Raw genomic sequence first — 53,213 nt, 5'->3', positions numbered from 1 at the left:
ACCTTGTTATGCATGGAATCAAAGAAGCATAAATAAAAACAAAAATTGTGAAAGGAAGTAGTAATGAATGATGAAAGTGAATGTATAATAAGGATGGAGGGGCCCTACAGTCCTATCTGTTTTATAATCTGATGGACTTGTTACGGAAGATGTCCATTTCACTGACCTGCACTGGTGTAAATCCATATTGTCTTTAAATGTTGAATTGTGGTTCAAAGAGCAATAGAACCTCAACAGCTGAAAACCTCATTTGCAAGCAGTGAGAGTCACTTCAGAAGGTTCCACTTCTTCAAGAATCTGCCCCAAACTCAAGTAGCCCTAATCCAGAATAGGGCTGAATTAAGCATTAAGCAAAATAAGCACGTGCTCAGGGCCTCAATGGAAGGGGGGCACCTCAGAAATTTTCCATTGCTGGATTTACCCGGATCTTTGCAATTAGAAAAAAATAGGTGGTAATATTCAAAAATAAATGTTATTTTCCACCTTACTGTAGGTTCTGCTTCATTTTGAAAAATCAATCTTTATTTTACAGTTTATTAGTGCTTATTTCCTGAATTAGATACACATGGGGGCACCAAGATCTTTTAAGAGTTGATCTGGCTGTAACCTTTGGTAAAAGATACCATAGCCCCCATGTTTTACCTTTTCATCATCTGTCATGAACACCCACAGCATTAAGCCTGGGTCTGACTGTTAACTGTCTCTCACTTTGCTGGGGTTTGAAGCGCATTCTGTGTGTGACATCATACACTGATGTAACAATGATACATCTGCATTCATCCATGGTAACGTCACTGGCCAATTCACTCCTGCAACTAGGTCACCAGCAGCCTAGCTCTCCAGCAAGCTGAATGTTTTAGTTCATAGCCTGAGCATGAAGAAGAATATGGAGATCATCAGGGGGGTTGGGCTGAGTGTTTACCAGTGTGCAGACGATACACAGCTCTACCTCTCTTTTAAATCTGAACCAGTGAAGGGGGTGAAGGTCCTGTGTGAGTATCTGGAGATGGTTGGAGGATGTATGGTGGCCAACAGATTCAGGCAGAATCCTGACAAGACCAAAGTACTGTTTTGGGGAGACAGGGGCAGGTGTGGGGGACCCCCTGGTCTTGAATGGGGCAACTGTGCCCCTGAATGACCAGGTGAGAAGCCTGGGAGTCATTTTGGACTCATAGCTGTCCATGGAGGTACAGGTCAATTCTGTCTTCCAGCTCCATCTGGTAGGGCATCTGAGACCCTACCTATCCACAGACTGTCTCGCCAGAGTAGTGCATGCCCTAGTTATCTCACACATGGACTACTGCATTCAGGTAGGTAGCAGTGTTGGTCTAACACAGTCAAAATAAATTATTATTATTATTATTATTATTATTATTATTATTATTATTATTATTTGTACCCCGCCCATCTGGCTGGGTTTCCCCAGCCACTCTGGGCGGCTTCCATAGAAAGCAAAAATACACTAAAATATCACGCATTAAAAACTTGTCCAGTAGCACTTTAGAAAGCAACTAGGTTTGTTCTGGGTACAGTGGTACCCCGCAAGACGAATGCCTCGCAAGACGGAAAACCCGCAAGACGAAAGGGTTTTCTGTTTTGGAGGCGCTTCGCAAGACGAATTTCCCTATGGGCTTGCATCGCAAGACGAAAGCCCATAGGGAAATGCTGGCGGTCGGGAGCAAAGACTTTCGCCCACAGCCGGCCTTCAGAAGAGGACCTCTTCTGAAGGCCGGCGGGGGGCAAAAGTCTTTGCTCCCCCCCGCCTGCCTTCCCCCCCCCCCCCGCCTGCCCTGGGCGATCTTAAAATGCTGGCGGGCGGGAGCGAAGCGTTCGCTGCCGACCCCCAGCATTTTAAAATCTCCCCGTGTCCCATATAACATAAAGGATCTTCACTGGCTCGCAGTACATTTCCGAGCACAATTCAAAGTGTTCGTGCTGAATTTTAAAGCCCTCAACAGCCTCAGCCCACTATACCTGAAGGAGCAGAATGTGTGTTTTGTGTGGAGACACTGTTTAACTATCCAAAGACCAGCTGGACTAACAAGTTCATCAGTTGCATATTCCTGAGTTGCAGAAGGTTGGACTAGATGATCCTCAGGATCCCTTCCAACTCAATGATTCGATGATTCTATTGCAAGCAGTGACAGTCCCATCAGAAGATCCTTGAGAAGTGGAACTCCAGGTTCACCCAGCAGGATCATCCGCAGGCACCGGAACATCTGATGATCCTTCAGTCTCTTTTCAGTTTCACGCTTGATAGTTGCAGTGAGTAGCTTTGTACTGTAAGGGGCGAAGAACCTCCTCCCAACCCTTTTTCGCTTGCAAATGAATAGCCACTTACTGAATTTAACATTTATGTTAATAGCCTTCCTCAGCCCAACTATGTATGATTGAAATTCTTCCAGGGAAGGAGCAATCTTCAAAGTCTATAACAGATTTCTCTGTCCTGACTCTTCCAACACTCGGCTTCATTGGAAGCTGAATTGAATTGAATCTCTAGTTGGCTGCTGGTATATTACTAAGCTAAGGCCAGGTATTATGGCTACTATATAAAGCCAATTGACCACTCAGATGGTTGGGTTGTCTCATGAACCCGAACTTCTATTAGCTCATGTGAGTATCTCATGGCTTACCTCGGTGTTAGAGACCTCCACTGGATGCCAATGAATCTATAGTTCTGAGGCAGTGTGGTGTAGTGATCAGGGAGTTGGACTGGAGCCTAGGACACAAGGGTTTAAATTCCCGCTTAAAGGCCAAACTTCTAGTATTATTACTGGGAGGGAGGAAAACTTTTCCTATCCATATTATCCACACCATGCAGGACTTTATACACCTCTATCATGTCCTGTCTTGCTGGTCTTGGTCCATCATAGCTATTCTATAGTTCCCTGGACTTGAGAGTCACATCTTTGAGTTCTCACAAACACGTTTTGCTTTGGCTATTCTATGGTTTCTTTCTTTCTTTTAAATAATTTTTATTAGATTTTCCACTTAAATCATATTCACATTTTTAAATACTTCTATAACTTAATATATTACTCTGTAAGAGCATCCACATCATTCCCTCCTTCTTTCCGACTTCCACATATCTTTCCATATTTTTCACATTTCTATAATCACTTATTTACCCTTTGTCAAATTATAATATTTCACCTTATTGTCAGTAAATCAGTCCCTTATATTTACATTACAAAGCATTTCAATTCAGGTCTACAAAGGTTTTCAAATGTTTATAATTTTCTTTCATATAAAATATAAATTTGTTCCAGTCCTTTTGAAACAGTGCGTCACACTGATTCCGGATCTTCCCTGTCAACTTGGCCATCTCTACATACTCCACCATCTTGACCTGCCAATCTTCCAGTGTTGGGAGTTCCTGCTGCTTCCGTTTCTGAGCCAGAAGTGTTCTTGCAGCCCTTGTGGCATACATATACATGTTTACCTCTCTTTTATGTATTTCTTCACCAATTAAACCTAATAAAAATGCCTCTTTTTATTGAACTTATATTTCAAAACCTTTTTTAACTCATTATATATTATATCCCAGAAGGCTTCCACTTTGGAGCAAGTCCACCACATGTGGAGGAAATTCTTCTCCTTACACTTCCAACATTTTTTGTCTTGATTTCTATACATTTTAGCAAGTTTGGCAGGTGTGATATACCATCGGTACATCATCTTAAATACATTTTCTTTGAGTGACACACATGCTGTAAATTTGATTTAGTCCACAGTTTTTCCCACCTTTCAGAATCAATCAGATCCTGGGCCCACCTAATCATAACGCTAGATATGCTATAGTTTCTTGGACTTTACTGAAGTTAATGTTTCCTCAAGTTTAGAAGGGCCCAGATTGAGAGTCCCATCTTTGAGTTCTCACAAACATGTTTTGCCCTGGCTCTGCAGCTGCCCATTGAGTCACACACCGATTCCAGGGAGTTGCAGAGGAGGTGGACCTTCTTAACCCTATAATTATCAAAATCATGGTGATTTGCTTATCTAGTCCAGGGATTTCCCCAACGATGGCCTTGGAGTCCACAAATAACAAAACATCAGAATCACAGGCAGCATCAGATAACTTATTGTCACAAGCCTGAAAGAAGAACAGGGTTATAAATATTAGAAGCCGGACCTGGGAGATTTGGGGCTGGCAGGGCTTGTTTCTATGGGAGGTTTCCTTTTTCTACCTTTGCTTCTGAAACTACTGTAGGAGTCCAGCTGTGCTTCTAATGTGACTGCTGTCACAAAAGTGTATGATTCTTGCAGGCATAGCCAGGATGATATTTCTGCTGCTGCTGTTTCTGCTGCTAATGCCCCATGGAGCCAGTAGGATGCTGAAAGCAAAATGCCCATTGAACCGAAATATAGGAACTGATCCGTTGAGTTATTACAGGCCAGGAGACCACCTCATTAGTCAGGTCATATTTCCAAAAGGTTTTATAACTAAGCCAATCAACTTTTCACAGCATCCCAGAAACACTGTTATGACGTAAGTGACTTTATGTTACCCAGTCTGCATTCACATTTATTGCTGTTTTCCAGAGGCAGCACCTAGTTTCTGGCCATGCCCCTTGGTATCCTGCAAACAAAGATGTTGTTTCAGAACCCTTTCCCTATTTTGGGCTTCAGTTTCATTAATGCAGCTAAAGCATAGTTGATCATCTCATGTCTCATGAAAAAGGGTGTTTCTTCCTAGTCAAGTATTAACAGCTTTGACAGCTTCCTCTATTCCTTTATTCCCAACAAACTGTCTAAATTAAATGTCCCTGGTGTGTTGGGTGTATGTGGATTACAACGTATCTTAAAAAGGTTCTAAATCCACGGTGCAATCTTTGCAGATCAAAGAATGTATAAAAATCGGAATGTAAGGATACCACCACCTTCCCTTCAATCTCTCTGAAACGTTCAAATCCGTATAGGAACCTTACCAAGTAGTATCTTCTCATCCTCTAAGTATTTCATAGAATCATAGAATCATAGAGTTGGAAGAGACCACAAGGGCCATCGAGTCCAACCCCCTGCCAAGCAGGAAACACCATCAGAGCACTCCTGACATATGGTTGTCAAGTCTCTGCTTAAAGACCTCCAAAGAAGGAGACTCCACCACACTCCTTGGCAGCAAATTCCTCTGTCGAACAGCTCTTACTGTCAGGAAGTTCTTTCTAATGTTTAGGTGGAATCTTCTTTCTTATAATTTGGATCCATTGCTCCGTGTCCGCTTCTCTGGAGCAGCAGAAAACAACCTTTCTCCCTCCTCTATGTGACATCCTTTTATATATTTGAACATGGCTATCATATCACCCCTTAACCTCCTCTTCTCCAGGCTAAACATGCCCAGCTCCCTTAGCCGTTCCTCATAAGGCATCGTTTCCAGGCCTTTGACCATTTTGGTTGCCCTCCTCTGGACACGTTCCAGTTTGTCAATGTCCTTCTTGAACTGTGGTGCCCAGAACTGGACACAGTACTCCAGGTGAGGTCTGACCAGAGCAGAATACAGTGGCACTATTACTTCCCTTGATCTAGATGCTATACTCCTATTGATGAGGCCCAGAATTGCATTGGCTTTTCTAGCTGCCGCATCACACTGTTGGCTCATGTCAAGTTGGTGGTCAACCAAGACTCCTAGATCCTTTTCACATGTAGTGCTCTCAAGCCAGGTGTCACCCATCTTGTATTTGTGCCTCTCATTTTTTTTTTGCCCAAGTGCAATACTTTACATTTCTCCCTGTTAAAATTCATCTTGTTTGTTTTGGCCCAGTCCTCTAATCTGTCAAGGTCGTTTTGAAGTGTGATCCTGTCCTCTGGGGTGTTAGCCACCCCTCCCAGTTTGGTGTCATCTGCAAATTTGATCAGGATGACCTTGAGTCCATCATCCAAGTCGTTGATAAAGATGTTGAATAAGACCGAGCCCAAGACAGAACCCTGTGGCACCCCACTAGTCACTCTTCTCCAGGATGAAGAGGAACCATTGATCAGCACCTTTGGGTTCGGTCAGTCAGCCAGTTACAAATCCACTGAGTGGTAGCATAGTCAAGACCGCATTTTACCAGCTTCTTTACAAGAATATCATGGGGCACCTTGTCAAATGCCTTGCTGAAATCAAGGTAGGCTACATCCACTGTGTTCCCTTCATCTACCAGGCTTGTAATTCTGTCAAAAAACGAGATCAGGTTAGTCTGACATGACTTATTTTTCAGAAATCCATGCTGACTATTGGTGATCACAGCATTCCTTTCTAGGTGCTCACAGACTGTTTGCTTAATGATCTGCTCCAGAATCTTCCCTGGTATTGATGTCAGACTGACTGGGCGGTAATTATTTGGGTCCTCTCTTTCCCCCTTTTTGAAAATAGGGACAACATTTGCCCTCCTCCAGTCTGCCGGGACTTCGCCTGTTCTCCAGGAATTCTCAAAGATGACTGCCAGTGGTTCTGAGCTCACATCTGCCAGTTCTTTTAATATTCTTGGATGCTGTTCATCTGGCCCTGGAGACTTGAATACATCTAAACTAGCCAAGTATTCTTGTACTATCTCCTTAGTTATTCTGGGCTGTGTTTCCTCTGCTGAATCATTTGCTCCAAATTCTTCAGGTCGGGCATTGTTTTCTTTATTGGAGAAGACTGAGGCAAAGAAGGCATTGAGGAGGTCAGCCCTTTCTGTGTCCCCTGTTTGCATTTCACCATCTTCTCCTCTGAGTGACCCCACTGTTTCTTTGTTCTTCCTTTTGCTACGAACATACCCATAAAAGCCTTTTTTGTTGCTTTTAACCTCTCTAGCAAGCCTGAGTTCATTCTGTGCTTTAGCTTTTCTGACTTTGTGTCTACACGTGCTGGCTATTTGTTTGAATTCCTCTTTGGTGGTTTCCCCCCTTTTCCATTTTTTGTACACATCCTTTTTTAATCTTAACTCAGTTAAAAGTTCTTTAGATAGCCACCCTGGCTTCTTTAGGCACCTTCCATGTTTCCGTCTCATTGGTATTGCCTGACGTTGTGCGTTTACTATCTCCCTCTTAACAAACTCCCAGCCATCATGAACTCCCTTTCCTTTTAGTATTACTGTCCATGGGATCTCACCCAGCACTTCCCTAAGTTTTATGAAGTCGGCTTTCTGAAAGTCAAGAAATTGAGTCCTGGTATGCTTGGCTGCTCCTTTCCGCTGTATAGTAAACTTCAGAAGAGCATGATCACTCGCGCCTAATGATCCTTCCACTTCTACCCCACTAACCAGGTCATCAACATTGGTTAGGACCAGATCTAAAATGGCTGTTCCTCTTGTTGCTTCTCTCACTGTCTGGACAATGAAGTTGTCTGCAAGGCCAGTGAGGAATCTGTTTGACCTTATGCTCTTGGCTGAGTTTGACAGCCAACAAATATCCGGGTAATTGAAGTCCCCCATTACTACTATCTCCCTTCCTTTTGCATGCTTGGCCATCTGTTCCAGGAAGGCATCATCTATGTCCTCCGTTTGGCTTGGGGATCTATAGTAAACTCCCACAATGAGGAGAATAATGTTATTCCTCTCTCCCTTGATTTTGACCCAAATGCTCTCACTTTGGCTTTGAGGTTCTAAATCTTGGATCTCTTCACAGGTATACACATCCCTGACATATAACGCCGCCACTCCTCCTTTCTTGTCTGGTCTGTTTCTCTGAAATAGATTGTATCCCTCCATTATTACATTCCAATCATGGGACTTATCCCACCAGGTTTCAGTGATGCCTATTATGTCATATTTAGTTTGCTTTACCAAGAGCTCAAGCTCATCTTGTTTATTTCCCATGCTTTGCGCATTAGTGTACAGACATTGAAGTCCATCAATGTCTGTACATTGGCCTCTTGACATGTTTGGAAAGAGTCATTGTGTATGGTGAAGCTTTTTTGGCAAGAAATATAGAACGACCATTCTGATGTCTTTCATTGGAAACAGTACTTATCACAGAGGAATGCAACTTTTCCTAATCGTTACCCTAAGTATATTTTATGTGCCCTGTGGAAGTTGGGCAGGGGATCAGAAGCTGGCAATTTCTGGGAGGTGCACAGCTGCTTCCCCCAACCTGTGGCCTTTCAGATTTTGCTGGATTACAGCTCCCATTATCCCTGACCATTGAACATGCTGGCTGGGGCTTCCATTGGATGTGACCTAGAAACAAGGAGGCATGCTTAACAATATTTCTGTCAATAGGCAATATTTCTGGATCTAGTACATGACCATACATTTGATTTCCCTCCTATTCACATGTTACACATTAATTCATTGGGTTCCTAGTCACAACCTTACTTGATGTCGGGGAAACGGTGTCCCCAGAAATCTGCAAAACTGTCCTTCATATATCCCCCCTGTACTCCTTCACTGTTGTGGGCAGGAAGAAGGAACATCAAAAAACGCACATATAGGACTATGCTTGGAGGACCGGGATCATTTTCTTGTGCTAGGGCTCTCTGAATGCCCAGTCCATCTAAGAGCAGCACCTTTGTCATTTCCTGACAAAGACTCTGCTCCTTCCTAGCTGCAGAGTTTGCCCCAATAGATATAAAACCAGCAAGATCTTCTTCTGTTCTTACAGAGCAAGGAATGTTGCAAAGTTCTTTTCATTTAATGGGGAATGGGAAGCTAAAATGATTTTTCGTGTATTCGTTTATTTGCAGTTGGTCAGCAGAGGATAGCTCACCAGTCCTGTCCATCTTGTTTGCAACCCAGGAGATCGCCCGGCATCTTAAGCATTTAGCCAATGTCACCCTGGGCTATAGCATCTATGAGGCCGCTTTTGATGTCAGGACAACTGCTGATGCCATGTTAGACAGTATTCCAAACTACAGCTGTGGAAGACATAATAACATGTTGGCTGTTTTTGAAGCAACTTCTTCTGAAATCTCTCACCAAATTTCAAGCATGTTGGGCATCTACAAAATGCCCCAGGTAGGAATTGGAAGGGAAGTGATTGGTTATGTTTCATTCCTCTTTGCTGTCTCTCCAGCAGTGGTGAGGAACCCCTTCATGCTCCCAGAAGTTTCTAAACTTCAAAGCCAACCTTTCTGGCCTTTAGCCATGGTTGTGTGTACTGATGTACTTGTGCAGAGTTGTACTTCAGCAATATTCTAAGGGCCAAATTTTCCAGGCAACACAAAAGAGAAGCACCCAGAGAGAGAGACCAAAGGGGGGGATCGCATTTTAAGAATATGGAAAGTGATTTAAAAAACCCTCAGCCTCTTCCTATCTCCCTCTCCAGTTTGTCAATAGGAAGATTTAGTTGAAAGTAGCCCCTGGCCCCTAAAGGGTTCTTGTTTCTCAGGAAGACCAGTGGATGTCTGACAGCTAACTGAACACAGAGGTTTAAGTACTTGCACTCCTCCAAACTCTGCAGCTGCTTACCTTCTGCCTCTCATTCTGTGTAGTGCCCCATTGTGACTCTAGGAAGAGGTTGGGGTGCCACAACCCTACAAGGCCCAGATGCCCTGCTCTGCCCCAGTGTCCATTGGAGCCACTTCCTTCTCTGTAAACTCCAGGTCCTCTTCTGAACATGATTCCTCCATCAAAGGCATGGCATACATCCAGAAGCATCTGGTTAGCTACTGTGAAGAGATGGGCCTTTGACCTGGTCATGCGGCGGGGCCTGAGGAGATTTCACCCCTCCCATACCCAAGAATCTCCTGATGATCTCCTGATGGTCTCTGCTGGCTCTCCAGAGAGGAGGAGGCGTGTCCTGCCTATCTACTTATTCTGCCCAGCAACATATCAGTGTGTGTGTGTGTGAGTGAGAGGCAGTCAGTCAGTATATCGGAGAAAGTGAGGGTGTTAGAGATTCTAGAGATAAGATTGCTGCTAAGTGCAGCTGCAGACTCTCAGTGTAGCATTGATTTATGCTTAGAATATTCAGCTCTGTATATAGTTTTGTATCATAGTTGTAGTTACAGAATAAAAGGAAGATATTCTACAGAGCTGCTCTCCGAGTGGTTTATACTCTGCAAGACTCTGAAAAACTCTGCTGCGCAACGACTGTATTATTGAGACAGTGAATCCGGTGCTCTCAGCTCTAAGCTGTGAGTCCACAGCACTGTGACCTGTTCCTGTGAGAAAGGAGGTCTCTGGCGGTGCTTCCCAGCTCGCCTAGCCCAGTCGGGGTTGAGGTGCAGGAGTCCAGAATGTGCACTGGCTCTAGGGCGATGCTGACAGGGCCCTTCTTGTGTATTCCTGAAAACATGACACCATTCTTCTTCTTACTAGATCAGTTTTGGCTCGGCTGCTCAGGATCTGAATGACAAAACCCAGTTCCCTTTTATCTACCAGATGGTCCCCAAAGAAGAAACCCAGTACATGGGGATTGTCAAGTTGTTGCTACATTTCGGGTGGACGTGGATCGGTCTCTTTGTTCCAGACAACGACAATGGAGAAAGGTTCCTGAGTGTTTTCACCCTTCTGCTGATCCGCAGTGAGATTTGTGTTGCTTTCTTGGAAAAATTTCATATTTCAACCCTGGATCAAATGTCATCCTTACATTGTAAAGCTTCGGACTTGAGAAAAGTCAAGGTGTTTGTTTATTATGGGGACTCTGAGCACAGAATTCGTCCAATCACACTTTTACAAAGAATTCATGAAGTGAGGAAATCTCAGGGGATACTCTGGATCACGACAGATCTTCTGGACATTGATGTGATGTTGTTTGGTGGCACAGATTACTTCCAGCCTGCCCAAGGTTCTTTGTCCTTTGTAATGAATACCGAAAAAAGGACAGAACAGGGTTACTATACTCAACTTTCATTTGAAGATAGAGCTGCAGCTGCAGAGTTTTTCAAAAGAGTATTCAGTTGTACATGTTCAAACAATGTGCTGCCCGTGGAGGGTTGGACAAGGTGCACAGAAATGGAACAACAGGAAAGTTTATCCAAGGAGGAGATGGAGGCAATCTGGTCTCAAGACCGCTACAGCACTTTCTACGGCGTCCAGTTTGTAGCTCAGGCCCTAAATGCTGCATATTCATCCAAATCCAAATGGAAGGTAATGGCGGGTGGAGAAGACAGATTGGAACTTCAAAGGCTGCAGCCATGGCAGGTCTGTCCTCTCCCCCTTTTTGCAAATACTTTGCCCATCTCTGGAATCCTTTTCAGATTCTATATTCCTTGTAGTTTATCTCATTGTAATTGTTTCAGATGTTTAGGTTTCCTATGCCCTGTCTTTAGGAGTACATCTTAAGAAGTTTTTTTAATTGTTCATCTATCTTTGCTGTTCTACAATACTTTTAAAATTAATTAAAATATGTTTTAAAAATAAATAATAAGGTTAGAAAAAAATCCTTCAAAACACAAGTAAAGATATGAAAAGTGGTTAAAGGGCATTCTCTCAAATAAACCTTAAATAATTACTATGTTTAATAATTTACATATTGCTTGCCCGCTGGAAAAAACCTCAAAGCAGTTTAGAAAAAAAGACAAAAGAATAAAATTATCACTAAAGAACTTAAAATCCCAATTTGAAACATACTGTATAGAAAGTTGAGATCACAATAGGCTAGAATAAAGACAATTGTGTTTTATTAATAAAAAAATTATTCATTTCCAATGAAAATCTTCCAATTATTAACAAATCAAATTACATGAAATCATATACATTATCGCCAATTATATATTCCAAATTCAAATAATTTCGGGGGACTCCCCATGTCCTGGTTTCTAGAGGCAATATTTTTTGTTTATATTTTGTTTTCTTGCTTGTTGGTTCCAATTTCATAATTCTAACTGTCCATCTTCATCTTATTGTTAACATGCAGAGAAAGTGTTATTTCTGTGTTGTTGTCCAACAATAATTTTCCCGCACTAGTCCTCCATTCATTCCTTTCATTCCATCATCTTATCTCTTGGCTCTCAGCTGTTTTCCAACTTTCTTTCAGCACAAAGATTAATGACGTAGCAAGCTCTCAAAGTGTTAAAGAAGCTATTATTCACCAAATCATGAAGTAGCAAGTTAAGCGAAAGTTTGGCATCCGGTGACAGTATAATTCAGCAGATTATTTATTTTACCTGCCAGTCCAGAACATGCCTGTTTTTTGTCCAGATCTAATTAATTTTTATAAAACAGGTGAGCCCTGCACAAAGGAACAACTTCAGAGAGTTCCCAGTTGGCCCCGTGCCAGGCTTGGCACCCAGCACCCTCTGTCCTCGCATTTTGTTGCGAGTGACAGATAACGATCTGCGGGTGACGCAGCGCCCCCTCCCCCCGGGGTTGGCAGAGCAAATTACCCTTATATTAACTCTGCATTTCTGGCACAACCGGAGGTCCGACCACATGGGAGTCAGCCATTACCCTAGGCAGGAAACAGGAAGTCACATTAAAGCCAATTAAAATGCATGCAAGCTTTCTACATTTCCCAAGTGCTTGCTAGAACATGTCCTCTATATTGCTTATTTCAGTCGTATCTCTCGAGGATTTAAAACCTGATAAAGGACCTGTCAGCATCTTTAGTGACATAAGGTCTCTGCCTTGATGTCCTTGATTTAGGACAATCCTCATGAAATTGGTAAGATGTTTGGAACCTTTCTCAATTATCAAAGAAAACAGGACTACATCCCACAAAATATTCAACTTCAGTCGTATGCCCAGGAAACATCCTAAAATTGTTTTGTTTAAAGATAGTTTACTCTCATCTCTTATGAAGTTTGGGCACAAGCCTACAGTTGTCACACACAACCCTGATATCACGTTTCCTAAATGCTGGTGTTTTCTCTGCCATTCTAGCTTCACACTTTCTTGAAAGAAATTTGGATTTCCAATTCATCCATAGGAGGGATGTATTCTGATCGGAATGGGGAGCTGACTGCCAACTTTGATATCGTGAACTGGGTCGTATTTCCCAATAGATCTCACAGCAGAAGGAAAGTTGGGAGCATCGAGGGACAGGCATCCTCCGGCATAAAATTCTCCATTAAACCAGAAGCCATTGTGTGGCCTGGGAAATTCAGCAAGGTCATTGCATTCATTCATTTATCTGTTTATTTGTTGCACTTATATCCCACCTTTTCTCTAGGGAGCTCAAAATACGATATATGGTTTTCTGCCTCTTCATTTAATCCCCACAAAAACCCTGTGAAGTAGGATAGAGTGAGAGGAAGTGATTGGCCCAAGGTCACCTAGGAAGCTTCATGGCTTCATGGGGATTTGAACCTTAGTCTCCCAGATTCCCATCCAACCCTCTTACCACTATGGCACAACTGGTTCCCTTGCAGTAACATCTGTTATGTTCTGATAATATGCTGATAGGAGCCATTTTCAGGTTAACCCTAAGTGGGCCCTGTGCAGAGAGAGACCCACTCCTGGTTGTGTAAAGCACTGCTGTTTTCTCTCTGTTTTGCATAGCAATTCAGATGGAAAGGGGCAAAGAGAGGAGAGGCTGCTCTTACACTTGCATTTTCATCTATCCCTCTGAGTGGATGAAACAAGGACAACAATAAGCCAAAAGTTGGCAGTGTGGCCCTAGCTGCCATGTGGGCATTTTCAGCTGCCCAATAACGGAGAACGCTTATAAAAGCACAACAATACACACCATAATTAAGGGCTGTCATACCTCTGTGTTATCATGGACCCATGTGGGAATCGGGGTGCAGAAATGGAGAAATGGAGAAATTTGTGTTCAACAATTAAAAATGAAACTATATGTCAGAAAGAAGAGGAGTTCTCAACAGTTCTAACAAACTTAGAAGGGTCTCGTTCCCATTTTACAGATTTCTAAACTTGAATCAGTATTATAAAAATAATTTTTATTTCAGCACTTTTTTTATTCAGGGCCTTCAGATGATGTCTATAATTCATGCTGATCTCCTTAGAGCTTCCTTCTTGTTGTTTTTAGGTCGTACCTCGTTCAAGATGCACCGAAAGCTGTCGCCCTGGATATGCCAGAGTTACTAAAGAAGGAGAGCCCATTTGCTGCTATGATTGTGCTCCTTGTGTGGAAGGGACCATCTCCATTCAGGAAGGTGGGTGACTGCTGCTTAATCAGGCCAAAGGTCCATCGAGTCCAACACTCTGTTCTTACAAATTTGAACAGATGCCCATGAAAAGCCAACTAGAAGGACCTGAACGCAACAACCATGAGGGGAAGGGGCAAATATTTAAATCTACACCACCCCACTCTCTGCCGAGCTGTAGCAGGTTTCCAGAGGGTCCCAGGGGTCACCCAGGGTTCGTGCTCATTTGGAGAATTATAGACTCAGGGGAGACTGCCGTAGCTCTAAGAAATATGATTGATTTGCATATTTACACCTTCAGTCTGCATGAAGGAAGTCCAGATCTTAGTACATGATCAAGAGCGACTTGTTTACCATAGCAGTGCAGCATTTCAGTGGAAGAAATCTCTCCCAACCAATCTTCAGCCAGCCTAGCCAACAAGGCAGCCTTGTTTTCTACCTTATTCTTCCCAGCACACCTTGCTAAAGACTGTATTTTCCTGACATCTCAAACGCACAGTCCATCACCATGGCAACCTCTGTCAGAAAATAGACAGGTATGGATGTAAGAATTTTGTTAGGCATTCTGAAGTCATTCTTCTTCTCTTCAGATGCAAAGCATTGCACCAGATGCCCAGAAGATCAGCATGCAAATCAAGCAAGAGACAAATGTGTCCCCAAGATTATAACATTTCTCACTTATGAAGAACCCTTGGGGATTGTGCTGGTTTCCTTTGCCATCTTCTTGGCCTTAACCACTAATGTTGTCCTAGGAATCTTCATTAAATACAAGGAAACTCCCATAGTCAAAGCTAACAATCGGGACTTATCCTATATCCTCCTCAGCTCCCTCCTGCTTTCCTTTTTGTCCTCCTTCCTATTCATCGCCCAGCCAAGCAAAGTGACCTGCCTTCTCCGACAAACAGCCTTCAGCATCATCTTCTCAGTTGCTGTCTCTTCTATTTTGGCTAAAACCATCACTGTGGTGCTGGCCTTTCTGGCCACAAAGCCAGGGAACAGGGTAAGGCGATGGCTGGGGAAGAGTCTGGCCAACTCCATTGTCCTTTCCTGTTCTGGTATCCAAATTGTCATCTGCAGCATCTGGCTGGGAATCTCCCCACCCTTCCCAGACTCCGACATGCACTCCCAAGCTAGAGAGATCATCCTTCTATGCAATGAGGGATCTGTTGCCATGTTCTACACTGTCCTTGGCTACATGGGCTTCCTGGCTGCCGTCTGCTTCACTGTGGCTTTTCTAGCCAGAAAGCTTCCCGGGTCCTTCAATGAAGCGAAGCTGATCACCTTCAGCATGCTGGTCTTCTGCAGTGTTTGGGTGTCCTTTGTGCCCACCTACCTGAGCACAAAGGGGAAGTACATGGTGGCTGTGCAGATCTTCTCTATGTTGGCCTCCAGTGCTGGGCTTCTGGGATGCATCTTCCTTCCCAAGTGCTACATTATCATCCTCAGGCCTGATCTGAACACAAAGGCACATCTAACTACAAAAGTGATGGTGGTAGTGTCTGATTCTTAGCTTCTTTGAAGATTCGTGGCTTTACATATATAATACAATGTTGTTAACGTGGACCAGCAGCTTCCAGCTGGTTGCCCAGGAAAGCATAAAGACTTTGGTCATCTTGGTCTTCCTTTCACAGCACAGCACCAACCACTCTGTCAAAGGCAAATCCCAGGAAATCTTTGGAAACCCCAGGAAATCTTTGCTAATTCTACATTTTGTTCATTTATTGTTCTGCTTAATTGTTCTATGTGTGATCTTAACAATAAATTTTGTTGTAAAAGCCATTGAAATGGTTCTTCTCGGTTATCAGTGTTGGCTGGCTGCCCTGAGGCTCCTGCTACGCCATCTGTCATGATTTATGACCTAACAGCCAATTAAAGTTGACTCAGGACAATTTGTCAGGATGCTGTAAGCAGCATGCTGGTTGCCCAGGAAAGCATAAAGAAAAGGAAAGGTTTCTTACCGTCCTTTTTTATTTCAATTTTTACAGAGAGGCTATAGAACTCAGCCTCTTGGATAATGGTGTTGTCCCGGGTGAATCTCCACCCTTGTCTCTCCCACATCCTCATTCGTCACTTCTCCGGGTGTTGCTACGTGCCCGCTGTCTTTGAGCTCTTTGCTCTCCTACTTTTAAGGCTTGCCAGGTTCTAGGAGATGGAGGGTCCTGGATGCTTTCTAATGACATTGTATCAACTAGCTGCCGCTCCACTTCTGCCGCTTCCTCCTTGTCTCCCATTATTTCCCAACTTTTCCCCTCATTTGCCTCTGAGCTGTGACCTCTATACTGTTATAAATCTATACTGTCTTCCTCTTCTCTGGAAGAGTCAAGATGGCGAGGCGTTCTACACCATTCCTCCTCTGCCCGGTCCCTGACACCTGGTTTATGGCAGGAAAATTGCAGAAGCTCTAAATTCATAAAATCATTGTTCACAAATGTCTTGCCAGAAACCTCTCTACCATCTACACTTCCAAAACAACCAGTATTAGCGACCTGTTAGCAGTAGTCGTCATACGTCAATAGGCTCATGTTGGAAATATTCAAGAGTGATCAAGCCACCACACATTTCAAGACAGCCAGGACTACCTTCTTCCATGAGGATGCATTGAAAACTCCTGAATCCACCCACTGATACCCTCTTGGCAAGCTTTAATAAATCAAGCAGGGCAACGGTTGGGAGATCACATGTATGGGACCACAATAAGATTGTGAAAGGAAGTAGTAATGAATGATGAAAGTGAACGTATAACAAGGATAGAGAGGCCCTACAGTCCTATCCATCTTATAATCTGATGGACTTGTTAATGAAGATGTCCATTTCACTGAACTGAACTGGTGTAAATCAATATTGTCTTTAAATGCTGACTGTGGATTGCACTGTTGGCATTACAGGAAACTTTTACACATACATAGATTGAAAGGCCCATCAGTGAGTTTTAACAATCATGGTTTTTTCCCCAGTGGTTCAAAGAGCAATAGAACCTCAACAGCTGAAAACCTCATTTGCAAGCAATGAGAGTCACTTCAGAAGGTTCCACATCTTCAAGAATCTGCCCCAAACTCCACTAACACCTGCAGTAAAACACACTGTTCTTGAATGTATAATAGATTGTTACATACTGGACCCCATAGATAACACTGATGTTAATAGGCTTCCTCAGCCCAACTATGTATGATTGAAGTTCTTCCAGGGAAGGAGCAATCTTCAAGGTCTATAACAGATTTCTCTGTCCTGACTCTTCCAACACTCAGCGTCATTAGAAGCTGAGTTGAATTGAATCTCTAGTTCGCTGCTGGTATATTACTAAGCTAAAGCCAGATATTATTGCTACTGTCTAAATCCAATGGACCAGTCAGCTGGTTGAGTTGTCTCATGAACCCGAACTTCTATTAGCTCATGTGAGTATCTCATGGCTTATCTCGGTGTTAGAGACCTCCATTGGATGCCAATGAATCTATAGTTCTGAGGCAGTGTGGTGTAGTGATCAGGGAGTTGGACAGGAGCCTAGGACACAAGGGTTTAAATTCCCGTCTAAAGTCCAAACGTCTAGTACTATTACTGGGAGGGAGGAAAACTTTTCCTATCCATATTATCCACACCATGCAGGACTTTGTACACCTCTATCATGTCCTGTCTTGCTGGTCTTGGTCCATCATATCTATTCTATAGTTCCCTGGACTTGAGAGTCACATCATTGAGTTCTCACAAACACGTTTTGCTTTGGCTATTCTATGGTTTCTTTCTTTCTTTCTTTCTTTCTTTCTTTCTTTCTTTCTTTCTTTCTGTCTTTCTTTTAAATAATTTTTATTAGATTTTCCACTTAAATCATATTCACATTTTTTTACATACTTCTATAACTTAATATATTACTCTGTAAGAGCATCAACATCCTTCCCTCCTTCTTTCTGACTTCCACATATCTTTCCATATTTTTCACATTTCTATAATCATTTACCCTTTGTCAAATTATAATATTTCACCTTATTGTCGGTAAATCAGTCCCTTATATTTACATTACAAAACATTTCAATTCAGGCCTACAAATGTTTTCAAAAGTTTACAATTTTCTTTCATATAAAATATAAATTTGTTCCAGTCCATTTGAAACAGTTCATCACACTGATTCCGAATCTTCCCCGTCAACGTGGCCATCTCTACATACTCCACCATCTTGACCTGCCAATCTTCCAGTGTTGGGAGTTCCTGCTGCTTCCGTTTCTGAGCCAGAAGTGTTCTCGCAGCCGTTGTGGCATACATAAACATGTTTACCTCTCTTTTATGTATTTCTTCACCAATTAAACCTAATAAAAATGCCTCTGTTTTTTTATTGAACTTATATTTCAAAACCTTTTTTAACTCATATATTATATCCCAGAAGGCTTTCACTTTGGAGCAAGTCCACCACATATGGCGGAAATTCTTCTCCTTACACTTCCAACAATTTTTGTCTTGATTAATATAGATTTTAGCAAGTTTGGCAGGTGTGACATACCATCGGTACATCATCTTAAATACATTTTCTTTGAGTGACACATATGCTGTAAATTTGATTTAGTCCACAGTTTTTCCCAACTTTCAAAATCAATAGTGTGACCCAGATCCTGGACCCAACTAATCAAAGCACTAGCTATTCTATAGTTTCTTGGACTTTACTAAAGTTAATGTTTCCTCAGGTTTAGCAGGGCCCAGATTGAGAGTCCCATCTTTGAGTTCTTACAAACATGTTTTGCTCTGGCTCTGCAGCTGCCCATTGAGTCACTCACCGATTCCAGGGAGTTGCAGAGGAGGTGGACCTTCTTAACCCTATAATTATCAAAATCATGGTGATTTGTTTATCTAGTCCAGGGATTTCCCCAACTATGGTCTTGGAGTCCACAAATAACAAAACATCAGAATCACAGGCAGCATCAGATAACTTATTGTCACAAGCCTGAATGAAGAACTGGGTCATAAATATCAGAAGCCCGGCCTGAGAGATTTGGGGCTGGCAGGGCTTGTTTCTATGGGAGGTTTCCTTTTTCTACCTCTGCTTCTGAAGCTACTGTAGGAGTCCAGCTGTGCTTCTAATGTCACTGCTGTCACAAGAGTGTACGACTCTTGCAGGCATAGCCAGGATGATATTTCTGCTGCTGCTGTTTCTGCTGCTAATGCCCCATGGAGCCAGTAGGATGCTGAAAGCAAAATGCCCATTGAACAGAAATATAGGAACTGATCCGTTGAATTATTACAGGCCAGGAGACCACCTCATTAGTCAGGTTATATTTCCAAAAGCTTTTATAACTTACCCAATCAACTTTTCACTTCATCCCAAAAACACTGTTATGACGTAAGTGACTTTATGTTACCCAGTCTGCATTCACATTTATTGCTGTTTTCCAGAGGCAGCATCTAGTTTCTGGCCATGCCCCTTGGTATCCTGCAAACAAAGATGTTGTTTCAGAACCCTTTCCCTATTTTGGGCTTCAGTTTCATTAATGCAGCTAAAGCATAGTTGATCATCTCATGTCTCATGAAAAAGGGTGCTTCTTCCTAGTCAAGTATTAACAGCTTTGACAGCTTCCTCTATTCCTTTATTCCCAACATACTGTCTAAATTAAATGTCCCCGGTGTGTCGGGTGTATGTGAATTACAACGTATCTTAAATAAGTTCTAAATCCACGGTGCAATCTTGCATTTGTGGATCAAAGAATGTGTAAAAATTGGAATGTAAGGATACCACCACCTTCCCTTCAGACTCGCGGGAATGCTCAAATCAGTATAGGAACCTTACTAGGTGTTCCACGAGACTCAGAAGTTAAGGTGGGTAGACCAAGAGAGGGCATTTCTCTCTTTCATATCTTCTCATCCTGTAAATAGTTCTTGCCAACTTAAGGAACTCTAAATTGCAATCTAATTCACCCCAGCTCAAGCTCTCCTAAATGCTACTCCTTTCTTTGTTGGTGGATCTGGGCAAGATTCTGCTCCTTCCTAGCTGCAGATTTTCCCGTTAGATATAACTTGTATAGAACAAGGAGTTGTTTTCATTTAGAAGAAGAGAAGAGTTTGGATTTGATATCCCGCCTTTCACTCCCTTTAAGGAGTCTCAAAGCGGCTAACATTCTCCTTTCCCTTCCTCCCCCACAACAAACACTCTGTGAGGTGAGTGGGGCTGAGAGACTTCAAAGAAGTGTGACTGGCCCAAGGTCACCCAGCAGCTGCATGTGGAGGAGCGGAGACACGAACCCGGCTCCCCAGATTACGTGACTACCGCTCTTAACCACTACACCACACTGGCTCTCTTTAATGGAGAATGGAAGGCTAAAATGATTTTTTGTGTATTCATTTATTTGCAGTTGGTCAGCAGAGGATATCTCACCAGTCCTCTCCATCTTGTTTGCAACCCAGGAGATCACCCGGCATCTTAAGCATTTAGCCAATGTCACCCTGGGCTATAGCATCTATGAGGCCGCTTTTGATGTCAGGACAACTGCCGATGCCATGCTAGACAGTATTCCAAACTACAGCTGTGGAAGACAGAATAACGTGTTGGCTGTTTTTGAAGCAACTTCTTCTGAAATCCCCAGCCAGATTTCAAGCATGTTAGGCATCTACAAAATGCCCCAGGTAGGAATTGGAAGGGAAGAGATCTATTGTGTTTAATTCCTCTCTGCTGTCTCTCTAGCAGTGGTCAGGAACCCCTTCATGCCCCAAGAAGTTTCTAAACTGCAAAGCCAACTATCTGGCCATTAGCCATGCTTGTACAGACTGATGGAAGTTGTACTTCAGCAATGTCCTAAGGGCCAAATTTTCCAGGGAACACAAAAGAGTAGCACGCAAAAAGAAAGACCAAAGGGGGGTGGAAATCACATTGCAATAAAGTGGAAAGTGAGTTAGAAAACCCTCAGCCACTTCCTATCTCCCTCTCCGGTTTGTCAATAGGAAGATGTGGTTGAAAGTACCCCTGGCCCCTAAAGGGTTCTTGTTTCTCAGGAAGACCAGTGGATGTCTGACAGCTAACTGAACACAGAAGTTTAAGTACTTGCACTCCTCCAAACTGTGCAGCTGCTTACCTTCTGCCTCTCATTCTGTGTAGTGCCCCATTGTGACTCTAGGAAGACTTTGGGGTGTCATGACCCCACAAGACCCAGATGCCCTGTTCTGCCCCAGTGTCCATTGGAGCCACTTCCTTCTCTGTAAACTCCAGGTCCTCTTCTGAACAGGATTCCACCATCAGAGGCATGGCATGCATCCCATAAGCCTCTGGTTCGCTACTGTGAAGAGATGGCCCTTTGGCCTGATCATGCAATGAGGCCTTTCTTGTGTATTCCTGAAAACATGACACCAATCCTTTTCTTGCTAGATCAGTTTTGGCTCTGCTGCTCAGGATCTGAATGACAAAACCCAGTTCCCTTTTGTCTACCGGATGGTCCCCAAAGAAGAAACCCAGCACATGGGGATTATCAAGTTGTTGCTACATTTTGGGTGGACGTGGATCGGTCTCTTTGTTCCAGACAATGACAATGGAGAAAGGTTCCTAAGAGCCTTCACCCTTCTGATGATCCGCAGTGGGATCTGTGTTGCTTTCTTGGAAAAAATTCATATTTCGACCCTGGGACAAATGTCATCCTTACATTGTAAACCATCTGATTTGAGACAAGTCAAGGTGTTTGTTTATTATGGGGACTCTGAGCACAGAATTTATCCAATTGTGATGTTACAAAGACTTCATGAAGTGAGGAAAACTGAGGGGATAGTCTGGATCACAACAGATCTTCTGGACATTGATGAGATGTTGTTTGGTGGCACAGATTACTTCGAGCCTGCCCAAGGTTCTTTGTCCTTTGTAATGAATACCAAAAAACGGACAGAACATGGCTACTATACTCCACTTTCATTTGAAGCTAGAGCTGCAGCTACACAGTTTTGGTCAAGAGCATTCAGTTGTATATGTTCAAACAGTGTGCTATCCGTGGAGGGTTGGACAAGATGCACAGAAAAGGAACCACTGGAAGCATTGTCCCAGGAGGAGATGGGGGAAATCTGGTCTCAAGACCGCTACAGCACTTACTACGGCGTCCAGTTTGTGGCCCAGGCCTTAAATGTTGCATATTCATCCAGATCCAAATGGATGTTAATGGCGAGTGGAGGAGACAGATTGGAACTTCAAAGACTGCAGCCATGGCAGGTCTGTCCTCTCCCCTTTTTTGTAAATACCTTCTGGAATCCGTTTCAGATTGTATATTCTTTGTAGTTTACCTCGTTGTTATTGTTAAATATGTTTAGGTTTCCTATGCCCTGTCTTTAGTAGGACATGTTAAAGCCACTTCCGGCTTGCCCAGGAGGTGGGGTTGCGGGCTTCACACCCACCCCACGTGAGCGGGGGCTGGTTGCAGCCCCCGCGAGAGCAGGGGAATCCCGGCCCGGCCTGCCCCCCCCAGCCAGCCAACCAGCTGGCTGGGGGGGCGAGGCCTGTCCTATTTAGGGCCGGTGCTGAGGGGGCTCGCCCTCTTTTCGCCGGCTAGCCCTCACGTCAATAAATTTTTTTAATAGATAATTTGGGAAAGGTAGGGGGGAATCTTTCAAAGCACAAAATAAGCTATGAAAAATTGTTAAGGAGCATTCTCTTACATAGAGTTTAATTAATTAATTAGTTGATTAATTACTATATTTAGTTCATAACATTTATATACAGTATTACTTGACTCCTGAAAAAAACCTCAAACCACTTTACAAAAAAGTTAAAATGAAAAGAAATTCACTAAAGAAAACCCTTATTTAAAACACAGAAAGTTGAAATCGCAATAGGATCGGTTAAAGCCAATTAAAAGCCTTGTTAGTTGCCAAGTGCTTGCTAGGATGTGTCCTCTATTTGTGTTTATTTGAGTCATATTTCCTGTGAATTTATAACCTGATAAAAGACGAGTTGTAATGACCAAAAGGTTGTTATCTTTAGCTGACACGAGGCCTCGATGTCCTTGATTTAGGACCATTCTCTCAAAACTGGTAAGATGTCTGGAACCTTACTCAATTATCTAAGAAAAACAAGACTACGCCCCACAAAATATCCAAAGTCATGAAAAGCTTTGCTCAATCATATACCCAGAAATATCCTGCAATTATTTTGTTTAAACATAATTTACTCTCATCTCTTATGGAGTTTGCACACAAGCCTTCTGTTTTCTCACAAAATCCGGATATCATGTTTTCTAAAGCTCGTGTTTTCTCTGTCATTTTAGCTTCACACTTTCTTGAAAGAAATTTGGCTTTCCAATTCATCCATAGGAGGGATGTATTCTGATCAGAATGGGGAGCTGACTGCCAACTTTGATATCGTGAACTGGGTCGTATTTCCCAATAGATCTCAGAGCAGAAAGAAAGTTGGGAGCATCGAGGGACAGGCATCCTCTGAGATAAAATTCTCCATTAAACCAGAAGCCATTATGTGGCCTGGGAAATTCAGCAAGGTCATTGAATTCATTCATTTATGTGTTTATTTGTTGCACTTATATCCCACCTTTTCTCTATGGAGCTTCAATAAATCTCAAATGCAGTTTAAAAGGCCATAATTTGTTTAATCCTTTGTGTTCAACAATATTTGCGTTCAACAATTAAAAATGAAACTTTATGTCAGAAAGAAAATGAGTTCTCCCCAGTTCTACCAAATTTGAAAGGGTCTCACTCCCATTTTAAAGCTTTCTAACCTGGTCTCAGTATTCTAAAAATGATTTTTATTTGAGCATGTTTTTAGTCAGAGCCTTCAGATGATGTCTGTGCTTTATGTTGATCTCCTGGGATGCTCCTTTTCTTAGTTTTTAGGTTGTGCCTCGTTCAAGATGCACTGAAAGCTGTCGCCCTGGATATGCCAGAGTGGCTAAAGAAGGGGAGGCCGTTTGCTGCTATGATTGTGCTCCTTGTGCGGAAGGGACCATCTCCGTTCAGGAAGGTGGGTGACTCCAGAAGAAAGGGAGAGGCAAGATTTCTTGGTATTCCAGGGGTCACACAGGGTTCGTGCTCCTTTGGAGAACTGAAGACCCAGGGGAGACTGCTGTGTCTTTAAGAAATATGATTTATTCACATATTTACACCTTCGGTCTGCATGGAGGAAGTCCAGATCTTAGCACATGATCAAGAGCGACTTGTTTACTATAGCAGTGCCGCACATCGGCTGGGTGAGGACTGCAGGGCCTGCTCCATTCCAAGGCTTTTTCCAACTGGCCCAGGGGGCGTGGCCCAGGCCCTTATTTGGAACAAACCTTTGAGGAAGTGTGGGAAGTGTTCTGCCATTGCTTCCCTGTTCCAGTGGGACATCCGATCTCGGTGATCATGGGCAGGAGGTGGAGTTACGCTAAGACCAGACCATGTCATTACCGAGGAGGCAGGTTTACTCGTTGTTTGAAGACTATCCCTGCCTCCGGGTCTGGCCTTGACCAGATGGATACTGGAATCAACAGGGGAAACCCACATGACCTGAAGGTGTTGCTGTGTAATGCCAGGTCAATGATGAATAAAACCACTGCCATCCACGACCTGATTGTGGATGGAGGATTTGACCTGGCATGTGTGACAGAGACCTGGTTGGAGGAAGCAGATGGGCCTGTCCTTGCCGCTGCTTGCCCACCAGGTTTCTCTTACGCACAGCAACTCAGGTCATGTGGGCGGGGAGGGGGGGTTGCAGTGATTTTTAGGAAGTCACTAGCTTGCACCAGGCGTCCTACTGGGAAGATCCAGTTTTCTGAGTGCATGTTCTGGAAGTTGGGCAATAGGGACAGTACAGGATTCCTTTTGGTGTACCGACCTCCCCGCTGCACCAAGGATTCCCTGTCCGAGCTGCTTCAGGTCGTGGCGGATTTTCTCCTGGAGACACCTAGTTTGGTTGTCCTGGGGGATTTTAACATCCATGCCGACATGACCTTACAAGGAGCTGCTCGGGACTTCATGGAAAGCATGGCCTCCATGGGGCTGTCCCTGAATAAGTTTGGCCCAACTCATAGTCATGGACATGCCTTAGACCTGGTGTTCACCTCTAGTGACGTGGGTGATCTGACACTAAGTAAAAGCGAAACCAAAGAAGTGCCATGGTCAGATCACTTCCTGGTGCAACTGGACTTCTCCGCGACCCTTCCCCTCTGCAGGGAGGTGGGACCAATTCGGATGGTCCGCCCCCGCCACTTAATGGATCCAAATGGTTTCCAGAGAGTGGTAGGGGATGCTTTAGCCCATGTTGATGGCTTTTCAGCTGATTCCCTGGTGGCCCGCTGGAATGCGGAGTTAACCAGGGCTATCAACTGTCTGGCTCCGAAGCTCCCTCTCCGAGTGCATGGAGCCTGGACAGCCCCGTGGTTTTCTTTGGAGCTGAGGGCGATGAAACAATCGCTGAGACAGCTAGAGCGTCGGTGGCAGAAAACTCACTCCAAATCTGACCGGACACAGGTTAGAGCTCAACGTCGAGCCTACCAAGTGGCAATAGCGACTTGGTAGAAAGAAAAGTAGAAGAAAGTCTTCTTCGCCGTCTCTATTGCATCTGCAGAAAATAGTAGCAGGAGACTCTTTCAGGTGGTTCACAATTTAACAGAACCACCTTTACCACCGGGGCCTTGTAAAGACCCCAAGATCTCCTGCAACGATTTTGCAAAGTTTTTTGAAGATAAAATCACTCATATTCGGAAGGACCTAGACACCACCGTGGGAGCAGGGCTGGGGCGGGAGAGTGCTAGAGCTCTGTCTGGTCAAGTCGCATGGAATCAATTTCAATCCATTACCCCCGAGAATGTGGACAGGCTGCTTGGATGCGTGAAACCAACCACCTGTCTCCTTGATCCTTGCCCATCCTGGCTAATAAAAGCAAGCCGGGAAGGGCTGGGCGATGGGCTCTGCGGGGTGGTGAATGCTTCCCTCTGTGAGGGAACATTCCCAGATCCGCTGAAAGAGGCGGTCATTAAACCGCTTCTTAAAAAAACATCTTTAGACCCGGCCAGTATGGCCAACTATCGCCCAGTCTCAAATCTTCCATTCTTGGGCAAGGTGATTGAGCGCGTGGTTGCTGAACAACTCCAGGCACGCCTGGAGGATGCGGACCATTTGGATCCCTTCCAATCGGGATTCAGGCCTCATCATGGGACTGAAACTGCCTTGGTCGCGCTGGTTGATGATCTCCGGTGAGCTAGGGACAAAGGTGAGAGTTGTTTCCTAGTTCTGCTGGATCTCTCGGTGGCCTTTGATACAATCAACCATAACATCCTTCTGGACCATCTAGAGGGGCTGGGAGCTGGGGGCACTGTTATACAGTGGTTTCGCTCCTTCCTCCTGGGCCGTGTTCGGAAAGTGGTGGTGGGGGATGAGTGTTCAGACCCCTGGGCCCTCACTTGTGGGGTGCCTCAGGGTTCCGTCCTCTCCCCCATGCTTTTTAACATCTATATGAAGCCGCTGGAAGAGGTCATCAGGGGGTTTGGACTGGGTGTCCATCAATATGCGGTTGGAGGATGGATGGCAGCTAATGGATTGAAGTTGAATCCTGACAAGACAGAATACTGTTTTTGGGGGACAGGGGCGGGCTGGTGTGGAGGACTCCCTGGTCCTGAATAGGGTAACTGTGCCCCTGAAGGACCAGGTGCACAGCCTGGGAGTCATTTTGGACTCACAGCTGTCCATGGAGGCGCAGGTCAATTCTGTATCCAGGGCAGCTGTCTACCAACTCCACCTGGTACGCAGGCTGAGACCCTACCTGCCCACGGACTGTCTTGCCAGAGTGGTACGTGCTCTAGTTATCTCCCGCTTGGACTACTGCAATGCGCTCTACGTGGGGCTACCTTTGAAGGTGACTCGGAAACTACAACTAATCCAGAATGCGGCAGCTAGACTGGTGACTGGGGGTGGCCGCCGAGACCACATAACACCGGTCTTGAAAGACCTACATTGGCTCCCAGTACGTTTCCGAGCACAATTCAAAGTGCTGGTGTTGACCTTTAAAGCCCTAAATGGCCTCGGCCCAGTATACCTGAAGGAGCGTCAAAATGGGTGCCTCCTTGTTCTCTGCCTTATTCTTATTCTCTGCCTTATTCTTATTCTCTGCCTTATTCTCTGCCTTATTCTTCCCAGCACATCTTGCTAAAGACTGTATTTTCCTGACACCTCAAACGCACACCCCATCACCATGGCAACCTCTGTCAGAAAACAGACAGGTATGAGTGTAAGAATTTTGTTAGTAATTCTGAAGTCATTCTTCTTCTCTTCAGATGCAAAGCATTGCACCAGATGCCCAGAAGATCAGAATACAAATCAAGCACGAGACAAATGTGTCCCCAAGATTATAACATTTCTCACTTATGAAGAACCCTTGGGGATTGTCCTGGTTTCCTTTGCCCTCTTCTTGTCCTTGACCACTGGCATTGTGAAAGGAATCTTCATTAAATACATGGAAACTCCCATAGTCAAAGCTAACAATCGGGATTTATCCTATATACTCCTCAGCTCCCTCCTGCTTTCCTTTTTTTCCTCCTTCCTGTTCATCGGCCGGCCAAGGAAAGTGACCTGCCTTCTCAGACAAACAGTCTTCAGCATCATCTTCTCAGTTGCTGTCTCTTCTGTTTTGGCAAAAACCATCACTGTGGTGCTGGCCTTCCTGGCCACAAAGCCAGGGAACAGGGTGAGGACATGGCTGGGGAAGAGTCTGGCCAACTCCATTGTCCTTTCCTGTTCCAGTATTCAGGTTGTCATCTGCAGCATCTGGCTGGGAATCTCCCCACCCTTCCCAGACTCCGACATGCACTCCCAAGCAAGAGAGATCATCCTTCTATGCAATGAGGGATCTGTTGCCATGTTCTACACTGTCCTTGGCTACATGGGCTTCCTGGCTGCCATCTGCTTCACGGTGGCTTTTCTAGCCAGAAAGCTTCCAGGGTCCTTCAATGAAGCCAAGCTGATCACCTTCAGCATGCTGGTCTTCTGCAGTGTTTGGGTGTCCTTTGTTCCCACCTACCTGAGCACAAAAGGGAAGTTCATGGTAGCTGTGCAGGTCTTCTCTATGTTGGCCTCCAGTGCTGGGCTTCTGGGTTGCATCTTCCTTCCCAAGTGCTACATTATCATACTCAGGCCTGATCTAAACACAAAGGCACATCTAACTACAAAAAGTGAAGGTGGTAGTTTCTAATTCTTAGCTTCTTTGAAGATTCTTGGCTTCACATAAAATACAATGTTGTTAACGTGGACCAAACATTACTGTCAGGATGCTGTCAGCAGCTTCCAGCTGGTTGCCCAGGAAAGTATAAAGACTTTGGTCATCTTGGTCTTCCTTTCACAGCACAGCACTCTGTCAAAGGCGTCTCTTAATTTGACAAACACCCTGTGGGGGTCTGCATAAGCTAGGGACACCTCTGAGGAGAACAAGGTTTTGAGATGCTCAAATGCCTGTTGTGCCTCAGCTGTCAACTGGAACGGCTTCTTGCCCCATCAAGCAATCCGTGAGGGGTGTAGTGAATCTCAAATAGGCTGATATGAACTTGCGGAAATATTTGGCCAATGCTAAAAACCTCTGCAGGTCTTTCTTTGTCTTGGGCTCCTGCCGCGAAACTACGCTCTGCACCTTAGCAGGATCCATATGCACCCCCTCAGTTGTGAGGCGATACCCCAGGAAATCTTTGCGAATTCTCATTTTTGTTGATTTATTGTTCAGCTTAATTGTTCTATGTGTGATCTTAACAATAAATTTTGTTGTAAAAGCCATTGAAATGGTTCTTCTCAGTTATCAGTGTTGGCTGCCTGCCCCGTGGCTCCTGCTACGCCATCTGTCATGATTTATGACCTAACCGCCAATTAAAGTTGACTCGGGACAATTTGGCAGGATGCTGTCAGCAGCTTCTGGCTGGTTGCCCAGGAAAGCAAAAAGAAAAGGAAAGGTTTCTTACCGTCCTTTTTTATTTCAATTTTTACAGAGAGAGAACTCTTAGATCATGGCGTTGTCCCAAGTGACTTTCCACCCTTGTCTCTCCCACATCCTCATTCGTCACTTCTCCGGGTGTTGCTACGTGCCCGCTGTCTTTGAGCTCTTTGCTCTCCTACTTTTAAGGCTTGCCGGGTTCTAGGAGATGGAGGGTCCTGGGTGCTTTCTAATGACATTGTATCAACCAGCTGCCGCTCCACTTCTGCCGCCTCCTTCTCCTCTCCCATTATTTCCCAACTATTCCCCTAACTTGCCCCTGAGCTGTGACCTCCGACAAACCACTGTTATAAATCTATACTGTCTTCCTATTCTCTGGAAGAGTCAAGATGGGGAGGCGGTCTCCACCATTCCACCACTCAATTTCAAAACAACCAGTATTAGCGACCTGTTCGCAGTAGTCGTCATAAGCCAATAGGCTCATGTTGGAAATATTAAGGAGTGATCAAGCCACCAATTTTTCAAGACAACTAGGACTACCCTCTTCCATGAGAATGCATTGACAACTCCTGAATCCACCAATTCATACCCTCATTGCAAGCTTTAATAAGTCATGCAGGGCAACGGTTGGGAGACCACATGGATGGGACCACCTGAAGTCAAACACTTAACTTGACCCATTTCAATCTGGGTTCAGACCTTGTTATGCATGGAATCAAAGAAGCATAAATAAAAACAAAAATTGTGAAAGGAAGTAGTAATGAATGATGAAAGTGAATGTATAATAAGGATGGAGGGGCCATACAGTCCTATCTGTTTTATAATCTGATGGACTTGTTACGGAAGATGTCCATTTCACTGACCTGCACTGGTGTAAATCCATATTGTCTTTAAATGTTGAATTGTGGTTCAAAGAGCAATAGAACCTTAACAGCTGAAAACATCATTTGCAAGCAGTGAGAGTCACTTCAGAAGGTTCCACTTCTTCAAGAATCTGTCCCAAACTCAAGTAGCCCTAATCCAGAATTAAGCCTGGGTCTGACTGTTAACTGTCTCCCACTTTGCCAGTGTTTGAAGCTCATTCTGTCTGTGACATCATACACTGATGTCACAATGATACATCTGCATTCATCCGTGGTAACGTCACTGGCCAATAAACTCCTGCAACTAGGTCACCAGCAGCCTGGCTCTCCAGCAAACCTAATGTTTTAATTCATAGCCTGAGCATGAAGAAGAATATGGAGATCATCAGGGGGGTTGGGCTGGGTGTTCATCATTATGCGGATGATACCCAGCTCTACCTCTCTTTTAAATCAGAACCAGTGAAGGGGGTGAAGGTCCTATCTGGAGATGGTTGGAGGATGTATAGTAGCCAATGGATTGAGCTCCATCTGGTAGGCCGTCTGAGACCCTACCGGCCCACAGACTGTATCGCCAGAGTAGTGCATGCTCTAGTTATCTCCCACTTGGACAACTGCATTCAGGTAGGTAGCCGTGTTGGTCTAACACAACTGAAATAAAATAAAATAAAATAAAAATGTCCAGTAGCACCTTAGAGACCAACTAAGTTTGTTTCAGGTATAAGCTTTCGTGTGCATGCACACCTCTTGAGATACCTACTAAAGTGGACTACTGCAATGCACTCTTTGACCTTTGAAGGTGACCCAGAAGCTACAACTAATCCAGAATGTGGCAGCTAGACTTGTGACTGGGGGTGGCCGCTGGGACCATATAACCTAAAGGATCTTCACTGGCTCGCAGTACATTTCCGAGCACAATTCAAAGTCTTGGTACTGACCTTTAAAGCCCTCAACAGCCTCAGCCCAGTATACCTGAAGGAGCATCTCCACCCCCATTGCTCAACCCAGATATTGAGGTCCTCCTACGAGGGTCTTCTGGTAGTCCCCTCACTGCGAGAAGTGAAGTTACAGGGAACCAAGCAGAGGGCCTTCTTGGTAGTGGCACCCTCCCTGTGGAACACCCTCATTTCAGATGTCAAGGAGATAAAGAACTCTATAACTTTTAGAAGACATCTGAAGGCAGCCCTGTATCAGGAAGTTTTTTATGTTTGATGTTTTACGATGCTTTTATATATGCTGTGAGCCACCCACAGAGGCTGGGGTAATCCAGCCAGATGGGTAGGGTATAAATATTAAAATTGTTGTTCCTGTTGTGATTATAAAATATGCTTTTAGTATTTAAAAAATCAATGAAAACACAATAGTGCTGTTTGATTTATTTTACACCTCCAGTGGGTCTATAATCTCATTAGTTCTTAATTTGCTCCAGAAGCAGAAATATCAGAGGGAAAGCTTCTCCTAGCATGCAAAGACAGTGATGGTGGTGGAAGATATGTTTCCTGCAACTGGCTCCTTTCAGGAAACAGAAGGTGTGTTTTGTGTGGAGACACTGTTTAACTATCCAAAGACCAGCTGGACTTTGGCGCCTAACAAGCTCATCAGCTACATATTCCTGAGTTACAGAAGGTTGGACTAGATGATCCTCAGGATCCCTTCCAACTCGACGGTTTGACAATTCTATTGCAAGAAGTGACAGTCCCATCAGAAGATCCTTGAGAAATGGAACACCAGGTTCACCCAGCAGGATCATCCACAGACACCGGAACATCTGATAATCCTTCAGTCTCTTTTCTTTTTTTAAAATGATATTTATTGAAAAAAGATTTTTTTAAAATTACAAAGAAAAAAGACAAAACAGAAAAAGAAAAAGAAAAAAAATAAAACCATCATTTTCAAATTCTCTACTTTCATTACCTTCTTTCTATGACCTCCTCCTCCTCCCTTTTCTTGTATCTTGATTAATAGTTATCACAGCAAATCCTTTCCATAATTCATAGTATTCTGTCATTACATTACCTTACTCTATCTTCATCTTATCTTATAAAAAACCTTAAAGCTTAAGACTTAAATCTTATTTTTACCAACTTCTCATAACCATTACCTTTTTACCTAATTCTTTAAACATTTTTACAAGAGCCTAGTAATTTCATTTCAACATTTTTCTAACATTCATCAATTTTATAAAACATTCCTAATGATAGAAAAAAGAAATAAAAACAATCCAATCTTCTTCCAGCGTCCCTTCCTCCTGGTCCCGGGTTTGTCAGTCCTTTTTATCCCATTAGTCTGGGACATTAACCTGGTGATCTTATATCCGAGGCCTTCAAGTCTCTTCCATGTCCCTTCCGCAGCTCTTCTTCATATTTTCCTTTCACTCGTGGGAACTCCAGCTTGGTAGTGTTTTTGACCCTTTTCAACAAATCAGCCCCTTTCCCATAGTCCAGACTAGACTCCATGTGGTATTTTAAGACATGTTTCAAATTCCCTCCAAAATTGGAAACCCCCGCAGCTCCAAACATCTGACAGTCCATTGCCAGACTCGGAAAGTCCAAACATCTCTGCATAGGGGGGTCAGTCCAACCCCCCATTTCCAAATCAATCCAAACTTTATCTTTCCAAATATGGTTTTTTCCAAGTTCATTTGTCAAATCCAAAGGCTCATTTTCCTGCAGGGCCAAAAGTTCCTCCCTTTCTGGCGCCCAAGATTCAGTAACATCCTCTTCTCTCAACTGTTCTGTCATGGCATACTCCTGTTTAAGTTCCTGGGTGGGCTCCATATAGTTTCCCACTACCTGTTCAAATGTTCTGGCCGCATTAGTCATCAAATCCATCTTCTGACTTAACTGATCCAACAGGGTATTTATTTTACAGAAAGCACCCAACAGTGCTTCTGAAAACATTGTCCTGCAAGGTCACAAGTCCTTTCAAACGGTTGTAGTCTGTGGCAGCTGCAAAATCCCTAGAATTAGTTACAGTTTCACAGTCCCCCTCTAGGGGGAAAATTTCTGGTTGTTCTTTCTTTTAAGGACAATAGCAACAAAGTTTCTTTTTTAAAGATATTTTGTCAATATTTGTTCCTTTAAAATGCGAAAGGAAACAGTGGAATCACAATGTTACTCTTCTTTTAACTGTCTGTCAAAAACATTTGTCTCTGGTCAATGAGCTTCAAACGTAAATTCTGACACCCCGCTCCAGGATCAGGACGGTGGAAAGTTACTTTACTTTAAACTCACTTCTGCAGGTTTAAACAGTCCAAAAAAGATCCCCCTTCTTCTCCTGCTACCGAATCAACGATTTTAAATGGTGAAAACTAATCCTTTGAAAGTGATTTTCTAAGCTCTAGTTTCCGTTGTCTTTGCTTTCTTCTGACTACAAGGAAACGGAAGGCTGACTTCCTGTTTAGACCTCCCCGTTTCAGTACCAAATTAAGGTAAATTTTTAAGTCCAATTCCTTTCTAATCGCCAGTTCTTATTTGAAGTCCAATTGTTCAATGTTTAAGTACTCACGGGTGATTATTTTAGATGCCAGATTATCCCAGGAAAAAGGCAGCGCTCTCTGGCAACGGCTATGCGGCTTCGCTCCACGGAAAAAGCAATTGACTCACAGCACCGCGCCACTTCCCCCTCCTCGCTTTGGAGCCCATTAGTGGGTTCCTTTGCAGGTTGGGGGGGCGCTAAGGGTGCCCGCCAAGTCCCACAGTCACAGGCTTCATCCGCCTGTGATTTCTAAAAGGGTCCCCGCTTCGCCGCAGTGGAGAAGACCTGTTTCGCGCAGAGCTGGTCCCTCCGGTTCAGAGGGAGTCTGCCATTGCCGATGGCACCACCCCGGAAGTCTCGATACTTCAGTCTCTTTTCAGTTTCACGTTTGATAGTTGCAGTGAGTAGCTTTGCACAGTAAGTGGCGAAGAACCTCCTCCAACCCTTTTGGCTGAAAATCCAATAGCTACTTACTGAATTTAGCATTTATGTTCCTCACCCCAACTATGTATGATTGAAATTCTACGAGGGAAGGAGCAATCTTCAAGGTCTATAACAGATTTCTCTGTCCTGACTCTTCCAACATTCAGCTTCATTAGAAGCTGAGTTGAATTGAATCTCTAGTTGGCTGCTAGTATATTACTAAGCTAAAGCCAGATATTATTGCTACTGTCTAAATCCAATGGACCAGTCAGCTGGTTGGGCTATCTCATGAACCCGAACTTCTATTAGCTCATGTGAGTATCTCATGGCTTACCTCGGTGTTAGAGACCTCCACTGGATGCCAATGAATCTATAGTTCTGAGGCAGTGTGGTGTAGTAATCAGAGAGTTGGACAGGGGCCTAGGACACAAGGGTTTAAATTCCCACTTAAAGTCCCAACTTCTAGTATTATTACTGGGAAGGAGGAAAACTTTTTCCAATCCATATTATCCACACCATGCAGGAATTTATACACCTCTATCATGTCCTGTCTTGCTGGTCTTGGTCAATCATAGCTATTCTATAGTTTCCTGGACTTTACTGAAGTTTCTTTCTTTCTTTCTTTCTTTCTTTCTTTCTTTCTTTCTTTCTTTTAAATAATTTTTATTAGATTTTCCACTTAAATCATATTCACATTTTTTTACATACTTCTATAACTTAATATATTACTCTGTAAGAGCATCAACATCCTTCCCTCCCTCTTTCTGACTTCCACATATCTTTCCATATTTTTCACATTTCTATAATCACTTATTTACCCTTTGTCAAATTATAATATTTCACCTTCTTGTCGGTAAATCAGTCCCTTATATTTACATTACAATACATTTCAATTCAGGCCTACAAACATTTTCAAATGTTTACAATTTTCTTTCATATAAAATATTAATTTGTTCCAGTCCTTTTGAAACAGTACGTCACACTGATTCCGGATCTTCCCTGTCAACTTGGCCATCTCTACATACTCCACCACCTTGACCTGCCAATCTTCCAGTGTTGGGAGTTCCTGCTGCTTCCGTTTCTGAGCCAGAAGTGTTCTCGCAGCCGTTGTGGCATACATAAACATGTTTACCTCTCTTTTATGTATTTCTTCACCAATTCAACCTAATAAAAATGCCTCTGTTTTTTTATTGAACTTATATTTCAAAACCTTTTTTAACTCATTATATATTATATATTATATCCCAAAAGGCTTTCACTTTGGAGCAAGTCCACCACATATGGAGGAAATTCTTCTCCTTACACTTCCAACAATTTTTGTCTTGATTAATATAGATTTTAGCAAGTTTGGCAGGTGTGATATACCATCGGTACATCATCTTAAATACATTACACACATGCTACAAATTTGATTTAGTCCACAGTTTGTCCCACCTTTCAAAATCAATAGTGTGCCCCAGATCCTGGACCCAACTAATCAAAGCACTAGCTATTCATAGTTCCTTGGACTTTACTGAAGTTAATGTTTCCTCAAGTTTAGCAGGGCCCAGATTGACAGCCCCATCTTTGAGTTCTCACAAACATGTTTTGCTCTGGCTCTGCAGCTGCCCATTGAGTCACACACCGATTCCAGGGAGTTGCAGAGGAGGTGGACCTTCTTAACCTTATAATTATCAAAATCATGGTGATTTGTTTATCTAGTCCAGGGATTTCCCCAACGATGGCCTTGGAGTGCACAAATAACAAAACATCAGAATCACAGGCAGCATCAGATAACTTATTGTCACAAGCCTGAAAGAAGAACAAGGTCATAAATATCAGAAGCCGGACCTGGGAGATTTGGGGCTGGCAGGGCTTGTTTCTATGGGAGGTTTCCTTTTTCTACCTCTGCTTCTGAAGCTACTGTAGGAATCCAGCTGCGCTTCTAATGTGACTGCTGTCACAAGAGTGTATGATTCTTGCAGGCATAGCCAGGATGATATTTCTGCTGCTGCTGTTTCTGCTGCTAATGCCCCATGGAGCCAGTAGGATGCTGAAAGCAAAATGCCCATTGAACCTATATATGGAATCTGACCCGTTGAATTATTACAGGCCAGGAGACCACCTCATTAGTCAGGTCATATTTCCAGCATTTTATAGAACTTACCCACTCAACTTTTTCCGGCATCCCGAAAACACTGTTAAGACGTGAGTGACTTTATGTTACCCAGTCTGCATTCACATTTATTGCTGTTTTCCAGTGGCAGCATCTAATGTCTGCCCATCCCTAATTAAACTTTCTCTCTCCATTGCCCCCCTATTGCCTTTCGAATTAGATTTGGGGATTGAAAGTCAGCATTGAAGTACCCAGTGACCCCTTAATATCCTGCAAAAAGAGAGTTTAATTCTGAATCCTTTCCCTTTTTTGGGCTACAGTTTCCTTAATGCAAGGGCAGCATCTAAAGCACAATTGATCATCTCATGTCCTTCTTCCTGGGAAGCTCTTTCTGAACTGCTCCATATAACACATTAAAGGAAAATTTGGCTTTTTGATATATTTTTATGCAAAAAGGGTGTTACTTCCTGGTCAATAATTACATGCCTTTGCAGAGCTTCCCCTGTTCCCAACAGAACTGTCTAACATAAATGTCTCATTTGGTGTTGGGTGTATTTGGATTGCATCATGCTAATCTTGCAATTGGGGATCGAAGAAAGTGTAAAAATCGGAATGTAAGGTGACCACCTCCTTCCCTTCAGACTCGCTGGAACGCTCAAATCAGTATAGGAATCTTACTAGGTAGTTCCACCAGACTCAGAAGTTAAGGTGAGTAACCCAAGATAGGGCATTTCTCTCTTTCATATCTTCTCATCTTGTAAATAGTTCTTGCCAACTTAAGGAATTCTAAATTTCAATCTAATTCACCCCAGCTCAAGCTCTCCTAAATGCTACTCCTTTCTTTGTTGGTGGATCTGGGCAAGATTCTGCTCCTTCCTAGCTGCAGAGTTTCCCGTTAGATATAACTTGTATAGAGCAAGGAGTTGTTTTCATTTAATGGAGAATGGAAGGCTAAAACGATTTTTCGTGTATTCATTTATTTGCAGTTTTTCAGCAAATGACACCTCAGCAGTCCTCTCCATCTTGTTTGCAACCCAGGAGATCACCCGGCATCTTAAGCATTTAGCCAATGTCACCCTGGGCTATAGCATCTATGAGGCCGCTTATGATGTCAGGACAACTGCCGATGCCATGCTAGACAGTATTCCAAACTACAGCTGTGGAAGAAAGAATAATGTGTTGGCTGTTTTTGAAGCAACTTCTTCTGAAATCCCCAGCCAGATTTCAAGCATGTTGGGCATCTACAAAATGGCGCAGGTAGGAATTGGAAGAGAAGAGATCAATTATGCTTCATTCCTCTTTGCTGTCTCTCCAGCAGTGGTGAGGAACCCCTTCATGCCCCCAGAAGTTTCTAAACTGCAAAGCCAACCATTTTGTCAATTAGCCATGCTTTTGCAGACTGATGGGATTTCTACTTCAGCAATATTCTAAGGGCCAATTTTTCCAAGGAACACAAAAGAAAAGCACCCAAAAAGAGAGACTAGGGGGGAAGGAATCACATTTTTAGAATGTGGAAAGCAATTTAGAAAACCCTCAGCCTCTTCCTGTCTCCCTCCCCAGACTGTCAATAGGAAGATGTAGTTAACAGTAGCCCCTGGCTCCTAATGAGTTCTTGTTTCTCAGGAAGACCAGTGGCAGCTAACTGAACACAGAGGTTTAAGTGCTTGCCCTCCTCCAGATTGTATAGATGCATAGCAGTGCTATTTCTGGGGGGACGCAGGGAGACGCATACCCCTAAACATTTTGTGAAACTACCAGGAGAAGAAACTACAAATGTTTAGTTTCTTCTCTAGCATTGTAAATCCTCAGTTCCATTGAATAGCATCGTGAATCATCAGTTTCGTTGCTACCCCCAATGGCGGCTTCCTTTCCTTTCCCAGTGTTTCCTGAGTATAAGACGGAAGCGAAAGTGCCCCTAAACATATTTTTTAGAAAAAAAAGCACTGCTGTTTAGCATCTGCCTCTCATTCTTTGCATTGTGACTCTAGGAAGAATTTGGGGTAGCATGACCCCTGAAGGCCCCAGATGCCCTGGTCTGTCTCAGTGTCCATTGGAGCCACTTCCTTCTCTGTAAGCTCCAGGTCCTCCACTGAACAGGATTCCTCCATCAGAGGCATGGCAGGCATCCCATAAGCCTCTGGTTAGCTACTGTGAGAAGATGGGCCATTGGCCTGGTCATGCAGTGAGGCCTTTCTTGTGTATTCCTGAAACCCTGACACCAATCCTTTTCTTACTAGATCAGTTTTGGCTCAGCTGCTCATGATCTGAGTGACAAAATCCAGTTCCCTTTTATCTACCGGATAGTTCCCAAAGAAGAAACACAGTACATGGGGATTGTCAAGTTGTTGCTATATTTCAGGTGGACGTGGATCGGACTCTTTGTTCCGGACAATGACAATGGAGAAAGGTTCCTGAGTGTTTTCACCCTTCTGATGATCCGCAGTGGGATTTGTGTTGCTTTCTTGGAAAAAATTCATATTTCGACCCTGGAACAAATGTCATCCTTACATTGTAAACCATCTGATTTGGGACAAGTCAAGGTGTTTGTTTATTATGGGGACTCTGAGCACAGAATTTATCCAATTGTGATGTTACAAAGAATTCAGGAAGTGAGGAAATCTCAGGGGATAGTCTGGATCACAACAGATCTTCTGGACATTGATGAGATGTTGTTTGGTGGCACAGATTACTTCCAGCCTGCCCAAGGTTCTTTGTCCTTTGTAATGAATACCAAAAAACGGACAGAACATGGCTACTATACTCGACTTTCATTTGAAGCTACAGCTGCAGCTGCAGAGTTTTGGTCAAGAGCATTCAGTTGTACATGTTCAAACAATGTGCTATCCGTGGAGGGTTGGACAAAATGCACAGAAAAGGAAACATTGGAAACTTTGTCCCAGAAGGAGATGGGGGCAATCTGGTCTCAAGACCGCTACAGCACTTACTACGGCATCCAGTTTGTGGCCCAAGCCTTAAATGTCGCATATTCATCCAGATCCAAATGGAGGTTAATGGCGAGTGGAGGAAACAGATTGGAACTTCAAAGGTTGCAGCCATGGCAGGTCTGTCCTCTCTCCTGTTTTGTAAATACCTTCTGGAATCCATTTCAGATTTTATATTCTTTGTAGTTTACTTCATTGTTATTGTTAAATATGTTTAGATTTCCTATGCCCTGTCTTTAGTAGGACATGTTAATAAGTTTTTTTTAATTATTCATCTATTTTTGTGGTCCTAAGATACTTTGAAAATTGATTAAAATTATTTTAAAAAAAGATAATTTGGGAAAGTTAGGGGGAATCTTTCAAAGCACAAAATAAGCTATGAAAAATTGTTAAGGAGCATTCTCTTACATAAAGCTTAATTAATTAATTACTATATTTAGTTCATATATTGCTTGACTCCTGAAGAAACCCTCAAAGCACTTTACAAAAACATTAAAATAAAAGAAATCACTGAAGAAAACCCTTATTTAAAACATAGAAAGTTGAAATCACAATAGGATAGCATAAAGCCAATTAAAAGGCATGTTAGCTTTCTACAGTTGCCAAGTGCTTGCTAGGATGTGTCCTCTATATGTGTTTATTTGAGTCATATGTCCTGTGAATTTATAATCTGATAAAGGACCAGTTGTAATGACCAAAAGGTTGTTATCTTTAGCTGACACGAGGCCTCGATGTCCTTGATTTAGGACCGTTCTCTCAAAACTGGTAAGATGTCTGGAATCTTACTCAATTATCTAAGAAAAACAAGACTACGCCCCACAAAATATCCAAAGTCATGAAAAGCTTTGCTCAATAAAATACCCACATACTCATTTTCTCACAAAATCCAGATATCATGTTTTATAAAGCTGGTGTTTTCTCTGCCATTCTAGCTTCACACTTTCTTGAAAGAAATTTGGCTTTCCAATTCATCCATAGGAGGGATGTATTCTGATCAGAATGGGGAGCTGACTGCCAACTTTGATATTGTGAACTGGGTCGTATTTCCCAATAGCTCTCACAGCAGAAGGAAAGTTGGGAGCATCGAGGAACAGGCATCCTCCGGCATAAAATTCTCCATTAAACCAGAAGCCATTGTGTGGCCTGGGAAATTCAGCAAGGTCATTGCATTCATTCATTTATCTGTTTATTTATTGTACAGTGGTACCTCAGATTACATATGCTTCAGGTTACATATGCTTCAGGTTACAGACTCTGCTAACCCAGAAATATTACCTCGGGTTAAGAACTTTGCTTCAGGATGAGAACATAAATCGTGCTCCGGCGGCACGGCGGCAGCAGGAGGCCCCATTAGCTAAAGTGGTGCTTCAGGTTAAGAACAGTTTCACGTTAAGTACGGACCTGCGGAACGAATTAAGTACTTAACCTGAGGTACCACTGTACTTATATCCCACCTTCTCTCTATGGAGCTTCATGGCTACCTGGAAATTTGAACCTTAATCTCCTGGGTTCTCTTACACCCCTCTAACCAATATGGCACAACTGGCCCTCGTTCCCTTGCTGTTACATCTGTTAAGTTCTGATAATTTGCTGATAGGGGCCATTTTCAGTTTAACCCTAAGTGGGCCCTGTGTAGAGTGAGACCCACTCCTGGTTGTATACACAGCTGCTGTTTTCCCTCTCTGTTTTTCCATCTCTGTTTTGCATAGCAAATCAGATGGAGAGGGGCAAAGAGAGGAGAGGCTGCTCTTAAAGCTTGCATTTTCATCTATCCCTCTGAGTGGATGAACAAGGACATCAATGGGCCAAATTTGGCAGTGTGGCCCTAGCTGCCATGTGGGCTTTTTCAGCTGCCCAGTAACAGCGACTGCCTATAAAAGCACAACAATACGCTTCACAGGGTACGGCTGCCGTTCCTCCGGGTTGTCTTGGACACATCTAGGAATAGGCTGCAGAAATCGCACCCAGACAGCTTTTTGCTGAAACAGCAACATGTGCTGGAAAACCTGTACATATGGCAAGCAGAGTGATTTAAAAAATAATATGAGTAACAATTCAAAGAAAAGCCCAAAAACATTTAGAAAGGGAAAAAATAAAGCTCAACCACTTTGTCCAAAACATGGCAACCTTTTCACAGTGACAAAAAAGAACAATAAATATCAAATACAGTTTAAAATGCCAAAGTTTGTTTGATCTTTTGTGTTCAACAATTAAAAATGAAACTTTATGTCAGAAAGAAGACAAGTTCTCCACAGTCCAACAAAATTTGAAAGGGTCTCGTTCCCATTTTAAGCTTTCTAACCTGGCCTCAGAATTCTAAAAATGATTATTCTTTGATGTCTGCAATTTATGCTGCTCTCCGTTGATTCTCCCTCTCCGTGTTTTTAGGTCGTGCCTCGTTCAAGATGCACCGAAAGCTGTACCCCTGGATATGCCAAAGTTGCTAAAGAAGGAGAGCCCGTTTGCTGCTATGATTGTGCTCCTTGTGCGGAAGGGACCATCTCCGTTCAGGAAGGTGGGTGACTTCAGAAGAAAGGGAGAGGCAAGATTTCAGGGGGCTCCAGGGGGTTACCTAGGGTTCGTGCTCCTTTGGAGAATTGCAGGTGCGGGGGAGACTGTCGTAGCTTTAAGAAATAGGATTCATTCACATATTTACACCTTCAGTCCGCATGGAGGGAGTCCAGATCTTAGCACGTGATCAAGAGGGACTTGATTGCCATAGCAGTACAGCTTACTTGAGTCGAAGAAATCTCTCCCAACCAATCTTCAGCTAGCCTAGCCAAAATGGGCACCTCCTTCTTCTCTGCCTTATTCTTCCCAGCACACCATGCTAAAGACTGTATTTTCCTGACATCTCAAACGCACAGTGCATCACCATGGCAACCTCTGTCAGAAAACAGACAGGTATGGATGTAAGAGTTTTGTTAGTCATTCTGAAGTCCTTCTTCTTCTCTGCAAAGCATTGCACCAAATGCCCAGAAGAACAGCATGCAAATCAAGCAAGAGACAAATGTGTCCCAAAGACTATAACATTTCTCACTTATGAAGAACCCTTGGGGATCCTCCTGGTGTCCTTTGCCCTCTTCTTGTCCTTGACCACTGGCATTGTGAAAGGAATCTTCATTAAATACAAGGAAACTCCCACAGTCAAAGCTAACAATCGGGACTTATCCTATATCCTCCTTATCTCCCTCCTGCTTTGCTTTTTGTCCTCCTTCCTGTTCATCAGCCGGCCAAGCAAAGTGACCTGCCTTCTCAGACAAACAGCCTTCAGCATCATCTTCTCAGTTGCCATCTCTTCTTTGTTGGCAAAAACCATCACTGTGGTGCTGGCCTTCCTGGCCACAAAGCCAGGGAACAAGGTGAGGAGATGGCTGGGGAAGAGTCTGGCCAACTCCATTGTCCTTTCCTGTTCCAGTATGCAGGTTGTCATCTGCACCATCTGGCTGGGAATCTCCCCACCCTTCCCAGACTCCGACATGCACTCCCAAGCAAGAGAGATCATCCTTCTATGCAATGAGGGATCTGTTGCCATGTTCTACACTGTCCTTGGCTACATGGGCTTCCTGGCTGCCATCTGCTTCACTGTGGCTTTTCTAGCCAGAAAGCTTCCAGGGTCCTTCAATGAAGCCAAGCTGATCACCTTCAGCATGCTGGTCTTCTGCAGTGTTTGGGTGTCCTTTGTTCCCACCTACCTGAGCACCAAAGGGAAGTTCATGGTAGCTGTGCAGGTCTTCTCTATGTTGGCCTCCAGTGCTGGGCTTCTGGGTTGCATCTTCCTTCCCAAGTGCTACATTATCATCCTCAGGCCTGATCTAAACACAAAGGCACAGCTAACTACAAAAAGTGAAGGTGGTAGTTTCTAATTCTTAGCTTCTTTGAACGTGGACCAAACATTGCTGTCAGGATGCTGTCAGCAGCTTCCAGCTGGTTGCCCAAGGAAGCATAAAGACTTTGGTCATCTTGGTCTTCCTTTCACAGCACAGCACCAACCACTCTGTCAAAGGCGTCTGTTTATTTGACCAACACCCTGTGGGGGTCTGCATGAGCTGGGTACACCTCTGAGGAGAACAAGGTTTTGAGATGCTCAAATGCCTGTTGCGCCTCAGCTGTCAACTGGAACGGATTCTTGCCCTACAAGCAATCCGTGAGGGGTGTAGTGAATTTCGAATAGGCTGACATGAACTTGCGGTAATATTTGGCCAATGCTACAAACCTCTGCAGGTCTTTCTTTGTCTTGGGCTCCTGCCGCGAAACTACGCTCTGCACCTTAGCTGGATCCATATGCACCCCCTCACTTGTGAGGTGATACCCCAGGAAATCTTTGCGAATTCTCATTTTTGTTGATTTATTGTTCTGCTTAATTGTTCTATGTGTGATCTTAACAATAAATTTTGTTGTAAAAGCCATTGAAATGGTTCTTCTCGGTTATCAGTGTTGGCTGCCTGCCCCGTGGCTCCTGCTACGCCATCTGTCATGATTTATGACCTAACCGCCAATTAAAGTTGACTCGGGACAATTTGTCAGGATGCTGTCAGCAGCTTCTGGCTGGTTGCCCAGGAAAGCAAAAAGAAAAGGAAAGGTTTCTTACCGTCCTTTTTTATTTCAATTTTTACAGAGAGAGAACTCAGCCTCTTAGATAATGGCATTATCCCAAGTGACTTTCCACCCTTGTCTCTCCCACATCCTCATTCGTCACTTCTACGGGTGTTGCTACGTGCCCGCTGTCTTTGAGCTCTTTGCTCTCCTACTTTCAAGTCTTGCCGGGTTCTAGGAGATGGAGGGTCCTGGATGCTTTCTAATGACATTGTATCAACCAGCTGCCGCTCCACTTCTGCCGCCTCCTTCTCCTCTCCCATTATTTCCCAACTATTCCCCTCACTTACCCCTGAGCTGTGACCTCCCACAAACCAGTGTTATAAATCTATACTGTCTTCCTCTTCTCTGGAAGAGTCAAGATGGGGAGGCGGTCTCCACCATTCCACCACTCAATTTCAAAACAACCAGTATTAGCGACCTGTTCGCAGTAGTCGTCATAAGCCAATAGGCTCATGTTGGAAATATTAAGGAGTGATCAAGCCACCAATTTTCAAGACAACTAGGACTACCCTCTTCCATGAGAATGCATTGACAACTCCTGAATCCACCAATTCATGCCCCCATTGCAAGCTTTAATAAGTCATGCAGGGCAACGATTGGGAGACCACATGGATGGGACCACCTGAAGTCAAACACTTAACTGGACCCATTTCAATCTGGGTTCAGACCTTGTTATGCATGGAATCAAAGAAGCATGAATAAAAACAAAAATTGTGAAAGGAAGTAGTAATGAATGATGAAAGTGAATGTATAATAAGGATGGATGGGCCCTACAGTCCTATCTGTTTTATAATCTGATGGACTTTTTACGGAAGATGTCCATTTCACTGACCTGCACTGGTGTAAATCCATATTGTCTTTAAATGTTGAATTGTGGCTCAAAGAGCAATAGAACCTCAACAGCTGAAAACCTCATTTGCAAGCAGTGAGAATCACTTCAGAAGGTTCCACTTCTTCAAGAATCTGCCCCAAACTCAAGTAGCCCTAATCCAGAATAGGGCTGAATTAAGCATTAAGCAAAATAAGCACGTGCTCAGGGCCTCTAGGGAAGGGGGGCACCTCAGAAATTTTCCATTGCTGGATTTACCCGGATCTTTGCAATTAGAAAAAAATAGGTGGTAATATTCAAAAATAAATGTTATTTTCCACCTTACTATAGGTTCTGCTTCATTTTGAAAAATCAATCTTTATTTTACAGTTTATTAGTGCTTATTTCCTGAATTAGATACACATGGGGGCACCAAGATCTTTTAAGAGCTTGATCCAGCTGTAACCTTTGGTAAAAGATACCACAGCCCCCATGTTTGACCTTTTCATCATCTGTCATGAACACCCACAGCATTAAGCCTGGGTCTGACTGTTAACTGTCTCTCACTTTGCTGGGGTTTGAAGCTCATTCTGTCTGTGACATCATACACTGATGTCACAATGATACATCTGCATTCATCCATGGTAACGTCACTGGCCAATAAACTCCTGCAACTAGGTCACCAGCAGCCTGGCTCTCCAGCAAGCTTAATGTTTTAGTTCATAGCCTGAGCATGAAGAAGACCATAGAGATCATCAGGAGGGTTGGGTTGTGTGTTGACCAATATGCGGATGATACAGAGCTCTACCTCTCTTTTAACTCGGAACCAGTGAAGGGGGTGAAGGTCCTGTGTGAGTATCTGGAGATGGTTGGAGGATGTATGGTGGCCAACGGATTCAGGCAGAATCCTGACAAGACCAAAGTACTGTTTTGGGGAGACGGGGGCAGGTGTGGGGGAACCCCTGGTCTTGAATGGGGCAACTGTGCCCCTGAATGACCAGGTGAGAAGCCTGGGAGTCATTTTGGACTCATAGCTGTCCATGGAGGTACAGGTCAATTCTGTCTTCCAGCTCCATCTGGTAGGCCATCTGAGACCCTACCGGCCCACAGACTGTCTCGCCAGAGTAGTGCATGCCCTAGTTATCTCACACATGGACTACTGCATTCAGGTAGGTAGCAGTGTTGGTCTAACACAGTCAAAATAAATTATTATTATTGTTGTTGTTGTTGTTGTTGTTGTTGTTGTTGTTGTTATTTGTACCCCGCCCATCTGGCTGGGTTTCCCCAGCCACTCTGGGCGGCTTCCATAGAAACCAAAAATACACTAAAATATCACACATTAAAAACTTGTCCAGTAGCACTTTAGAAAGCAACTAGGTTTGTTCTGGGTATAAGCTTTCATGTGCATACACACTTCTTCAGATACCTACTGAAGTGGACTACTGCAATGCACTCTATGTGGGGGCTACCTTTGAAGGGGACCCAGAAGCTACAACTAATCCAGAATGTGGGAGCTAGACTGGTGACTGGGGGGTGGCCGCTGGGACCATATAACCTAAAGGATCTTCACTGGCTCGCAGTACATTTCCGAGCACAATTCAAAGTCTTCGTGCTGAATTTTAAAGCCCTCAACAGCCTCAGCCCACTATACCTGAAGGAGCAGAATGTGTGTTTTGTGTGGAGACACTGTTTAACTATCCAAAGACCAGCTGGACCAGACACCGGAACATCTGATGATCCTTCAGTCTCTTTTCAGTTTCACGTTTGATAGTTGCAGTGAGTAGCTTTGTACTGTAAGTGGCGAAGAACCTCCTCCCAACCCTTTTTCGCTTGCAAACGAATAGCCACTTACTGAATTTAACATTTGTGTTAATAGCCTTCCTCAGCCCAACTATGTATGATTGAAATTCTTCCAGGGAAGGAGCAATCTTCAAAGTCTATAACAGACTTCTTTGTCCTGACTCTTCCAACACTCGGCTTCATTGAACTGAATCCCTAGTTCGCTGCTACTATATTACTAAGCTAAAGCCAGATATTATTGCTACTGTCTAAATCCAATGGACCAGTCAGCTGGTTGGGTTGTCTCATGAACCCAAACTTCTATTAGCTCATGTGAGTATCTCATGGCTTATCTCGGTGTTAGAGATCTCCATTGGATGCCAATGAATCTATAGTTCTGAGGCAGTGTGGTGTAGTGATCAGGGAGTTGGACTGGGGCCTAGGACACAAGGGTTTAAATTCCCGTCTAAAGTCCAAACTTCTAGTATTATTACTGGGAAGGAGGAAAACTTTTCCTATCCATATTATCCACACCATACAGGACTTTATACACCTCTATCATATCCTGTCTTGCTGGTCTTGGTCCATCATAGCTATTCTATAGTTCCCTGGACTTGAGAGTCACATCATTGAGTTCTCACAAACACATTTTGCTTTGGCTATTCTATGGTTTCTTTCTTTCTTTCTTTCAAATAATTTTTATTAGATTTTCCACTTAAATCATATTCACATTTTTAAATACTTCAATAACTTAATATATTACTCTGTAAGAGCATCAACATCATTCCCTCCTTCTTTCTGACTTCCACATATCTTTCCATATTTTTCACATTTCTATAATCACTTATTTACCCTTTGTCAAATTATAATATTTCACCTTCTTGTCGGTAAACCTGTTCCTTATATTTACATTACAAAACATTTCAATTCAGGCCTACAAACGTTTTCAAATGTTTACAATTTTCTTTCATATAAAATACATATTTGTTCCAGTCCTTTTGAAACAGTGCGTCACACTGATTTCGGATCTTCCCCGTCAACTTGGCCATCTCTACATACTCCACCATCTTGACCTGCCAATCTTCCAGTGTTGGGAATTCCTGCTGCTTCCGTTTCTGAGCCAGAAGTGTTCTTGCAGCCCTTGTGGCATACATAAACATGTTTACCTCTCATTTATGTATTTCTTCACCAATTAAACCTAATAAAAATGCCTCTGGTTTTTTATTGAACTTATATTTCGAAACCTTCTTTAACTCATTATATATTATATCCCAGAAGGCTTCCACTTTGGAGCAAGTCCACCACATGTGGAGGAAATTCTTCTCCTTACACTTCCAACATTTTTTGTCTTGATCTCTATACATTTTAGCAAGTTTGGCAGGTGTGATATACCATCGGTACATCATCTTAAATACATTTTCTTTGAGTGACACACATGCTGTAAATTTGATTTAGTCCACAGTTTTTCCCACCTTTCAGAATCAATCAGATCCTGGGCCCACCTAATCATAACGCTAGATATGCTATAGTTTCTTGGACTTTACTGAAGTTAATGTTTCCTCAAGTTTAGAAGGGCCCAGATTGAGAGTCCCATCTTTGAGTTCTCACAAACATGTTTTGCCCTGGCTCTGCAGCTGCCCATTGAGTCACACACCGATTCCAGGGATTTGCAGAGGAGGTGGACCTTCTTAACCCTATAATTATCAAAATCATGGTGATTTGCTTATCTAGTCCAGGGATCCAGTAGTAGATAGGTAGCCGTGTTGGTCTGCCATAGTCAAAATAAAAAATTCCTTCCAGTAGCACCTTAAAGACCAACTAAGTTAGTTCTTGGTATGAGCTTTCGTGTGCATGCACACTTCTTCAGATACACAGTCCAGGGATTTCCCCAACGATGGCCTTGGAGTCCACAAATAACAAAACATCAGAATCACAGGCAGCATCAGATAACTTATTGTCACAAGCCTGAAAGAAGAACAAGGTCATAAATATCAGAAGCCGGACCTGGGAGATTTGGGGCTGGCAGGGCTTCTTTCTATGGGAGGTTTCCTTTTTCTACCTTTGCTTCTGAAGCTACTGTAGGAGTCCAGCTGTGCTTCTAATGTGACTGCTGTCACAAGAGTGTACGATTCTTGCAGGCATAGCCAGGATGATATTTCTGCTGCTGCTGTTTCTGCTGCTAATGCCCCATGGAGCCAGTAGGATGCTGAAAGCAAAATGCCCATTGAACCGAAATATAGGAACTGATCCGTTGAGTTATTACAGGCCAGGAGACCACCTCATTAGTCAGGTCATATTTCCAAAAGGTTTTATAACTAAGCCAATCAACTTTTCACGGCATCCCAGAAACACTGTTATGACGTAAGTGACTTTATGTTACCCAGTCTGCATTCACATTTATTGCTGTTTTCCAGAGGCAGCATCTAGTTTCTGGCCATGCCCCTTGGTATCCTGCAAACAAAGAGGTTGTTTCAGAACCCTTTCCCTATTTTGGGCTTCAGTTTCATTAATGCAGCTAAAGCATAGTTGATCATCTCATGTCTCATGAAAAAGGGTGTTTCTTCCTAGTCAAGTATTAACAGCTTTGACAGCTTCCTCTATTCCTTTATTTCCAACAAACTGTCTAAATTAAATGTCCCTGGTGTGTTGGGTGTATGTGGATTACAACGTATCTTAAAAAGGTTCTAAATCCATGGTGCAGTCTTTGCAGATCAAAGAATGTGTAAAAATCAGAATGTAAGGATACCACCACCTTCCCTTCAATCTCTCTGAAACGTTCAAATCCGTATAGGAACCTTACCAAGTAGTATCTTCTCATCCTCTAAGTATTTCATAGAATCATAGAATCATAGAGTTGGAAGAGACCACAAGGGCCATCGAGTCCAACCCCCTGCCAAGCAGGAAACACCATCAGAGCACTCCTGACATATGGTTGTCAAGCCTCTGCTTAAAGACCTCCAAAGTAGGAAACTCCACCACACTCCTTGGCAGCAAATTCCACTGTCGAACAGCTCTTACTGTCAGGAAGTTCTTCCTAATGTTTAGGTGGAATCTTCTTTCTTGTAGTTTGGATCCATTGCTCCGTGTCCGCTTCTCTGGAGCAGCAGAAAACAACCTTTCTCCCTCCTCTATGTGACATCCTTTTATATATTTGAACATGGCTATCATATCACCCCTTAACCTCCTCTTCTCCAGGCTAAATATGCCCAGCTCCCTTATCCGTTCCTCATAAGGCATCGTTTCCAGGCCTTTGACCATTTTGGTTGCCCTCCTCTGAACACGTTCCAGTTTGTCAGTGTCCTTCTTGAACTGTGGTGCCCAGAACTGGACACAGTACTCCAGGTGAGGTCTGACCAGAGCAGAATACAGTGGCACTATTACTTCCCTTGATCTAGATGCTATACTCCTATTGATGAGGCCCAGAATTGCATTGGCTGTTTTAGCTGCTGCGTCACACTGTTGGCTCATGTCAAGTTTGTGGTCAACCAAGACTCCTAGATCCTTTTCACATGTACTGCTCTCAAGCCAGGTGTCACCCATCTTGTATTTGTGCCTCTCATATTTTTTTTTTGCCCAAGTGCAATACTTTACATTTCTCCCTGTTAAAATTCATCTTGTTTGTTTTTGCCCAGTTCTCTAATCTGTCAAGGTCGTTTTGAAGTGTGATCCTGTCCTCTGGGGTGTTAGCCACCCCTCCCAGTTTGGTGTCATCTGCAAATTTGATCAGGATGCCCTTGAGTCCATCATCCAAGTCGTTGATAAAGGTGTTGAATAAGGCCGGGCCCAAGACAGAACCCTGTGGCACCCCACTAGTCACTCTTCTCCAGGATGAAGAGGAACCATTGATCAGCACCCTTTGGGTTCGGTCAGTCAACCAGTTACAAATCCACTGAGTGGTAGCATAGTCAAGACCGCATTTTACCAGCTTCTTTACAAGAATATCATGGGGCACCTTGTCAAATGCCTTGCTGAAATCAAGGTAGGCTACATCCACTGCGTCCCCTTCATCTACCAGGCTTGTAATTCTGTCAAAAAACGAGATCAGGTTAGTCTGACATGACTTATTTTTCAGAAATCCATGCTGACTATTGGTGATCACAGCATTCCTATCTAGGTGCTCACAGACTGTTTGCTTAATGATCTGCTCCATAATCTTCCCTGGTATTGATGTCAGACTGACTGGGCGGTAATTATTTGGGTCCTCTCTTTCCCCCTTTTTGAAAATAGGGACAACATTTGCCCTCCTCCAGTCTGCCGGGACTTTGCCTGTTCTCCAGGAATTCTCAAAGATGACTGCCAGTGGTTCTGAGCTCACATCTGCCAGTTCTTTTAATACTCTTGGATGCAGTTCATCTGGCCCTGGAGACTTGAATACATCTAAACTAGCCAAGTATTCTTGTACTATCTCCTTAGTTATTCTGGGCTGTGTTTCCTTTGCTGAATCATTTGCTCCAAATTCTTCAGGTCGGGCATTGTTTTCTTTATCGGAGAAGACTGAGGCAAAGAAGGCATTGAGGAGTTCAGCCCTTTCTGTGTCCCCTGTTTGCATTTCACCATCTTCTCCTCTGAGTGACCCCACTGTTTCTTTGTTCTTCCTTTTGCTACGAACATACCCATAAAAGCCTTTTTTGTTGCTTTTAACCTCTCTAGCAAGCCTGAGTTCATTCTGTGCTTTAGCTTTTCTGACTTTGTGTCTACACGTGCTGGCTATTTGTTTGAATTCCTCTTTGGTGGTTTCCCCCCTTTTCCATTTTTTGTACACATCCTTTTTTAATCTTAAATCAGTTAAAAGTTCTTTAGATAGCCACCCTGGCTTCTTTAGGCACCTTCCATGTTTCCGTCTCATTGGTATTGCCTGACGTTGTGCTTTTACTATCTCCCTCTTAACAAACTCCCAGCCATCATGAACTCCCTTTCCTTTTAGTATTACTGTCCATGGGATCTCACCCAGCACTTCCCTAAGTTTTATGAAGTCGGCTTTCTTAAAGTCAAGAAATTGAGTCCTAGTATGCTTGGCTGCTCCTTTCCGCTGTATAGTAAACTTCAGAAGAGCATGATCACTCGCGCCTAATGATCCTTCCACTTCTACCCCACTAACCAGGTCATCAACATTGGTTAGGACCAGATCTAAAATGGCTGTTCCTCTTGTTGCTTCTCCCACTTTCTGGACAATGAAGTTGTCTGCAAGGCCAGTGAGGAATCTGTTTGACCTTATGCTCTTGGCTGAGTTTGACATCCAACAAATATCCGGGTAATTGAAGTCCCCCATTACTACTATCTCCCTTCCTTTTGCATGCTTGGCCATCTGTTCCAGGAAGGCATCATCTATGTCCTCCGTTTGGCTTGGGGATCTATAGTAAACTCCCACAATGAGGTCACTGTTATTCTTCTCTCCCTTTTGACCCAAATGCTCTCACTTTGGCTTTGAGGTTCTAAATCTTGGATCTCTTCACAGGTATACACATCCCTGACATATAACGCCACTCCTCCTCCTTTCTTGTCTGGTCTGTTTCTCTGAAATAGATTGTATCCCCCCATTATTACATTCCAATCGTGGGACTTATCCCACCAGGTTTCAGTGATGCCTATTATGTCATATTTAGTTTGCTTTACCAAGAGCTCAAGCTCATCTTGTTTATTTCCCATGCTTTGCGCATTAGTGTACAGACACTGAAGTCCATCAATGTCTGTACATTGGCCTCTTGACATGTTTGGAAAGAGTCATTGTGTATGGTGAAGCTTTTCTGGCAAGAAATATAGAACGACCATTCTGATGTCTTTCATTGGAAACAGTACTTATCACAGAGGAATGCAACTTTTCCTAATCGTTACCCTAAGTATATTTTATGTGCCCTGTGGAAGTTGGGCAGGGGATCCGAAGCTGGCATTTTCTGGGAGGTGCACAGCTGCTTCCCCCAACCTGTGGCCTTTCAGATTTTGCTGGATTACAGCTCCCATTATCCCTGACCATTGAACATGCTGGCTGGGCCTTACATTGGATGTGACCTAGAAACAAGGAGGCATGCTTAACAATATTTCTGTCAATAGGCAATATTTCTGGATCTAGTACATGACTATACATTTGATTTCCCTCCTATTCACATGTTACACATTAATTCATTGGGTTCCTAGTCACAACCTTACTTGATGTCGGGGAAACAGTGTCCCCAGAAATCTGCAAATCTGTCCTTCATATATCCCCCCTGTACTCCTTCACTGTTGTGGGCAGGAAGAAGGAACATCAAAAAACGCACATATAGGACTATGCTTGGAGGACCTGGATCATTTTCTTGTGCTAGGGCTCTCTGAATGCCCAGTCCATCTAAGAGCAGCACCTTTGTCATTTCCTGACAAAGACTCTGCTCCTTCCTAGCTGCAGAGTTTGCCCCAATAGATATAAAACCAGCAAGCTCTTCTTCTGTTCTTACAGAGCAAGGAATGTTGCAAAGTTCTTTTCATTTCATGGGGAATGGGAAGCTAAAACGATTTTTTGTGTATTCATTTATTTGCAGTTGGTCAGCAGAGGATAGCTCACCAGTCCTCTCCATCTTGTTTGCAACCCAGGAGATCGCCCGGCATCTTAAGCATTTAGCCAATGTCACCCTGGGCTATAGCATCTATGAGGCCGCTTTTGATGTCAGGACAACTGCTGATGCCATGTTAGACAGTATTCCAAACTACAGCTGTGGAAGACAGAATAACATGTTGGCTGTTTTTGAAGCAACTTCTTCTGAAATCTCCCACCAAATTTCAAACATGTTGGGCATCTACAAAATGCCCCAGGTAGGAATTGGAAGGGAAGTGATTGGTTATGTTTCATTCCTCTTTGCTGTCTCTCCAGCAGTGGTGAGGAACCCCTTCATGCTCCCAGAAGTTTCTAAACTTCAAAGCCAACCTTTCTGGCCTTTAGCCATGGTTGTGTGTACTGATGTACTTGTGCAGAGTTGTACTTCAGCAATATTCTAAGGGCCAAATTTTCCAGGCAACACAAAAGAGAAGCACCCAAAGAGAGAGACCAAAGGGGGGGATCGCATTTTAAGAATATGCAAAGTGATTTAAAAAACCCTCAGCCTCTTCCTATCTCCCTCTCCAGTTTGTCAATAGGAAATTTAGTGTAAGTAGCCCCTGGCCCCTAAAGGGTTCTTGTTTCTCAGGAAGACCAGTGGATGTCTGACAGCTAACTGAACACAGAAGTTTAAGTACTTGCACTCCTCCAAACTGTGCAGCTGCTTACCTTCTGCCTCTCATTCTGTGTAGTGCCCCATTGTGACTCTAGGAAGAGGTTGGGGTGCCATGACCCTACAAGGCCCAGATGCCCTGCTCTGCCCCAGTGTCCATTGGAGCCACTTCCTTCTCTGTAAACTCCAGGTCCTCTTCTGAACATGATTCCTCCATCAAAGGCATGGCATACATCCAGAAGCATCTGGTTAGCTA

The 53,213-nt window shown here is 43.5% G+C and overlaps 1 protein-coding gene and 1 long non-coding RNA gene across 2 annotated transcripts; one reads left to right on the top strand and one right to left on the bottom strand.

Annotated features, from left to right (window-relative positions):
- The first annotated feature begins 13,945 nt into the window (after positions 1 to 13,945).
- On the top strand, positions 13,946 to 36,802 carry LOC310701945 (vomeronasal type-2 receptor 26-like). Its single transcript, XM_083493510.1, has 5 exons — positions 13,946 to 13,960; positions 20,278 to 20,548; positions 23,741 to 23,867; positions 27,157 to 27,566; positions 36,638 to 36,802. The coding sequence occupies exons 2-5, from the start codon at positions 20,423 to 20,425 to the stop codon at positions 36,650 to 36,652; spliced, it is 678 nt and encodes a 225-aa protein (XP_083349636.1). The 5' UTR covers positions 13,946 to 13,960; positions 20,278 to 20,422; the 3' UTR covers positions 36,653 to 36,802.
- LOC310702216 lies at positions 18,090 to 44,930 on the bottom strand. The gene is made up of 3 exons (XR_014523366.1): positions 44,502 to 44,930; positions 19,231 to 19,361; positions 18,090 to 18,246 (listed from the first exon to the last, which is right to left on the bottom strand). It is a non-coding gene; the product is annotated as an uncharacterized lncRNA (long non-coding RNA).
- Between the last annotated feature and the right edge of the window lie 8,283 nt (positions 44,931 to 53,213).

The sequence above is a fragment of the Podarcis liolepis genome (assembly GCF_965112155.1).
Source record: "Podarcis liolepis genome assembly, chromosome: 2".
Classification (NCBI taxonomy): Eukaryota; Metazoa; Chordata; class Lepidosauria; order Squamata; family Lacertidae; genus Podarcis; species Podarcis liolepis.
This window is presented reverse-complemented; position numbering and strand designations above follow the sequence as displayed.

Bases quoted from the DNA above. Each gene is read 5' to 3' on its own strand.
- LOC310701945 (XM_083493510.1), top strand. From the start codon at position 20,423: ATGCTAGACAGTATTCCAAACTACAGCTGTGGAAGACAGAATAACGTG. The intron at 20,549-23,740 runs GTAGGAATTGGA...CTTAGTTTTTAG, and splicing joins GCATCTACAAAATGCCCCAG to GTTGTGCCTCGTTCAAGATG. The intron at 23,868-27,156 runs GTGGGTGACTCC...TCTTCTCTTCAG, and splicing joins GACCATCTCCGTTCAGGAAG to ATGCAAAGCATTGCACCAGA.